Source organism: Amblyomma mixtum, chromosome 9 (genome assembly GCF_055824585.1).
Source record: "Amblyomma mixtum isolate Tamu chromosome 9, ASM5582458v1, whole genome shotgun sequence".
NCBI classification, from domain to species: Eukaryota; Metazoa; Arthropoda; class Arachnida; order Ixodida; family Ixodidae; genus Amblyomma; species Amblyomma mixtum.
This window is the reverse complement of record NC_143020.1, coordinates 23275471-23346814: the sequence shown is the minus strand read 5'-3', so window position 1 is coordinate 23346814 and position 71344 is coordinate 23275471. Positions and strand designations below refer to the sequence as shown.

General features: G+C 45.7%; 1 protein-coding gene across 1 annotated transcript; it reads right to left on the bottom strand.

Annotated features, from left to right (window-relative positions):
* Positions 1 to 22971: 22971 nt before the first annotated feature.
* LOC149328508 (glucoside xylosyltransferase 1-like) lies at positions 22972 to 59456 on the bottom strand. Its single transcript, XM_089559004.1, has 7 exons — positions 59155 to 59456; positions 58456 to 58461; positions 49157 to 49298; positions 43039 to 43170; positions 41099 to 41291; positions 36370 to 36683; positions 22972 to 23145 (listed from the first exon to the last, which is right to left on the bottom strand). Exons 1-7 carry the CDS (start codon positions 59454 to 59456, stop codon positions 22972 to 22974), a joined length of 1263 nt encoding a protein of 420 aa, XP_089415130.1.
* Between the last annotated feature and the right edge of the window lie 11888 nt (positions 59457 to 71344).

The window sequence follows — 71344 nt, the reverse complement described above, 5'->3', positions numbered from 1 at the left end:
TAGTCCAGCTCTCTAACCATGCAGCCAATGTTTTGGATCGCACTGCTTTCGACGGACATGGCGGTAGTGGTTCGGTAGAGGAATACCTCATAAGGCGCCCGTTTGCTACCCACCGCGGTGGCTCAGCGGTTAGAGCACCCGGCTAATGAGCCGGAAAGCCTGAGTGTGAACCCGGCCTAAGCAGCCGCGTTTCGATGGAGGCGAAACGCAAAAAGGCTCCCGTGATTGCACGATAAGATCCCCAGGTGATTGAAATTTTTACTGAAGCGCCCCGGTGGCTCAGTGGTTAAGGCGCTCGCCTTCCGAGCCGGAGTACCGGGCTTCGAACCCGACTGCCGCGGCCGCGTTTTGATACTGGTGGAACGCAAAAGGCGCCCGTGTGTAGTGCGGTGTCAGTGCACGTTTAAAACCCCCAGGTGGTCGAAGTTATTCAGGAGACCTCCACTCCGGCAGCCCTTTCTCTCCCTCTTCGTTCACTACCACCTTCCTCTGTTTCCTTAAGCGCAATTCAGCTGTCCACCGAGATATGTGTGACATAGCCCGTCACTTCCTTTCCTCAAAAACGAATTTACTGGTTTCCTATCTTTATTGCGAAAGCAATACTACTCGCACTTTGAGGCCCTCGCGTGACCCGGCCGCAGTTACCTTTCACCTTTAGCGGAGTGAATATGGGTGACCAACTCGCTCCTTCAGATAGCCCGGCTGCACTTACGCCGCGCCAAGCACCTGTGGCGCTACTCCCGCTGTGACGTCATACCAGCTGCAGATTATGGGCGACCAACTCGCTCCTTCAGAGAACCCGGCTGCAGTTATGGTGTGTGTTTGACGCGCTGCGCACCTGTGGCGCTACTGCCGCTGTGACCTCATACCAGCTGTAGATTATGTTTTCTTTCTCTCAAAGGCAACAACATCAAAAACAAAATATATAAAAAATTACCGAAGACGCTTTGAGTCTTCGCGCAGCGGCGGCCGCTAGCTACGCGTGACCTGTAGACGCGGCGCACTGCGTTCCAAGACGCTTTCAGTCGTCTCGGAGCGGCGGCCGGTAGCCACGCGTGACCTGTAGACGCGGCGCACTGCGTTCCTTCACTTGGAGGCGCTGCGCTTTTCCTTTCGCAACCTACCAGGCTTAACCAAAGCTAAGCCCCCGCCAACTTTTTACTCCACCTCTTTCTTCCATTCTTCTTTCACACCCTCCTTTGTCCCTTCCTTACGGCGCCGTTCGGATGTCCACCGAGATAGGTGAGACAGTTACTGCGCCATTTTCCTTTCCTCAAAAACGGATTTTCAAGTATTTTTTTCTGCTTGCTGTTCCAACTAAAAATTGAAGTGGGCTTAGCTTTGAGTAAGCCTGGTAAGTTGCGAAAGCAGGTGTTTTATACAGCATATGCAGCGCCTCTAGTTGGAAGAGCGCGGCGCGACGTGGCAAGCGGCCGCCGTTACCCGACGATCCGAGTTGGTAGCCCGTCTCTCGCTCCTGCTATGACGTCACGCTATAACGTCACTAGCGCCTGTACGTAATTCCCTTTCCTCTAATTCATTTTAAGGCGAAAGTTTTTGCTCGCAGTGTCCGTCCGTGCTCGCGGCGTCCGTTGATGCTCGCGGATTGGTTGGTTTGGTTTATTGGGGTTTAACGTCCCAAAGCAACTCAGGCTACCAGGGACGCCGTAGTGAAAGGCTCCCGAAATTTCGACCACCTGGGGTTCTCTAACGTGCACTGACATCGCACAGCACGCGGGCCTCTAGAATTTCACCTTCATCGAAATTCAGCCGCCGCGGTCGGGATCGAACCAGCGTGTCTCGGGTCAGCAGCCTACTGCCGTAACCACTGAGCCACCGCGGCGGGGCTCATACTAGCGGTGTCCGTCCGGTGGACACCTGAAACGCACCGTACAAGAAGGGAGGCTGTGGGAGTGAAAGAAGACGAAGAGGAGCCGTAATGAAGAAAATGAAAATATGTTTGAGGAAAGGAAATTACACAGTAACTGTCTCGCATCTCTCGGTGGACACCCATCATCCGTTTGCAGAGGAAGGGAGGAAGTGGGAGTGAAAGAAGTAACACAAAGAGGGCCCTCAGTAAAGAAAATAAATTAGAGGAAAGGAAATGACGCAGGAGGTTACGCCGCTGCGTGGACGATAGGCAACAGTTGGCATGATTCCAGCGCAAGTACGGACACCGCGAGCATGCTCGCGGTGTCCGTACTTGCGCTGGTATCGTGCCAACTGTGGCCTATCCGCGGCGCGACGCAACCAAATGAGTAATTTCCTTTCCTCTAATTCATTTCCTTCACTACGGGCCCTCTTTGTGTTCCTTCTTTCACTCCCACTTCCTCCCTTCCTCTGCAAACGAATGATAGGTGTCCACCGAAAGATGTGAGACAGTTACTGCGTAATTTCCTTTCCTCAAATAGAATTTTCATTTCCTTCACTACGGCTCCTCTTCGTCTTTCTTCTTTCACTCCCACAGCCTCCCTTCTTGTACGGTGTGGTTGAGATGTCCACCGCGACGGTTGCTACGTCAGAGTTAGTTCTAAAGATCAAACGTGGCTACCGGCCGCCGCTACTCGAAAGGCCGTTAGAGAGCGTAGTATTGTTCTCGCAATAAAAATTGCACTGACGAAAATACAAGGCGCAGTATACGTCACTTCTCAGTGGTAACCTCGACCACACCATGAAGGAAGGGAGGCATGAAGTATTGAAAGAAGAAAGCGAAAAAGAAGCACGTTTAAAGAACACATCTGCGTGTTCGCATTTCGCGTGCGATGAAATATCACGAGCCCAGCCGAATCACAATGCCAAGAACTTGAGGATAAATGAGTGGCGGGTTTTTTGGGTGTTTAATGTCCTAAACCGACTGAGCCTATGAGCAAAGCTATAGCGACGGGCTCAAACTTTTGACCATATGGGGTTATTTTACGTGCGCTCTTACCGCACAATACGCGTGCTGACCGCCACAGACGGGTTAGAACCCCCGCATTTTGGGTAAGCAGCCGACCGCCACAACGACTGAGCCACGGCCCCGGCTCCCTTGAGGAACAACACCCAAACTCCAAAATTAGTTGGTTAAGTTGGTTTATGCGGTTTAACGCCCCAAAGCGACTAAGGCTATGAGAAACGCCGTAGTGGAGGGCTCCGGAAATTTCGACCACCTGGGGTTCTTTAACGTGCACTAACATCGCACAATACACGGGCCTCGAATTTCTCCAAAATTTGTGAGCCATCTCGGAGGGTTACTGCCGCTGAGTACTCAGTCGAAGGTGAAAACGAAAAAAAACGGCTTCCGAGCTGGAAAATATCTGTTTCAAAGAGAAAGGATTGTGATAGACGAAAGGAAACAGATCCACTCACTCAAGTCGCCGAAAAAACGAGCTTTCCAAACCGTGTCCACAAACTCACAAGAGGCTATTCTTCTTCTTCTTCTTCTTCTTCTTCTTCTTCTCCACATGAAAATGACACATACCCACGCAGGGGGGATTGGCCAAGGTACCATAACATGTTAGATCAGCGATAATCGTCTTTGTCGCCTTCGGAGGCCGTCTGTATAATGTTGGATGGAAAGGTTCCAGTCTGATGATACTTTTTGGCTGAAAAACGGCACAGCCACCGTCGATCTACATCGGCCAGCCCTGTCGACGAAGCTACAATTGATTACTCCAAAATCTTATTTAAGAATGACTGTGAAAGATTACAGAGGATACTTAACGTGGGCCGAAGCGCGCAGAAGCAACAGGCGTTATTTTTTTTTTCATAGGAAGCTAACCCCTGAGTAGCGCTGAGCACAGTTGTGTCAACGGTTACTCGATCTCTTTGCGGCTAAAAAGAAACTTCCGTGTTACGTATTATCTCTGTACATAAAACTTGGGTAGAACGTTATGATCCAGTCGCTTATTGTAGCGAGAGCGACATTAGCCGTATTCTCGCCATAGAGTTTCTTACTATTACCTAGAGGGAAAGCTGGCAGCCCTTCTATGGGAGTTTGCATGGCGACCCCTCGAGACCACTTCAGCCACCATGGGCGCTCAAAGCATCATGGGGCGGTGAGCTACTTGTTGTGGAACTTCAACTTTTGGCCAAAAAATAGTAGAAAGATAAAGCTGTTTGATAACTACAAACGTCCTATCTGGTCTAGTAATTGCAACAAACGAGCAGAAAAGCATTTAAGTGCAAAGTTTGCCCAAAATAAGAGACGACTCGCTCTCCTATTGGCAAAGTAAAGAACACTATAAAAACTAACATTTCGTAATTAACAAGTGCACTTTTAAAAGTAAATATGTTTAAAAAAATGATGTTGTTTAAACACTATAAGAGGTTTTTAATGACATTTCAGAAAAGTGAAACCTGTTTTTGGCGTCGTGTGTCGTCGCGTTTTCCCTACTATGGGTTTTGCACACTGCGTTCTCGCGAAAGTCGTCTGCGCACACACGAACAGAGTTTTCGGAATGAAACTTTCTAGTAGTGCCACTCTGTGTTCCCGAAAAACTACGACTGTTCCGCAACAAGTAACTCACCGCCCCATGATGCTTTGAGCGTCCATGGTGGCTGAAGTGCAGCGCCGCCAGCTTTCCCTCTAGGTAATAGTAAGAAACTCTATGATTCTCGCCGTTTCGCTGGGGCCGGTGGCCACACCGCGACCTGAGCCGTTGCCTAGCAACCGCCGGAGCTGGGAGCGCCGCTCGCCGTGCGATCTGGCATGACGTCAGTGGAGCAGCCGGGGACACTGCGTTGCAACAAGAGAGGAGCAGCCGGCATTGCATTGTATACATAGAAGGGGCGGCTCCATGGGATTCGTCGGCAGATATGGAAAGTGAGTCCCAGAGGCTGAAAGAAGCCAGGCTTCGTCGTCGAAGAGAAACCAAGAGGAGGCAGCGAGCAGAAGAGAAGGAGGAAGGACGAGCAATCAAACAAAATCAAGAACAAGAACTAAAAAAAAACAAGAACACACCTTGGCCTCAAAGAACTGTTTAGGACCCTTTGAGACGGCTGCTTGCTACTTCGCCAACCCCCGGTCCGTCTTCGCGGCAATTGGGAAACAACCAGACTAAGGCTTTGAAAATAAATGTGTCACACTTTAAAAACTGTACGGTCTTTAATGTATCCAAAATTTAATGATATGTAACAAGAAAACCTAACAACTGAGACGTACCAAGCTAAACAATAAAGATGTAACCGTAGAGATGACCAGGCTAAACAAGAAGATTAAGCGTAGCTCTCGCAACGCACATCCAGGCATATCTGAGTTAAGCCACAGCCATTTTTTTTTTACCAGAACCGTTATGTATCCAGGCCGAGGGAGAGATAGACACAACTTTTATTCGTACCCTTCAAAAGTGACGCAGGAGAAGGCTTTAGCCTAAACCGCCTTTTCTTCCCCTAACCGCCGGCGGAAATTCCTGGGACTCGACGGCGGTCAGGGCGAGATGAGTAATTTTGCGTTGCTCTTCTGCTTCGTGCTCGAGTAATAAGGTGTCACGTGATTCTTCATTTGTATTCGGGTAGTTATAGGTAGGGCAGGTCCAAACCATGTCGACTAAATCTGGAATGTTATTGCATGCGTTCGTTTAGGATTAAAAATTTCCAGGTCACTATTATCTACCCTTAAGAACTAGCGGTTATCTTTCCTTCTCATTAAAGGCCTGCCGAAGCCCATTTTTTACTCTTGATTTCGACTATGTAATCAACCAGCGTTCGTTTCTTTACCCACTCCTCACGCTTCTAGTATCTGCACATTATACCTGCCCTTTTTTTTCCATAGCTCGCTGCGTTGTCCTTAACTTAATTTGAACACCTTTCGTTAGCCTCCGCGTTTCTGCCGCTTAGGTGAGTACTGGTAAGATACAAGTTTTGTATATTTTTTTCTTGAGGCCTATTGGCAAATTGCCATTCACGATCTCAGAGAATTTGCCATATGTGCTCCACCCTATTCTTATTCTTCGAGTTATTTCCCTGTCATCATCCGGATCAGTTGCGACTATATGCCTATGTATACCTTAAGGAAGGTAATAACAGCGCAACAAAAAACGGACACAAGAAGGACACCAACCACAGGACTGGCGCTCAACTAACGACTGAAATTTTATTGAAAACGGCAGAGCTTTAACTACAAACAGGCCATCACAATTCCAAGAAGATAATGACTCGCCATAAGATTATAATGCCAGCATCAAAACCACTCCAATGGATATCACACAACCCGATAATCACGAGAAGGCATAACATAACGGATGAATTATGAAAAACAACAGAACAGGATGGAATATTGTATCAAAGTAGCTTTTAAGTAGATTTTCAGTTTTTAAGTAGCTGCTCGTGCCTTCTCGTGATTATCAGGTTATGTGACATCCATTTAAGTGGTTTTTATGCTGTCATTATAATCTTATGGCGAGTCATAATCATCTTGGAATTGTGACGGCCTGTTTGTATTTACAGCTCTGCCGTTTTCAATAAAACTTCAGTCCTTAGTTCAGCGCCAGTCCTGTTTGTGCCTGTCTTTTGTCCCCGTTTTTTGCACTGTTATTATCTTGCTTAAGTAGAACCACCGACTAGCCCATACAAAAATTTTGATCCTAAGTATACGTACACCTTAGCACTTCCAGCACATTGCTGCAAGTGTGAATTGCTGTTATCTTTCGAGGCTGTTGAGTGAGAGAGAGAGAGAAAACTTTATTACACCAGGAATTTGGGCCACGCCCCAGGGTCCCCGCACGACCCCACTCCACTCAAGTGTTTATATTCCTGAGGTCCATAACACTGGCAGCCCGGCCGGTGGCGATGGTCTGCACGGCCGGGTCCTCCGAGCGCAGCAGGGCCTCCCAGTCCTCCCAGGTTTTGAGGTTCTCTAGGACCCGCGGGGGAGGGTCCGCCGGGCAGAGGGAAAGGATGTGGAGGGAAGAAGCGAAGGGTTCTGGGCATAGGCGCATGCCGGAGTAGGGAAGGAGGGATGATAGTGGGCTAGGGTAAGGGGCGAGGGGAGAGTGTGTGTCTCTAATCTGCGCCAGAGTGTTGCGTGTCTGTTATCTAGGGAGGGGTGGGGTGGAGGGTAGAGCTGGCGTGAGGCTCTGTATACCTGGGTCAGCTCACTGAATGAGTGCATGCGCTCCTTCGTGAATCCCGCATCCGAGGCCACCTGAGCCCGGTTTAAAGAACCTCGGGCTAAAAGGTTGGCGGCCTCGTTTCCGGGATTCCCGGAGCGCGCGGGCACCCATATCAGCTCCACTTGGCGGGGCGGGGTGCATCGGGCGAGTCCAGTATGCCAAAAGCAGGGACATGGATTCGGCATCGAGCAAAATTTATAATCGCAGTTTTTGAATCACTGAAAATGTACCGAGCTTCCGTGCGGGTGAGTGCGAGTGCAATGGCGGCTTCCTCTGCAGCCTCTGGGGAGGTGTCGGGAGGGAGAGGTAGTGTGATGAGGGCAGATAAAGAGGAGTCCACCACAGCTGCTGTCACTTCATCACCCGTGCAGGCAGCGTCCACCCATACAGCGTCCGGCTCTGAGCCGTACGCTCGATGGAGTGCCTTCGCACGGGCTCTGCGGCGCTGCTCATGGTGGGACGGGTGCATGTTCCTCGGGAGCGGCCTGATGAGGAGCTGTTGAGCATTGCTTTCGTTTTCTGCATGTTAATCCTAAGACCTATATTTCTGCTCTGCCTGTCTAACTCATTGACCATGCTTTGCAATTCATCTCCTGAGTGACTCATTAAGTCAATGTCGTCTGCGAATCGCTGATTATTTAGGTACTCTCCATTAACTCTTATCCGCCACTGCTTTCCATTCAGGCCTGGGAATACCTTTTGTAAACATGCGGTGAATGGCACTGGCGAGAACGTGTCTTCCCGCCTGAGGCCCTTCCTTATTGGAATTTTAATTACTGACTTCATGGAGGACTATGTTCTCATTTGACCGTATTGCTGTATCCACATGCCAGTCACGCAGCGGCGCCTGTCCTGTTGCTTTAGGTACCTTCTTGTCATTGTCCCATTCGGGCCTTTTCTGTTTAAAACATGCCATTAGACATTTAATAGCCCATTCTCTGGGATATACTCTGTTAAGGTAAGACGAGCTCTATGTTTATCTGCTCCCTTACATAGTAAACCATAATAAATCGTATGCTTGAAAACAAGGCTAAAAGTTTTGTAGATTAAACATTAAACAATTAACAATGTTTATTCGCCACCATAGTCTGCCTTCCTTCGACACCTTTTTAAAATAATTACAAACACATGGTATTTCTAGAAATGTGATTTTAAGTTGGAAAAATTGAACCGCAATCCCCTTGCGAAAATTTGTCGATATATTATCCCTGTGTCCGAAACTTTTTCGGTGAATACATAAGACCATTCTGTGTGCCACAATAAGGTGTACGGTTATATTTTTCCATTAAACACTCGCATTCACACAAGTGAAGAAATTGGTAAGCTTGAAGAATTGTGAACCTTCATTGTAATTTCTCAACAAAAACTAAGTGTGAGAGTAGCATAGGTTGCTGCTGCTGCCGAACCGCTCCCTAATAGCCAAGTTGTGCCTATGACATGCGCCCGCCCTGTATTATGTCTCTGCTTTCAGTAGAATATTCATGTTATCATGTTATGCGGAAATTGTTATCCTCAGTTTTTGATACGGCCCTGTGACTCCTCACACAAGGTCTCTTCGGAAGAAATTCTCTCGAGCAATCATTATTTTAGCTGCCACCTGTGACAGTGTTCAGCTTGCTGTCAAACAGGTAGGTGGGTTGTGATGACGTCACAAGGTCACGTGACCTAGGCGGCCAAACTAGGTTGCTTCTCCGTGAGTGGCCACCTCGGCCACCCTATATTTCACTCGCAATGCGGGCACGAAGCCGGATTTTCCGCACAAACGGAGCCTTAACACCGACACGTTAGTATATTGCCTAATTTTAACGATTGAAGGCGTCGCATTCAAAGAAACGGGCTCAACGTGTCACGGTCTCGACCGTCTAGTGACACATCCAAGTCAGCATTAACGACACCAGCTTATTCCAGACCAAATGAACGCTTGAAGCGGTGCACATCAGTGGATATAGTGGCGGAGCCAGGGATGCGGTCGAAGCTCTCAACGGGGCAAGGGTGAGGCTTCAAAAAAGAACCCGACTGTGCGCGTCATAACAAAAATGCGACCAACAGAAAGGGCAGTTAAAAAATTATTGCCGATGATTACGTTACATCCCAAGGCGAACTCTGAGCGCAGCTCATCAGCAGTTTCAGCTTTTTGATAGACTGAGGCAAAGAATTAGACGGCGGCGACGGTAAGCTTATGCATCGGCGGCACGCACCTCTTGATTCTGACGGCGTCGGCGCCGGGCCTCTGCTCTGGCATCTCGTTTAGCAGCAGCTGCCGGCGAAGGAATTCCAGAGGTTACCTGTTGTGTGGTGTGTAGGGTGTGTGTGGTGACGGATGATCGGGGCACTTGGCTCGCGCGAAGCCCGAACCCGCGGTGGTTGGTGGCCTCTTTCCACTCCGAAACCCACAAGGTTGCCTTGCTGTTGGCGCAGAAAGCACTAGAAGAAAGTGCGCTACATATATACATATATACATATATACATTAGTAGTCTCGCCAAGCATATACGCATCAAATATATGTATCTTCTCTTGTCTGGAGCCTTTAAGATCAACAGTGAGAGTTACATCTCCCGCTCAGCTCACCGCAGCACTAGAACACAACACTCCAAGCATTTAATCGAATTCCGGGCACACAGCAACACTTTTAAGTACTCATTTTTCCCCCAAGCAGTCCGTGAATGGAATGCCTTACCTGATGACGTGGTCAAGTGCCCGTCCCTGGAAAGTTTTATTTCAAAGCTGTCAACTGTACCCTGACTGCAGAATGTTGTCGATTCGTTACTTTTGCCCACCTGAATTTTTTTTTTTTTGTGACTTATGATCTCTGACTGTAGTTTTTTTTTTCCTTTTTTTTCTTCTGTTCCACTGTGCCAACTAGAACTGTATAACAATAATTTAAGTGTACTTTTCTTACTGTTGTTTTCTCCCCTTGTATATTATGCCCCAATCCTGCAACAGCCTCGGCATGAGGCTAGCAGTATGTACTAAATAAATAAATAAATATATAGGCAGGCGGTTCGCTGTGGCGAACGGCGGCGGATATGCGTTTCGGCTGGGGCTGAGCACATATTTAGATGCGCGCCATGGATCCGGCGCTCAGATTGCGGCCGCTCAGGGGTGCATTCGAGAAGGAGCCAAAAGAGCAGTTGTTATCGGGAGGTCGGAGGAGACGGTGCCAGCTGCGCGCGCAACTAGAGCAGCGCGCTGCCCCCGCTGCGGAGCTGGTTACGAAGAAGCAACGCCGACGGCGACGCCACGAAACGCAGGAATGGGCGCCAAAGAGCTTCACTCTTAAATTTTCAGGGTACACTTTAGCGCCACCTTAAAGATATGACGTGATGGCGTAATAAGGTTTATATTTATGCGGCTTAACGTCCCAAACCGGTTCCGGCTATCGGGAATGTCTCAGTGGAGGGCTCCGGAAATTGCGACTACCTGTGTTTCATTAACCTGTACCGACGTCGCGCAGCACACGGGCCTCTAGCATTTTGCCTTCATCGAAATAGGATCACCGCAGCAGCGGCCAAAATGGCGTCTTTTGCATCAGCAGCCCAGCACCGTAACCACTGAGCCACCGCGGCGGCTCCAGAGCGCAATGAGTTAATTCCCATGTAGGCCAAAGGTTATTCTCTGCTCTGCATTTATTTGTCCCTGGTACCTTCATGATATTCCCGGCGTGGCAGTGCCACGGTTAAGCAATGTGGCACTCCCTTGCACTTGCAGGTGCTCCCAGTGGTGAGACTTGTGCGCCCCAGGTTCTTCTTTTCGATTTAGCAATCATTATCTTCCCGCTGCATGAGTGAGCGGTTTGCTCGCTATCGGACGGGCAGGTTGGGATGACACCGCAAGGTCCCTTGGCCTCGTTGGCCTCGGTGGCTCACCTGCGTCCTAGGTCGCTCTTTCGGCACCACCTGCTAGAGTCTTCCTTGTGATTTTTCCCTCAAAGCACCGACAACACTGACTCCGGATTATCAGTTGAACGGTGCCTTTGCTGGTGTCTTGTTTAGAATTTAACACAAACATAGGGCGAGACGAATGGAATGAAGCGGCAACGATTAGGACTCAAAACAGTACATGAAATCTGGCTGCTCACATAGCAGCCACTTACTTCAAACAGCTATTCTATCCTTGAAGGCGCTACTTCCGTCTTTGCTTTTCATGCTCGTAGGGTGGCTCCTCGCCCTACGTATAGTATGCTGACATCTTGATATTTCGGGCAGGCGGCCCAATGCGTAAGCGCACCCCAGCAGCGCTTCCGCAGGAAATCCCCGCTCATTTTTTTCGCAGCTCCTATCAAGTCAACATAGCAGAGATCGCATACCACATCTTGGGAGCAGCTGTTCAGGCATGCGCAATTCCCCTGCCCGCCCGCACACCTAGACCACTGAAAGAAAGCGCGCAGTTTTAATGGCAAAAAAAGGGCCGTAGAGTACTACACATCCCCTCACAAGACGAGACCTCCCGGGGCATCTAGAAAGAGGAAACTGTAAGAGAAGGGGCACACAAACAATGGCATGCTGCTGTCGGCGAGATAACAATTGCACGCGTGCTTCGACTTTCGGAAGCCTCAGCCAGTTAACGGTCATGCTAGCCGTGGTAATCGTCGCTGTTGTTCCTGTACGGGCGTGCCATCTACCTGGGGTACCACTTGCGCCTACATGTTCGGTGAACGACCGTGTACCGCAATAAGTCAGTCGCGCTTACCGGCTTGGTTTCATGAGTACGAATTGTGTACGACAACCGAGACACCCGCTCTACTGCGCGTGTTACAACCACTTCATATCGGAGCGAGGGAGGTTGTAAACCCTTTATACGGATCATTATGTGCGTGCGTGCGAGTGGGCACCGCGTCGTCGAGTGAGAACAGTATTGGTCGCCTGCCGTGGTTCGTTTGGTTGCAGTGTTCGAGGTGACCGAGGTCCATGTTCTCTATGGTTTCCTTCGGTCTTCCGGCCAGGAGGCTAGAAGTATTCTGTGAGTATCAAGAACAAGTGAGAGCTGGTAATGCAGAAGCATAGGAGCAAGCATGGGGAATGGGAAACCGGAGCTTGCATCCGAGAAGCGTAACTGGCCACGCAAAGCCAGTGGACAGCTGCAGCGCTGTCATTGAGGTGAATGCCATTTCTTGGATCCGTGCGTTCCAGTCGTTATGGGGCTGTGTGAGCGCCATCAGCATCGTCATGATATTTCTGTTGACACACTTCACTTCTTCACTTAACTTTATCCACCTTAAAGATCCCTTTCAGGGGGTATTACATAATTGGTGGGTTATTATAATCAACAATAATAAATACATGACATTGCAGTACGATACAAGTGGTTAGAGCGGAAAAGAATGAAGATAAGGATGTGATGGCGTCAACATTGGCGGAAAGGGCATTCCAGCCAACAATGGTGCCGGGAAAAACGGAACCTGAAAAAGTTGCAGTATGCGATAAAGGCCGCGCGATCTGAAACAGATGTGCTGTGCGGTGAGATATGCGGGACAGGGGCGATATGTAAGGAGTTTGATTCAGAGTGCTATGGAAAAACTTTTGGAGCAAACACATGCAGGCGACGCGATGGCGAGCTTCAAGGCATTCCAGACCGTAATTATTCTTTAGAGATGAAAAGCTGATCGCACATGAATATGCAGAATGAACGAAGCGAATTGCGCTATTTTGAACTGATTCGAGTCTTTAAAGTTGGCTGGAGGATGGTAGGACCTCGTCTTTCCGTGCTGGGCGCATAAAGCATCAAAGGCGTGAACTAACAGCCTGCCCGTAAAATAAGTTGCGTTGCCCATATACGTGTGCGGGAAAACCAAAACGAGTGAACGTGTCTGACACCGTATCCCAGATTGCCTTCAAGTGCAGTTTACGTAGTGGGTACAGTTCTACCCATTACACGAAATGGTCCCTGAACCTTAATAAGTTACGTGTTCCTTTAGGCGATTTGTGGTAATTGCCCATTAAGTCGCAAGCTGCGATTTCCGATCAGTATCTGCTCTTCCCTGGTGGCAGGAAGCATGGTGGTTTCCCTCCCTTCAGTTTCCCTCCCTGACTTGTAGCACAAGTTTGAACTTAAGTCAAGACATCCTCTCTCATCTCCGGCTATGTCACGATGCGACACAACTTTTCGTAAGTTTCCTTCTCGTCGCTATGGCCCGCGAGGCGGGTGTCGTGGAAACGGCGCAGCAAGGGCTTGCAGAGGCTCTTAGGAACGTCATCACGGAATGAGGACTCATTACATTGAAGAAGAATGGAAAGCTGGGCGATTTTGTAATAGTTCATCATGGGGGATACAGCGCGAAGACGAAGAAGGAAGCAAGAAGACTACACTCGTCTGTGTAGTCCTCTTCGGTTTCTTCTCAGTCTTCTCGCTTCGTCCTTCTTCTTCTTCGCGCTGTACCCCCCATGATGGACTCAATGCAGCTAGTTTATACCGCAACCGAGAGGCGTTCTCTGTTTCTGTGTAGCAGCTGCACTTTTTAAACAGGCCACTCTGGCGAAAACGGTGTATGTATGCGACATTAACGGCCGAGGAAATCAATACAGGTGCCACTATTAGTGATCCATTACGCAAGTAAACTGCGAGTTCATCGCGGAGCCCAGTGCGTTGGATACACCATGATTAACTTCAAAATGCGCACCACTAAGTATATCTTGCTGTTTTAGGTCACGAGTTTGAAAATATTTACAGGAAAATTTTTCAAATTCAAAATTCTCAATTGTATTTTTTTTTGCTGACTGACAAAAGCTAACGTACCCAGAAAATACCACAGGACAACTTTTGCCGGGAACAGCTATCACATAGAATTGTCCTCAGCGTCGCTTAAGCCATGCTTGTTTTAGAAAATAACATAGAAAAGGTGTGGCAACAGTGGGGCCAGATGGGTACCACTGTGCTTTTAAAAAAAATTAAAGCATACTGGGAATAAGCGCGACAGTAAGGACTTGTTCGTGGCCGATAGAAAATATGCAAGATGAACCGCTAAATAACTTCTGCTGGTTTCCAGTGCACCTTGGGCACTACTCTGCTACGCAGAAGCCGAAATATGAACAAATAAAAAAAAAATTTGGTCGCCACCAAAAATACGGTCGCAATATATCACGACAAATTTCTGTTGTTTTATACACGTCTGTCGCGACAAGAGCTTTTCCCATTAAAAAAAAATGCTCTCGCGGCAGAAGATTTTAGTTTAACTGAAAAAAAAACACATTTCTGTTGCAATGTATAACTTTTGTATTGTCTTCACCAGGTGTGCCACATTTATCTTGCCGACTCTAATATTATGATGCCCATATCAAAGCGTGAATTGGCGTATAGAATAATATTGATACTCTATCGGATACTACATTCGGGTCCATTCCGATCTTCTGGAGTGGAAAAGGTGCTGCTGAAACTGAAATGAACTATATGACGACTGTTTTGACACCGGCAAGGCGCCCAGCTATTGGGATATCCTGACTAGGCAATCAGAATGAACATGCCCTGCAGCCGCCGATGACGTGGTTGCAGAAGGTGCTTATGGAGGGAGTTCTCAGCAATTCATTAAAACTCTAGTTCTAAGGAAAGAAATTAGAAGGAGAGATCATGATTGCGACAACCGCATTAACGATCGCACAGAGGCTATACCCAGTGTGTCATGAAAAAGTGCTCTGGAGAAGTCATGAAAACGCCACATCATTGATATAATATTATATGAGTTAATGAGTATTGACCCTATTTAAATCATGTTGTACGAGTTATATGAGCCTCTATTGTGTGGAAATCATACTATGAATGAGAACAACGACAATCTGAATGCTCTAGAAGAAAGCTATGAGCGTCTGGTATTTCGCGGTGACAGTAGGACGGTCAGTCATTTACATCTCATATGAGGACATTGGTTTTCGCTTAATTCACGTTATGTCATGAGGACTGACACTAGGATGCACAAGTTCCCGTCAGTGACAATTACCCTGTTGTGTTTCTTCCTCTTTCCGCTTCAGTACCCTTCGTGCCTCCCCCACAATTGCTCTGTAGGAGAGTGAGAGAGAACCTGATGGCTAGAAACCATAAAACATAAGCTCACAAATTCATTTCTGTTTTCGTCGCAGGGTGGCGATTTAAATAAAAGCTTGCGCATCCATCGGGTTAGATCCCTGTGATGTTAACCACTGGGCAAAGTGGCGCCCATCAAAACTACGGAACGAATACACGCGTCCAAATTTGCACCATTTAAAAGCACGCGCTGGGTGCGATTGATATTGAGGATGCTTAACATAACGATTGTACTACAGTTTCCGGAGACAAACTGCTCGGTGGAGAGCTCTTTGATTGCCTCCAGCTGAATTATTTTTTGTGTTCTGCGTTTTTTTTTAGCCAGCAAATATCCCCAACATCGTCGATGTTATGTTGCCTCGCGTAAAGTATGAATACGGCGCTCCTTTAACACCACCAGTACCGTTGCGTGCATATTCTCGAGATCTTTAAAACAGCAGTGCATCGGCTCCACTTTATCTGAGTTAGAGGAGTGTAGCATCCTACAGTAACTTCTATGGTTTGCAGTGATTTGAAGGCGTCTCTGACACAGTGTTATAGGGGCAGAGAATGCGAACGATAGCGCGTACAAGCCAATACAAGTGGTTGCACTTCTGCTGTGTTGCCTTGAAGGAGCGCCAAAAGGCGAACAATAGTTGGCGGCGGCATTAGCGTACACTGTTCGCAAAGGCTTTAAATGCTATGAAATGACAGTTTTTTTTAAAGTAATTTCTAGGACGCCCGGTGGATTTCGCTTTACTAGAAAAATAGATTGACTGCATAAGATTCGTAATTCACTGTTTCATACATTAGATTTTGTGTGAATTGTAAAAATACTGAATTGTTTCCCAATATTTTTATTTATTTCTTTATTTATTTATTTACTTCATAATACTGCAGGCCACTGCTTGGCCAAAGCAGGAGTGAACATACAATGTCACATAACCAAAAGAATAAATAAAGTTATTCAATATTAGCAGCACACGGAAACAAAAAGAATAAACTTATAGAATGTTAGCAGCGCACGGATACCAAAGGAATAAAATCAAACGAATAAACTTATGCAATATCAGCAGCACACGGATACAAAACATATATATAATCAATATTAGCAGGTAAGTAAACGATGTAATGCATCAGAAAAATTTTGCGAGGAAAAAACAGATTCCGGTAACGAATTCCAATCTTGCACTGTTCTAGAGAAAAAACTGTATTTAAAGCTGTTAGTTTTGGCGAAAATAGGAGTAAGCGCATATTTCTCGCAATCCAAAGCTTACGAGTTGAGATGTTGTGTGTATTGCACTCACTAAAATAGAGTCTTGGAGCAATATTTGCCTACTCGGTTACAATCACGATGTAACTTCGCCAAACTTTAGTAGCGAGCGTCCATTTCTAAATTTATTAAATAATAATCGCATTAATTGCATTTTGTGGCATTGCGTTTCTATGTTAGGCTTTGTACCGTGCTATGCATACTCTACATAAGTTGGTAATTTTAATGAGGCCTTTGGTTATATTCTTCATATAAAAATTTCCAGACATCTGTTTATTAAGTTCATGAAACGCGGTAACGAGGGATAAACTATGCATTAAAAGGCAGGAATCGCGAATGCATGCTAACTGTACACTGCTTAGAGCATCACGAAGCAGAAAACAAGGGAAGTTTCACACGCCTCCTCTAAGGCTTTAAACAAGCCAGCGAATAAAACTTCTTCGCCCCTTTCTGTGCGAAGCTAACCCGAAGATCAAGTACACCTCTGTAGCGATATTTACGTAAAAAAAGCCTGACTTGAAATAAAAGCAATCATACACAGAACTCAGAAGACCTTAATGTAGACTCACCGTCTGACAGATGATCAATGTCTCTGGCCAGCAAAGAAAAACCTCAGTTATACGACACATTTCGTTTTTGAAAGGTCAATGGAGGTACGTCTGGAACGAAATATAAATCTCTTGAAGGTTTTCATATCTGAATATCTTTCGCCCGTGTGAACAGCTGATGCAAAGCGCATGATCAGATGTGTCTCCTCCCTATAAATCACCCTGCGGTAATGCCGAGCAGGAGTCCAATACGTGTTTAGAACAGCTGCTTAGAGAACATGCGACACATCTTGTTTTGTTTTGCTTTACTCTTCTGCATTTCAGCAAAAGTAAGTAACGCAATTTTCACTGACTCCACTGAGCGTGCTATATTGTTCACGTTTTCTTGTTGTATTAAAATACCTGTGCGTAATAACCAGTGTTATATGAGCTGAGCGTACAATCAGTTTCCGTCGATTTGAAATTGAAATTGGAAAGATCTATTTTAGCAGAGCAATTACAGCATCTGGTGCAGGGGCAGAGGCTAAATGCTTTGGCGCCTGACGAGGCCTGTGTCCCTCTGCAGTCGACGGAAGTGCAATACAATTTGCGCATAACAAGAAGGTAAGTGACATATTTAAATAAAATGTGGATAAATTATGCCAATGTAATCACAACATTAACACAGTATGATATGTACAATAATATGCAAGGATATTATAAATAGATTTTTTTCAGTATACAATACATTGAAGGACATTTATAACAAAAAAATAAAGTGAAAAACTATGGTACAAAGAAGGATATATCCTGTGTATGCATGTCACAAGCACTCGTCACTCCCCGTACAAAACACCTGATATTCTTAGGACATCTTAAAAGTGCTTTTTGATTGTGGTAATACTAGATAAAAATTCAAGTTACCTTCAAGTTCATTAAGAATCGAAGCCATTTGATAACGATTTGTTTGTTTACCATAATTAGTTCTGGTTTTTGACATGCGTCTTTTATTGTGTCGGAATGGATAAGTAGAGTTTTCTTCCCTGTCGCAAATGTGCAGCAACACGTCTCCGTAGTGTTTCTGAAAATAATTAATTGTCGCGTAAATTAAGTTTATCGTCGTTTCTGTTCGTACTATTGTGACTGCTTGTTGTCGCGCTGCCAAAGGCGAACAAAGGTACAGCTTCAGTTTCCGCTCTCATCCAAAACAACAAATTCGCAATTACCTCGTTGCTGCCAACGTGAAGAGCATCACAATACAGCAGTCATTCACACAATTGCGGAAACTATGAACACAGCACACATTACAGAGCAGACAAGGTGAGAACTGCACTCAGAATGAACGACGGCGTGTGGAATGAATTCGTCTAGTGCTAATTCAACCGTGTCCGAATTTTTCGCCGCGTCACTTTGCAGTTCTAATGCGCACAGCTATACCAAAATCAAGTTGTATTGATGTGCAGTAATTTGTAGGAATCTATTTTATTTTTCAGTAGGTGACTAACTTTGAAGTACTTGTATTTGGGCGTGTTGGTTCATAACTTTCCAGGAGGACAGAGGGGCACAATAAAAGACATGGACATAGAAGTAGACAGTAAGCGCTAGTCCCTGTCTACTTCTATGTCCGTGTTTTTTATTGCGCACCTGTGTCCTTCTGAAAACTGACTAACTTTAGCTCAAACATATTTTATCTGAAGCCTAGAGTGAGTTTCAATGCTAGGCAAACAAAACTTTCCCTCATTCATGCTCACGCATGGAAGGAGTGGAAGCTCAGCCACAAATGCATGGTTTGGTTTGGTTTATGGGGTTTAACGTCCCAAAGCGACTGAGGCTATGAGAGACGCCGTAGTGAAGGACTCCGGAAATTTCGACCACCTGGGGTTCTTTAACGTGCACTGACATCGCACAGTACACGGGCCTCTAGAATTTCGCCTCCAAAAAAATTCGGCCGCCGCGGCCGGGATCGAACCCGCGTCTTTCGGGTCAGCAGCCGAGCGCCATAACCGCTGAGCCACCGCGGCGGCAACCACAAATGTAAGTCTCTCGCGCACCCATTCTTGAGGCAATGCGGGTACATTCTGTTGCGGAAGGAAAGAAGTCTAAAAACGGCTTAACGCGTTTTGTTCAGACGTAGTGTGGGTGAAAGTGGTGCTGATCGAAGAAAAACAATTTTGTAAACCAGACTGTTCATTAATCAAACATGTAAATAAATATAGTACTATGATCCGCCGCATATTTAACATCCTGTGAGTAGCGATGACTGCCCTCAGTAGCGTTCGAACACAATACATCTTATTGGTCCAGTAAGTTTAATTTCTACAAGCTGCAACGCCTCCTAATTGGAAGCTCGAGTGAGGTACTGGTAAAATTAACCAAGCGCCTTTTTATTGAATAAAGCGCAGGAACTCTCAAAGAGTACACACGACACCTTGACCAGGAGCTTCGAGTACCTGGCAAATACCAAGTTTTCTTAAGTAGAGTAACAAGGGGAAAATGTGCCAATATAGCAGCAGCTGATGTTGGAGTTGAGCCCTTATGAAAGGCTCCGCCCGACGCATAATCACTATACTAGCACTACGCAATCATTCGCATGTATTTTCGTGACACAGTGGTTAGCGGGTTGTGCTAGCCTCCCGTCTGCCAACTTTTTGGTTCACTCACTGGTCTCGGCCCCTTACGGACAACTTAGGTCCCTGCAAGGCAAATTATTTTATGATGCTTTTGCTGTGGGGCTGGGCGCTTCCAGAACATACGCAAAGAATTCTTACCCTGGCATTTCCACCTAATATAGATAAAGAAACGTTGAGATTTTACTGATGATTCTAATTATAAAATGGATGAAGTAATTGTTTCGATACTATGAAATATAAGACATCAGGAACTTTGAAATGGTCGCCGCAGCGGTGGCTTAGGGGTTTCAGCATCCACCTCGCATGTGGGAGGTGCGGGGTTCGATTGCCGCGCCTTCGGGTACCCGCCGGTGATGCAATGAGTACAAGCTTGTCCCTGCCTGGTGCTCGGCCTTTTTAAAGGGATACGGGTCTTTTACCCCACCTTGTGAAATGTAAACTACCTTGTGCACTGGCGCCCTTTGGCCATAGCTGCTCTTGCGCCATAAAAATGCATCATCATTAAGAGCTTTGGGAGGTAACACAAGTATAATGCCTGCAGAAAGCAGTAATGATTATTTCTTTTATAAGGTACCAACTATTTTATCACAACCCCCCCCCTCTCTCAACCAAAAACAAAAGAAACACACTGGAGTCAACTTTATCGTAAAATTGGTAAACTCTCCCGCCGTCTACTCAGTAATGCATCTAAAGCGTTTTCCAAAATTAATGTTCATTTATGTTACAATGAAAAAAATTATTAAGTGTTACTAAGCGTCATTAAGGAATAACGAATGCAATGACTCACCTCCTTGTTCTATATTTGCAGCCTTGTTCACTTAATCGTTTACCGCTATTACGTCTCCCGTGCCTTTCCTCTGCGGGGTCTTTTAATTATTTCATGTTGAGAAATATTTCAGGGCTACATTGTAGAGCTCCTTGCAAAGGAGACTTAAAAGCGTATTTATATGGGCGCCTCTTTTTGCTGGCTTCTCTCGCCCGATTTTGTACATCAGGATTTTTTTTGGCGCCAAAACTAATTTTTTTTAAACTCTTTTATTAGCAAATGTAGATGTATACAAACTTGTACGCATCTCTGAAAGGAATTTCAACGCGCTAAGCTGCATGCAAAATCTTTTCAGGTTCAAGGTCAATATTAATATATACCTCGATATATTTCGAGTTCGTGCGAGTAAGGCAAGTTTTTTTTTATATATGCAGTCTGCAGGTACATGAGTCCTGATCCCTCACCTCAAATTGCCAATGTAAAAGAAACAAGCCGGACCTCGATGCCATGGATACTAAGCTTTTGTGGTCGTGATGTTACTTTTCCAATCAGCTCGGTGTTCAAAACTCTGATACTAAAGTACAGATAACGGCTTAAAAAACTTCACACAATAAACCATTCGAAGCACGCTGCCCACTTTGAACCATTTGTCGCTTTCGGTTGAAGATCATCAGGTTATAAACAGTGTGACAAGGTATTCTGAGAGCCAAGTAACTGCTCGGATGCTGCCTTTTCCAGATTAGGTGAGCGTTTCAATTTTTTCCAGGCTTCTAATAATCGCGTAAACTCGTCGAAACCAACACGTCAGTAAGACAACTCACAATTACGCTCTTTTATGTGCAAAATTATTTTGTGTAGCATTCTTCATAACATTCACTCCAACTGAAACGGGGCAATATTAGCTAATTTAGCGAATCCATAATAACCCAGTGCGTTAAGCGTAGACTTACGAATGAAATAGTTCGCAGATTCAATCGAACCTCCCGAGGCAGTACAGTAATTGTCGTTTGATCAAAACATCATCTACGGAATCTTTTCAAAGTTACCTTATGACTGAAATTTTTGACATCTTCAAGCGCGCGTTACCAGGTAAAGTTGACTGCATATGAAAGTAAAATGTAACACTATGTTTGCCGCAGCTGCGAAAACTTCAGGCCTCTCGACCCTGCTGCAGCTAAATCATAGTCGTGCATACGCAAAGATTGCGATCAGCGGTGTTCATTCTTCATAGAATTGTTGCATCACATGTGCGAGATGATGCGAAACTGCCCCAATGCTAATAACTATTTCTTATTTCGATGCTAGTGCAGCTGACTGCAAAAAATAAACGTGGACGTGTTTTATTTTGCAGCGGAAACATCACCACTAACCGGCTGATCCTAACAGCTGCTCACTGCTTGTGAGCGTGTTACGCAGCCTCTCTTATCCAGCCGGAGAATTTATTCGTCTTTTTTGCCTCTCCTATGTAAATATTTTACGCAAAACTGAGAATAAGGTATTTTAGGCACGACATGCTTGGTCTGCATCCACAGCATTCTCAGCCAACCAAAAACTGCCTAATTCTCGCTGAAGCTCATGGCGAAAGAAAAAACGAATTTTCATTGCAAAGCTTGTAGCCTAGGATAAAAACAAAGCATACTAGATGTACCTGACCTGTATGGCGGGCGTCGACATTTCGGATCGAGACTTCAACTCAACTACATCGGCATCAGGACCAAAAAGTAGGATGGTTGTTGATCCGAAAGCTCAACTTTGGAATTGCGAACGCCTGAACAATTTGCCGAATTGATATAGACGATCCTGCTGACTATTTTTGCTTTGGCAAGAACGTTATTAGCCATTACCTATGTCTTGAGATGCAGCAACCACCGGTTCGCACACACTGTGGCTCAATCGTGTCTAACCCTTCTTTGAGAAGGACAAAGCTTTCCGCGCAAATTCGAAAAACTGATGTGCCACTATAGGAAGAAATGATTCATGAGGGCCTGCAAGAGGTGTTACATCACCCTGCGTAAATGTCACAGACATATTAGGAAAAATCACCCCACCAAGCAGGAGTGGACCAAAGTAGCCACATGTGCTATGGGGGGGACCAGCGTACTATAAAAAGTACACCTGTTTACCTTTGGAGCGATTGAAGCAATCGTGACGAAATTTTACTCATGTTTTTGTCTTTATATACGAGAATTATGTGCTAAAAATGAAGAAAACCCCACAGTTAGATTTTTCTTGGTCACAAACGGGTTAAGCAATCATTTAGGTAAGCCGTATGAACGTGCGTGCAAGGCGCAGCGGCCTAGCTGTAGCATGTATGAATCAAGCAAAGGGAAAGGGGTTCCGCTTCTGACTAGCTAACCCAATTTCTCATTTGCGCCATTATTTTTATCTTATACGCCCGCCTGTCTGAATGCATTTGAGCCAAGTTGCTACCTTGTAAAGACAAGTTTTCTGATGCTCAGGCGCACTTTTCAACTCACCTGACTATCAGGTAGGATGGACAAGAATGGCGACAGCTTGAGCACAAAAACCAGTATATTTGCTCGTATTACACGACATTCGTCTTCGTACAAGTGGAAATCCCCTATGAACTGTATGTCTGGTGTGCAACGAACAGCAGCGCTACAGTATATATGTCAAGGAAAGCCGTGCACAATGAAGTGGGGATGCACAAAGGCCAACGGTCGTGTTTATTTCCTACGACGAGTGTTGGATCCTGGCTTCCTTCAAAGCATTGTCTACGCGAACGGCAGCCGCCTTCCATAAGGGAAGCTGCTTCTGTAGCTCCTGTGAGCATGTCGTGTTTAGTCTTCGGAGGCGTTCACTCAGGGGATGAATGAAATGATCCACAAGGCTTTCATTCAGTTTGTACTGAAACAAAAAAAATTGCTTGTTAAATAAAAGCACTATTACAAACAAAATACGCCCACTTTTATTGCTCTAACTACGCCTTTTCTCTCGAAGAGAATGGTCATATGTAGAATAAAGAGATATTATATTGATTTTTAATTTCCCAAGCGCCATCCGGTGTTTATTGCTCAAAGCGGATATTTCATTTTTTGGGAGCGTACTTTGTCTGGGAAACAGACAGTACGTTCCATACAACATAAGTCTGCTCTCAGTTTTTTCACATTATCTAAACACGGCCTCAACCCTCCGCGGTGGCTGTGGTTACGGCACTCGGCCAGTTTCCCGAAAGACGCGGGTTCAACTCCGACCGCGGCGGCTGAATTTCGATGGAGGTGAAATTCTAGAGGCCAGTGTACTGTGCGATGTCGGCGCACGTTAAAGATCTCCGGGTGGTCGAAATTTCCGGAACCCTGCACTACAGCGTCCCTCATAGCTGAGTCGCTTTTGGAAGCTAAACCCCAATAAATTAAATCAAATATAAACACGCCTGCCGTACGTTCTTTCCTTTATTTAAGTTGTGTTTTGCATTCCTACCAGCCCACCTCTAATGACTTCGTTTTGCGGGAACTCTGATAAGCCGCATGCTCCTTCGACGTGATTATATAAATACCTGCCCAACGCTCCTTATTACCGAGGCATGCGCTCGTTGTTCCTTCACCCGTAGGCGCAAAGTCAGTCATCACCAACAGCAGGGATGCCATGTTTAGGAATTACGAAGGAAAGGAAAGTGCATGCCAGGCGGAGGATTGTGCAATGTCTTATGAACTCGAGTGCACCACAGCGCCCAACATAACATCCCACAAATATGTCACAAAGTATATACTAAATACCCGGAAATGTACCGAAGGATGTTCGTTGCTTCTCACTGATAAGTGTGAAAGAAGATATTAAATGCCGGTAATGGTAGAGCAGGCTGTCAGTTTACACATGGATTTTGCTTAGGTAATCGAAATCATAATTGGAAATGTTAAGACTGCAATCGAACAACGGAAATGACTGGATTTAGGAACGAGTATTCGTCAGTAGCACAAATTGAAATCATCAATCAGTTTATAACGAAATGCACCGAATATAATAATCTCTTATAAGCTGCTTTGGTACATTATCAAAAAGTACATAAGTACATTTGATTAGCAGAGGTCGACAGCAGGATAATGCTGATACCATTATTAACAATAGCCCTGAACCGCCTTATTCCAACAAGTTACCCGACAGCTATTGTCTATATTTAAGTGTGATTGAGGCAGATGCTCTAAATTTCAGGGACTCTGGGCGAAAAACACGTTTGCGTTTTAACATTTTTTTTTGCTTGCATTCCACGCCTGGATGTCGCCGTATGCGCTTAATACCCGAAGTTTTTTTTTTGCATGTTCGCTTGTATGTCATGCTTGTACTTCTGTACTTCGAACTTATTATTTCATACCTGTACTTGTGTACTTCGAGCTATTTCTTCAACGTCCCACAGTACCACAGTCAGTATTCTACAGTCTATATCTAGTGCTACGCCATTCCGCTTCCTGTGCAGCAATTTTTATGTTTTTCATAAGTTTGCTGTAAAACTATTCTCTTTTTGTTTTTTGTATGCGCCTCATCCTTGGGTTTTGTCCTGCAGTATATCCTAAAAAAAGAAATAGATAAAACTAGAGATCAACAGGCTAAGACGGAGACGGCAGGTTACCTACCAATGGCAATGAGCTGATGGTATAGACGAGCGATTATCCTTATGGTAAGGATGGTAGATAGGTAGAAAGCATTTGGCAGGTACTCTATGTTTTTGGAACAGACAGGGTAGCTTTAAAACATCACTTAGAAAAGGCGATGGCAGGCCAGACGCTACACTTGCCACTGTAGAAATGCGAATGCGTTGAAAAAAAAAAACATGCGATAACGTGAAAAATATTGCACAGAAAAGCATGCAAACAAAATATAAAGGTCATCTTGTGAGATATTGAAAAGAATAAGAGCGCAAAAAAATTGTTGGTTGAACCCTAATCCCTTCGAGAAGGTTGAATTTTTTATACAGAAGGGTTGCCTTCACATCTTTCAGTGCGCCTTTGCCAGAATTTATGCGCTACCAAGATACCTCTGCCAACTGCCAACTCTTATCGACGCCCAAAAAATGCGTGCAATTTGGAAAGGGAAATAAGTGCTTGCAACACAGTCCGCGCATAAATGTTCACAAGTATTCAGACGAAGGGACGAGGCATCGTTTCCAAGACGCGTTCAGGCGACTAGTTTTAGCCCTCCTACATCAAGTAGAGCGCAAAGCAATGATAAGTTCTGGGAGGAAGAAAATAAAACACCTGCTCAAATTTTCTAAAGTTGTGCTTGAGCTTGCGTACATTAGGCAGTACTTAAAGCTTTGTTTCTTGTTTCCAGAATGTCTTGGAGGGGCGATAGAATCTGTTTTTTTAGCTATTTCTTGGGATCCTATCCAAAACGCCACATTTACATAAGTGCCCAATCAACCAGTGTACATTCATCGGACGTCCGAAGTATGTCCTTTACTGTATGTACGGATATCCGTGGGAGATCCGCCGACGTCCAATGGCTCTTGCACGGACCTCCGACGGAGGTACAAATATAATTATTTAGACTGCCGACAGATATCCATCTCGGATATCCGCCGGCGGATCTTTTGAGGATATTTGCAGGTAATGCATTCTTCACCATTATGAGGCAAGCCAGAACTACAACCACCAATCAGTGCACCTCGTAGGGCCACTGGGCTTATTAAGAGCCCGCAGAGTGTCTGAAATCGGACATACACCTTGCTGTATGTAATATGCATGAATCTAAAGCAATCGACCAAAATGACAAACCATATCAAAGTCTGGATGATTTTATTATGACATAAATGCCGTCTTCAGTCTTCACGAGGAATTCATCAAGCTGGCCATACATATAGTTAACACAGCAGGAAGGATACTGTACAGACAATGATGAAATTGTAGCCAAGCCAGGGACGTCTTCTGCAGAAAACAGTAAACACTAAGTTCAGAATATCTCATGAAAGCAAGCGAATTTGACAGACACCAGTTCTATGCAGTAACTCCATCGTGCCAAGTAAATTAGTCATCTGTAGCTCCGAGAGCATGTTTACATCTCGAAGAACTAGTTAGTTGCAAGCAACAGAGGTGAGAATATTTCTTGCAATACAAATATTTTGCAATACAAATATACAAAATATCTTGCTTTTCCAAAAAAACTGCAAAAACAAATACCCACTGCAGAGCTTTGTACCAGTTCACGAAAAATCCGTTTACATTACAAGACACCACAGCTACTCCCACAGGCAGTCACTTCCATAATGATAGTCAAAAAAATTCAAGTTTAAGAGTAGGGATCCTTACCACACCGTTGCAAGCTAGCTAATGACTTAGGTTGGGCACAAGGTACACTCACAGAGAAAAGTTTGTTGGATGTCGATTTTCCAAAAATATTTAGTTTTGCATTGCCTCGCCAGGCAGTCAGCTGAAATTTGTTCAATAAGATCGAGTATCCATGTCCCCTCATGATTCTAGGCTTTTGATTAAATTACTCTTGCTAACAGCACACAGAAAATATTTTACAAAGAACTCTCATCCCACAAATTTTTATCCATTACTGTACAAGAACACTGCAGTATAGCTAGATACCCTCCGCTGCACAGAGCAAACAGAAGGAAAGTATCCATTATGTGACAGGGTCAAACTTGCGCTGTAGTTCAAATTTACCTGAAGGTTGCTGCTGTATGCTGCAGGTACTATATAGCTGCTAGCCTAGGTCAGTCACATCCACACCGTATAGACAAGAAAATAAAGTATGAGAGAGCAACTTATACAGCACATTGTCAACGATGCAGCAAAACACAATCTCCGTAGAAACTACAATGCCCATAGGGTTCACTGATGAATACAGCATCAGGGCACTGACAGCATATTTGATGATCCACAGCTGCACAGGAGTAAGGAAGAGAGGTCTGGTCACAATCCAGGAACATGTGGCTCTAGGAGTGCCATATATGGTCCTGCTATCTGGCTCAGCATTGAGCCCTGTGGGCATAACATGTTTGGCAAAGTTATACCAAAGCACTGCAAGAGCTCATTGCACTCAGTGATTGGGAAGTGAAAAATGTGTGACTGAAGCTCGCAAACTTAACACAACAGTTAAGCTGTCCTAAACAATGCTACTGCACAGTGCTAAGTACTGTGTAGTGGATGGTTGGAGACTTCCATTTGGCAAGCCTAATGAACAAATTGATAAGCTGTGGAAGTATGAACAACTTTTATATGACATTTTCAACCTACCTGTGCTTTCCATGGTTTGGCATAATTAATGTAGGCACCAATACACTCGGTAGCCGGGCCACATCCACACTGCAAAGGCAACAGAAAGGTAAGAAAAACTCAGTCGCGAAGCACTGAAAAACTAACAACGTCCTGGCACTATGCTTTTCCTGCGTTCTGTTTTATCGCAATTATGAACCTACGCGCAATTGCCTTAAGATCCACACCATGCAACTGCACACCATCTCAACTTTTTTTTTCACAAACACGAGAAACGTTTGCGGCAGCTAATGCATAGTGCTTGTAACTTCCACTCCGTGGCAAACAAGTTGCACAACAGAGTACAACTGCGTTAATGCGCTTTACTCATCAAACAGCAACACCCTGAAAGTAATTTTCAAGCACAGTTACTTACCTCGCAAGTGGTAACACCATGGCCGCTTCTTTCGATCAAAGAAACAAAGCATGTCTCGGCAAGGGGTCAGGTGCACGACGACGCTGGAGCTTTTTTGCAAGAGCTTCAGAAGCAAACGAAGGTCTTTTCGAGCGCGTAGGTGACACATCACATTTGTAGCACAGCCAAGCAACCACAGAGGGAACAAACAGCACATTGCAGCAAAAGTAATGGTCGAAAGGGGCACCATGCGACGAAAACCAACGAGACCATCGCGCCACGAAAAATTGGCTGATAGATTGGATTGGATTGACTTTTAGGCTTACCGCTCTGCCGCGCCCCCTGGTAGGAGTTTATTCGGATTTGTTTTCATGGAAGGCAGCATGCATGGCTACATGCCTGGGTTACCTCGAAGGAGTGCTGAAGGATAAAAGGGCGTTAATTATGAGCACTGGCGCCAGAAAGCCAAGCAATTAGTTTAATTTTCGTTCCTTTACATCAACACCATAGTTGAATGATCTTAATTAATCTGAGTATTAAACTAGCTGGTGGTAGAAATGTGATTGTGTGAATTTTGTCATTTGCAAAATAGGATTTGTTTTAAAATGTTTGTCTGAGGGAAAACAAAATATATATGCCATGTAAGCTCACATCCCAAGAGGGATGTTTACGGATACTCCTCGGACATCCGCCGGCGGATGTCCGCCAGCTATCCGATAACGAACGTCCCTCGGACATACACAGAATCTCCGATGCGTATATCCGAATATGGACATACGTAGGCATGCCCTACGGACATCCCAGCCTGGCACTGGAGATTCGGACCTTACTTGGACCTACCATGGATATCCGTGGTTGACTGGGTGGCAAACCCAGGCTTTTGTTGTCAAAATTTGTTGCGGTTGAACTACTGCTGACCCAGCATTGAGGGCGAAAGCTATGGGGTATCGGGCAACTGTAAGCGGCTTGGCGTACGTAAGGTTGAGTGCGGTCCGGGCAATGGTTAGGCAGCGCACCCACGCTGCCACCCTGGCAGCTGCAGTTATTTGTTGATCACGACAGTTTTCGTGTCTACCGCAACATTGTGAGCGCTCACACATGCAGCCCAGATCTCTCTCTCTCTCATCACCCCACATATACCTACAAGCGCGATCCAGGCGCACACTGACCCAGCGAGCTACTTATGCGCTCTTGATTTCCGTAAAATTATCGAAGTGTAAAACGTTGTCAAAGCTTACGCCAGTTAGCACAATGAACGCCGATAGCCTAAGGCTTCAGTGCTGAGTTCGAGGACAATGTTGTCAAGATATCACTATCGCATGTCACTACCATGTAACTACCGCCACATGTCACTACCGCCACCTAATTTAAAGCACGACTGAGGTGCCCACTGTTCCAAGAGGGCAGTTATGCGCCTTTTCTTTGCTTTCCAAGCTCCGGTTCCATTGGTTTCGTAGCATAAATCGCGACCAAGGTTACTACTGTCCCAGGAGGCCAGTTATGCGCCTTTCCTCTATTCTCGAAGCTCAAGGTCATTCGAAGGTGAAAAACAGGCACCCGGCGATCGACGCCCAAGGTCCCGCAGTTTAGCTTTCGCTTGAAAACTAGTTTTTACTCTCAAAGCATAGAAAGTGAGTACTGCCGACATAAAGCAGGCTTATCTTTACGTCTTGTTTTTAGGATTTTTGCTGCAGTATTTTCAGTTTCCCGCAATCTAGGTTTTAGCCTCTTCAACGAATCCATTCTCATTTCATTCAGTTGCAAATGTAGCATTCCTCCTGTTCCCGCATTTACTGTGTTATATCCGAAAGCTACAATATTTGTTTTCAAAAATGGCTCTCCGAATGTTCCCTCCATTCAACATTGTTGAGGTACGCTAGGGACGTGAATAGCAAGGTGCCAGTGTCCTTAACGTGAAAGTCCATAATAGTTGCACATTTTCAGTCCCCACATATGGGACAGAACTTTTAAGAATATCGACATCGGTGTGATTTAGAGTATGGGCGATGCAGAGAGCTGTGCAGACAAAAAACATGCACGATTTGGACTTGAATATTAGCTGGTTTGCGCACGAGCCACATTTGACTTATGCCGTAATCCTGGTCTGGTGGAAAATATCTGACTATTGTCATCAACGCGTTCTCTTCACAGGCGAAGTTATCGTGACAAAGCCCCGTCTGGTGATGGAATCTGGATGCTCATGCGCCTACAGAAATGCAGAATTTTCATCCTTATCCTAGAAAGTATTCCCACACAAGGCTATGAAAAGGGACATGGTATCTGAAGATAGCTTGCACTCAGGCTGAATAATTGAAATTGAAATTGAAATTTATTCCACAACAAAAAGATGCTGCGAGGAGGACAGGAGAAAATCTGTGTGAACAGCTTGAAAAGCCCTGACCTCCCAACACACGGGGTAGGACAGAAGCGTGCGGCAAGAGAACACAGCCGGATATGGCAACATCGTTGAAAAAGTTAGTATAAAACAGGCAAGAAGAACTAGAAAATCATATCACAACATTATACAAACAATAAACGCAGTTCTTTTGCTGTTATATCTGATTATTTATGCCACTTTTGTTTGAGTAATTTTGTTCCTGACAAAATAAACAAAACGGCGAAACATACGCCTTGGATGAACAGGCATATAATACATTTAAAACGGAAGGCCAAACGCTTACGTAAGAAAAGAACAGCATCTCATGCTTTCAGCGAAGCTCGCGCAGCTCTTTCCGACGCCATTATGCGTGCAAAGTCTTTTTTATTTTAACACTACTCTCCCGAACTTCGTTTCTGAGGATCCTCAAGGCTTCTGGAACTTTATGAAGGAAAGCAAAAGGCATGTGCAACAAATATCTCATAGCGGTGCAGTAGTCACTAACCCCAAGATTATTGCACAACATTTTAACCAATATTTTCACAGCGTGTTCTCCATGCCCGCTGAACCTTCATTTTCAACATTCCAGTCTCATTTTCCGAATGTCACTGATTTGATTTCGCATGAGGGAGTACTTAACATGCTGCTCCGACTGAAAGTTAAATCTTCACCTGGACCTGATGGTATACCTGGTGCGTTCCTTCGCCGTTACGCTGAAACACTGAGCAAGTTCCTCGCAGTTATATTTCAAGCTTCCATTAGTACTGCGTCCATACCTGACGATTGGAAGACTGCACGTGTGGTGCCCGTCCTAAAGAAGGGTGACCCGCTTTCTTTATCTAACTACCGCCCCATATCTATATTATGTTCTTCTTGTAAGTTCATAGAGCACATTGTGTCTAACCTCATTTCAAAATTTCTTCAAGAAAATAACATTCTGTCGCAACACCAGCACGGCTTCAGGAAAGGGTTTTCTACAACTACTCAGTTAGTCACCATATTTCACTTCCTTGCTTCCGTCGTGGATAGGGCTGGCCAGGTAGACTTAATTTTCTTGGATTTCAGCAAGGCTTTTGACCTAGTACCCCATAGTAAATTAATTGAGAAACTTGAACTGATAGGGCTGCCAGATTTTATTATTGCTTGGGTATCGAGGTACTTAATCCAACGCAAACAGTACGTAACTATTAATGGAAATGATTCTTGCGCTCTTCCGGTCACATCTGGTGTCCCTCAGGGCAGTGTGCTTGGGCCGCTGTTGTTTTTGATATATTGTAACGATATTGTAGATGTGGTTGATGAACCTGTACAGATTCGCATGTACGCTGATGACTGTATTATTTTCAATGAGATCCGATCAGCGGACGACCAGGCAATACTAAACACGTCCCTTAATAGTATCCACGCATGGTGCAATCGATGGGGCATGAAACTTAACTTCGAAAAGACTGTCCTACTACGTGTTACGAGAAAACTTAATCCATTTAAACGCTCCTTTTTTCTGGGTTCAGGAGAAATTACCGAAGTAACTGAATATAAATATCTTGGTGTTACATTAACAAACAACTTAAGCTGGAACACTCACATTTCTAACACTTGCTCGTCTGCCTTACGAAAACTTTGCTTGTTGCGCCATAAACTAAAAGATTCACCACTTCAAGTTAAGAGACTAGCATATGAAACCTTTATAAGGACTAAATTGGAATATGCGTGCATTGTATGGGACCCGTATACTCTCACTAACATAAAAGCACTTGAGCGGATCCAAAGGAAAGCTGTGCGATTCATGTTTTCGCAATACAATAGAACTGCTTCTGTCTCTGCATTAATGCATTCGAATTTCATACCAACCCTTCAGTCCCGGCGAAAGTTTCTTCGATTGAAATTCTTATTTTTGTTATTTAGCCATAAACTTGGAATTAATTCTTCGCCGTATCTTAATCTACAGAACACCAGACAAACCCGACACTCCCACCCCCTTTCTCTGACCCCGTACTTTGCAAAGACTAACTTATTTCAGCACTCTTTCTTTCCGCAAACCATCAGTGACTGGAACAGCTTACCAGCTTCGTGTGTACGGTCTCTTGATTTGATAAGTAACCATTGTTAGTTTGTTTTTAGTTTGTTTTGTTAGTTTCTTTTTCTTTTCCAAGTCATTTCCCGCTGCTCGTTTTCTGTTTGCACTTTGGTATTATTGCTCAATTTGTGTTCTGTTCTGTATCCACTCGTGCTTGGGCCTCACGGCCTGCAGTATGCCATAAAAAATGTCAATGTTAGCATCCTTTATCATGTGATTCAGAAGTGTAGGCAATTTAAATTTTATCATTTGATTTCCATAATTGGTTCTGCATTTTGGAACATACCACATCTCAGGATGGCGCACATTATAAGCAGAAATGTTTTTCTCTAGCCTTGCTAGGCTAGTGATGGCATCATTATTTTTTATTAAACTGAGTTTATATAAGCGGCATAGTCTGTGATCGTTCATCGATGAAACTTGTATTATGTGGTACTTCTTGCTGTGTGTACCCTATGTGTGTGCCCTATGTGTGTGTACCTCAGACACTAGAAAACCGTGCTTCTACTTTTCCATGCGTGCATTAACTGCTGCATAGACATATGAATGTTACTTCGCTTCGCCTCTGGAATATTATCACATGTCATCCGAACAAACTCCGATTCTATCGCGACTAACAGTTCCCGCTACATTTGCTGAATGTCGCCGTTAATCAGTTAGTTCTTTAGGCTTACTTAAGAATACTGCTGCTATGAGTTGAAGTTAATTATAGGAAACAAATAAATGTCAGGCTCCGGAAATATACCTTCATAAAGCGTGATGAAAACGGAAAGGCAGAAACGACAACGTATAACAGCCAGTCTGAAAGCGCTAATCTCAGTATGAGAAATCACAAAGTAATAATAATTGCCTGGTTCTCGAAGTGTCTACGGTGCAATTCCTAAAAACAAAACGCTAAAACCCTTACCTGCTGCTATACCACAGACTAGTCCGGAAGCGCATTCCACAAAATACAAACAGGTCCGAAACAGTTTTCGAAACAATCTAGACATCTTTTATAAAGCTATGTTGGGACACTATGGATCACGCGCTGACTGCCTTTTACAGGACGGTGAATATAAGTTTTTTATAGATGTTTATTTGATTCCAAGAAATTTGAGAAAACAGTTACAGTTGTTCTTCTCCAAGTGTTTCCCACAGCTCCGAATCAGAACCTTTGTGCAGGCCTGAAACAGAATAGGTTATCCCATGACGCGAAAGAGGGAACGCGCTGCGGAGCTCTGATTATTTTTTATTTCGCCTAAGCAACCTTGGTTAGGGCACTGAAAAGAGGATGCTTGCTCCAAAACTGCGCGAATGAATAAATGTTTGTAATTTGTTTCAGGTTCTTTGGCAATTTGTGGAATTTTTCTCTCAAATAGCGCAGTTTTCAACACGCTATACAGCACAACTCTCATATTTGGGTTTGCCAGCACAGAACGTGACCAATAATCATTCCTAAATACCTCAAGCTCTGTAAAGCTTAATTCAAAGCTATTTGACTGCATTTGTACGAATAGTCTGAAAAGCTGGGAAGAAATAAATACCGGTGAATTTTTCCCGTTCAGCGTTATGGCTTTGGCCACTGCGCTTCTTGCAGCCACATGCTCCCGTGCACTTCAGTTTCATCAAAAAGCTTACATGGTTAGCAGTTCTTTTTATCCGTGAGAAAGTACCGGCGTTTTTCACTGCTTTGGGAACCAGAACGGCTGTAGTGCTTACGAGAGGCGGGTACGTAAAGCCGTAAACAAAACGTCCAAATTGAAAATGTTTAGCGTCAGATCCTTTGTTCTCCTGAGAAAGTTGAGACCTGCGACACGCTGATAAGGCAGTTGCTTACAGGAGCACATTCATTCCTAGAGATCGTTTTAGAAGTCTGGACTGCTCCTGTGTTTCCTAGAAAACAATTCCGGATAATGAAAACCCACCAGGGCGGCGTCTATGTTCTTCGTTCATAATATACAGATTACTCATAATATACAGGGTTTTGCGCATAAAAGGTGCAAAACCCTGCATAAAATAGCAAAATTAAGAAAAAACACTTCGTCTCGTCCTACTCGATATCCAGAAATTTGGTTCGTACCGACACTTCGCACAAATTACGGCATGCAGATGATTTCTTTCAGTATTCCACAAGCACTAAATAAACTGCACCTCACTGCAGAAAAACTTCGTGCATTACAAAAAAAATAAAGAGTTGTTCGCTGTCATTGCTTCAGGCAACTGCGAATGATGTTTTTCTTTGAATGTATCATATTGCAATCATATGTCCTGTTTGTTTCCTTTTCATTTATTTTCAGCCACTACATAATGTTCTGTTGGTGTTTTCTGCTTGGTGATGTTTTGCTGTTGATGATACTCTTTTCCCTGCTGCCGCTGCCGACGTAGATGTTTTGTTTCTATGGGAGATGGGGCCTGTCAAGCCACAAAACCGTGGCTTTTTTCTCGCCTTCCTTATCACAGTTTGCTGTACAGCGTTTTTTTCTCGTATGTTTTTACGATGTAACTTTGTTACATCATAAAATGGTTTGGTGTCAGAATGAAAGTGCCATTTGATGCTTGACTGAATGATGTACCGTTTCATGCTGATGTATTCAATGCTTGTGAATAGTGCTGTTTTTCTATGAAATTTTTATACCCTCTCTGTAAGGACCCGCGCACGAGGGTTGAGAGTATTGTTAAATAAATGAACTTTCTGGCTGAGGTAGAAATAAAGAAACTCAAACTACAAGAATGTGTAAGGGCAATGAAGTCACGAAACGGATATGAAATGTACAGGGCGGCGTTCTGCTGCGAATAAAAAGAGCACCTCAAATGAAAAAGCGACTAAAACTTCAGGAAGACTTCAGCCAGAAACCAAGCTTTGTCTACAACTTGCCGTTTGTGTCGCTTTGATGACTGAAAACTGCTTACAACATAAAGGTGTTGTCTTGAAGCCTATTACAGTAAGCTTTCTTTGCGCGCAGCCATGTTAAGCGAGAGCAGGAGTTTAGCTGGGTTGGGGGGGGGGGGGGGGGGGGGTTGGTGTCAGAATACCCGCCCAGATTTTAGAGAACTGTATTCTCTCCTCTGCACCCTCCTTCCGGCATTTCTTTCGCCCATGGTATATACACACTGCGTCAATTTACTAAAATGTAAAAAAAAATAAGAAGTGTTTCGTTTTATTCTTGAAAAGATAGATGTAAGTACGTTGTTGCATCCGACCGAAACTGAGAGGGCTGAGAGGCAACCCTGCTCGGCTGCTCTGAACTGCAGGCCCAACGGGCCTCGGTTGGACGAGTCATGGGGCGGACGAACCACTGGTGTCCCGAATTAGGGACCTCCTCCTAGTCCTTGTAAGGGCTGGTACCCTCTGGCCGGCTCTTGCATAACCTCCTTAAGTGTTTTCCGCCACCAACACCGGTGCTCCAATATCAAGTGGAAGTTATGGTAGAAACCGTCACTCTCATTCGGCAGTGAATGACATATGGTGTTTCTTTTAACTGTAGGCACATTTCACGCGATTAAACGCACACTTTCACGGCAGCCTAGTTTTTATCTTTGCATTACCCTGAAATGATGATCAAATATCGCGAAAATAAAAAGTTTTGCTTTTCTTTTAAAGCACCTCTGCGTTCTTGCACAGGTGTGTACGCATGGGGTAGAAGTTTTGACAACTGCCATTCCATCGCAGTTGCTGACTTCGTTGTGGAGGAAAAGCTTATTTGTTGCTGTACAGTATGCGTAAAAATTGTAAATAGCCGCGAATTTTCGCACGATGCTTTTCTTTTGTAAGAAAACAAATGTTCTTCAGGAATGAAGTCCTGCGAATCAAGTCCTCGGAATCCTGCGTGACTCGTATTTTTATGTAGATATTAGAGGGAACGAAACATCTAACCTTCGGCTTTAGTAAAGCAGGGAAATGAAGATATTCTTTTGGGGGCAGGCTCCCTTTTTTATTTTTTTTATTTTTACCGGCGGCGTATAACACACCCAGAAAAATATTTCTGGCTACGCCACTGGGCGAGACGCTACGGCCAGGCTGCTGTCAAAAATATCCATTGCTACGTAGTGACAAGCATAGTTAATTGTTTTGCTTTCTCTCGCTCACCTGATTCATGGAGGTCTGGAGTTTTACAAATGCGGTGTCCAGGTTCCACTTGAATACCATCCTTGAGCCATGGACCAGAGCTACAGGCCTGTCATAGCAGGCAGGCTTCCTCTCACAGTGCTCGTAGCGGAAGTTCGAACGGCACGTCAGTGGGAAAAGGCGCTCTGCATTGCGCGCAAAGAATACGTTCAGGATGTCCTGGTCTGCATACATCAACTTCCGCCCGAACTCTCGTTCAATCTTCAGCACGTAGCGTTCGAACTGGAATGCGCGCATGCGCGTCAGGTTCATCAGCATGAAACCGGCGTTCACACCTGCGCCGAATGCAAAGGGCAGCATCCAATTAACAAGGCAAGTAAGAGAAAAGGGTGACTCTCCCACTGATCTTCGTTCAACCTGCTCAAACTATATGCCCATCTTACCCCTTTAAGTTTCCTAATGTATACTCGCTCCCTGTTTTTCCAACCACCAGCCATTTTTCTTTTTTCTTGCTTCCTGCTCTCTTACTTTTTTTTTCAGATGGCAGAGTCTAATTTTGTCCCACGTTCCCCCCCCCCCCCCCCTTTAGTAGTGGCGGCATGCAGCGTTGAGCGGAAAGTCCTCACAGTTGATTGTTTTTATTTTAACCGCAGCTGTACACTGTGAATCAGCTGCACTGCTACGATATCGCAGGCCCAGTCATTCGAACACATCTCCATGCGATCGTTTCTTTCTTTCATCCTTGCTTTCTACCATTATTCAAGTGATTCCCTTATGGTGACGGAGGGGAAATAGTTCCATGCTTTATCGGGGCCAGCAGAATGTGCATAACATGAACGTATGTGTAGAAACTACGGCTCCTTTAGCAGTTCGCGTACTTACAGTGGCTGTTTGCGGCTGCATCGTTTACTTCCGGAGAGAAACCAGAAAATGTACTTTGTCACAAAGCTCTCCATGAGGAGCATGCGTTGCGGAGATTCGGTGATAATGCTCTATGATAACAGTAGAGAACAGCAAAGGACAAAACCGCACGCGTCACAACAGCACACAAAATATGGCCCAGCGACAAAGCTGTAGGAGAAAAATAATCAGGAAGAAAAGAGTATGATTTAATGGCAAACTTTTCCAGCTTCATTTCTTTTGGGGTGCTATGATAACCTAACCATCCCTGGGTCGTACTTACCGGACTTGGATTTGCTAATCGCAAATTTTTCCGGAATTACCTTCGTCAATGTGGTCGGCTTTGAGAACCCCCAAAGCGCCCATCCAGCGCCTACCACTCCGCTTTCAGGCCGGGCGCTTTGAAACGGCAGCAGAACATTTTCTCTTCGTCTCTCGTTTAGGTCTCGTTTATTGGGCTTTAACCACTCAAAGCAACTAAGGCTATGAGGGACGCCGTAGTGAAAGCCTCCAAAAATATCGAGAAAATGGGGTTCATTACCGCGCACTGACATCGCACAGTACATGGGCCTCTAGAATTTCGCCTCCATCAAAACTCGACCGCCGCGGCCGGAATCGAGCCCGCGTCTTTCGGGTCAGCTGCCGTGCGCCATAACCACTAAGCCACGGCGGCGGCTCGTCTCTGGTTTAATATTGCGAAAGCATTACTACGCTAGGTCGATGAGGCGTGTCACCAAAACCGGACTGCCGAAGAGGTAGGGTCAAGCGAATGGTTGCAATCTATATAGTATGATGTGAGGATGATGCGCAAACATTTTGATGTCAGTAGGATGAATATCCTTATTAATTAGAGCCAACATACCTCGAAAAACCTTCGAAATAGTGCGGACGTGCATATAATCAGTGGACGCAAAAACAGCTGTGAAGGGCAAAATAGCAGAAGATAGGCAAGTGAGTCAAGATAAAGTTTGAAATGAATCGAAATACCTTTGATCAGTGATAATGGAAAAAGTTTGGCATAGATGAATTAGTTAATTAATCAGAAGCAAAATTCGTTGGACGGTCTTCTAGCCTGGACGAAGATAGAGTACGGGGACTAGAAACCAGCAGTGGCGCGAAATTCGAAAACCAAATTGCGGGATTGACGTGAAAATGGGTGTAATCAGAGTAAATGTAATTAATTAAGTTGATTAATAAAAATATAAACCAAGCGATTGCAATCAATAACCCTAATTAATGGAAATGACTAATCGATATCAATTAGTGACAAACAAATGTGTAATTTGCTAATGAACGGAATGTTTTCTGAAACAATAATGCCAACGCAATTATGTCTAGGCTGACCACGAAGAATTCTCCGGAGTTCTACCTTATGGTATAAACTGCCGAGAACCCTTTATGTTCTAAAACCTGTCAATAAACTACTTTAACTAGAACGTTAATTAACCTTTTGTACGTGGGCTAAAAAGAGTGGCGAGGAGCTCCAGATCATTCTAGACCACGGCGTTATCTTGAGCTGGAAAGCTTTATGTTGCTTTAAAAGAAGAAAATGAAAGCGTATGACTCAGTGTGTGCGCCTCAGCAGTGCTTTACGACATGGCCGCAGGTAAAATGCAGCGCATTCTGGTAAGCCGACGTCACAAAAACGCCGTCGCCTACATTGCGAAAGAATGGCGCTGCGCAAGAATGGCACTGCGAATCACGGAGGCCTGAGGAGGGGTTCTTAGAGCCTTACCAGCTCGCAAATATTTACCGGTTGGCGGCAGAACGGTCTGCGGTTGGGGGTGAGAGAGAACATAAGATAGCTCAAGCAGAAAGGCAGGAAAAACATGACAACGAGCACGACGCTAGTTTGCACCTCTGGATTATAGCCGATAGTAACGCGTGCTCACCGAAATTTGATCAGTGTAGTGGGGAAACTCGACTAGATGCCTGCTAAATCCCAGATTCAACTACGCGGCAACAGCGGTTCGGTGGTGGTCATGGTCGTGCCACCACTCAGCACAGCTCCAATTTACCTGCTAGTGGTTTCCTGCTACTTTGTCTTTTCGTTTGACCAGTTTTCAGCAGCGGCCACGAGTTCTTTTAAACGATATAATTGGCGTGGCAATTTGTTAAACTTCTATTTCAGACCCAGTCAGACCTTCCAAGCTTAACACATTGAAACGTGATGCAGCGAACATCTATATAGCGAATTTCTTGGTACTGGAAAATTTCTCAATTCCCAAACGCCGCCCACATTGCAGGGATTGTATTTGGGGGCTCCAAGCAACAAAGGTGTTGCAGCGGTTGAACTTGGTGCACCGAATTAGCTAGTGCTGAGTTATTCAAATTTGCAAAACCACGCGAAAGTTTCGTTACGATGAAGTATCAAGTGACATAGGAGGAACGCCGACTGCACCGAGCGACCGCATTTGACACAACGCGCAGTGCACAAGAGCCGTCGGTGCATCTCCGACGCTTTCTCCTTTGCAACCCTATACCAGGTGGCATTACAAGTCACCAAGAAACCGGTAAGGCAACGTGTCGGCAGCTTCAAAAAATAAACAAACTGTATAAATATTCGCGGCATTGCATCCCTCACAAAGAAGGATCGACCCGATGCCTTAAAGGAAATAAGGAGACTAGAAACAAATAAGACGGACTGTGTACTATAAACACCGACAGTGGAAACACTGGCCCTCTGAGAACTGCCAAATGAGAGCCTCCTTGCGTACGTCGAGGAGATGTGTCGTTTATTCCGACTCGTAAACTCTCACATTAGAGAGAAGGTGCGCTTTAAGGTGCGGGGTGCCAGAGCACAATTTTTCACCGGATTGGTGCCAAACCAACCAGGGACCTTTTGCTGAGTTCGCATCTAAAGCGTCTACAGTCGAGAAGACCCTCGACATTCGGGCTCGGCACTACGACCGGACACTACCTTAAGCCACGAGGCCACCTCAACGACCACCAGTGACAGCCTAAAGGACATCGTCCCTGATAATGTCTGCGAGAAGCAAAGATGACTGCTGCATCCTCCTACAGACGCAAGCTCCGACTCTCATCGGAATGGCAAGGAAATCAGCGAAACCTGAACTTGACATCCTGACTCCAACGACCATAGAACCCCATGTCATGACCTATGCAGCCATAGTGCGCAGCCAATTTAGCCCCGGAGTCTACGCAAGAGCCCTCTGCCCCGCTTCAGAGCATCAGTCGCCCGCCGGCCCACGTATGCGGCAAGCTAAGCCAAGAAAAGCAGACCTATGGAGAAACCGGTATCAGCGCCTCCCACTCTGCTTCCATTGCGCCGAACTCGGCCATATTGCTTGCCTTTACCTTTAAAGAATAATGGGCTTGCATGGCTTCTCAATTAATGCTCCACAACCCTCTCCCGGCTAACGACCACTGGTAATCGTGGAGTATCTGCGCCGAGAGGATTACGCGTCCGGCGAACCCGCTCAACGTCACCGACCAACTTACGTTTTGCGTCGAGGGGCGGCAGCTACGCAGCGGCTGCTAACGGAAGGTCCCGACGTACCCGCAGAGAAAAGTAAAGAAAGCCACTTGTGGAGGTCAAACTCCTTGCCATGAATTGACGAAAATCCTCCAACGACCACGCCACACCGAAACGCCGCACCAACGACGACAAGGCCGAATAAAACAAACAGTACAAAGATTCGCGGCAGTATAAATACACTTGCACCTTTCGCTGAATCTTGCATTAAGCAGTGGTAACCGTCATGTTAACATATTAATGGATTGATCTTCAAATAACTTTAAGAGGAAGATATTAAGAACACATTTGAAGACTTGAAACTGAAAGAAAGCATTTTTTTTCGGACCCTGTCATCTCTGCAGCATAACTTACCAACAGGTTCGACAAATGGATGACGTGAATTAGAGAAGTATCTGTTGAGAGCAGGATCCTCGGTTTCAGGTGCAATGGCTGCAAGCTTCAGTTCATCCATGGCATAGAAAAGCCTCCACACATCTTCAACACGATGCATAAATATCGTATCAGTGTCCGCGTACATCACAGCATCAACATCTGGAAGGAGTGACTGCAGAACCGACATTAGTTACTACGTATCTTGCCGTCCATTAGATCATGGGGATCGCAAACATTGTTCTTTTACTCAAAGAATTTAAGCTCCACCACAAATCTGCTTACATTTTCAGCATGTAGGTTCTAAACGCGCCCAAATGCGAAGTAAGGTCGGACACCTACCGTCATGCGGTGTGACGCTTCGTAATTTGGGCTGGAGCTCATAATATGGCCTTTCTCATACGAGGGTTAGTGCGCTCCTTATCACGTGATCAACAGATCTCATTCTAAGGTTAAATGTTGCTCAGCATGGATGACCTTCGCTTGATTATAATCTCAGTACTGAGTGTCATTGATTTGAAAGCTTATGTTCAGTCAGCGTATAAGAGAAGAACAAAAGGACGAGAAAATCTTAGGAAGCCTGACTTGTACATGTCAGAATAGTCCGGGCAGAATGTTTCCACCTCTGTCAATACCTCTCTAAACACAACGTATAAAATTTTTGTGTACAGAAGAACATGTGGATATTCATGGGTGAACGGAGTGAATGTTGCTCAAGACACGAAAAAAAAATGTATACCTTACTGCCCTCTTGATGCGAAATCCCTCAGGCATGGCTTCTTGCTTAAATTAGCCTGAATTCCTGAACGTGAAGAAATTATTTTAAAAATATTATTCTTAAACAGATGGTCTCTAAAACGAAACTTCACTGCGTCGCATTAGGTATTGCTGCCGTGGAAGTTAATCGCAGACTATGTGACTAATGACATCAGGAACTTTCACAGGATTCACAGGCTCATACGAATCCATGCTTATGACTTCGGTGACGTCAAGCAATCGGCCGAGCGTGAGAGTAATGCGACGCTGCTTAAGTGCCTGAAATGTTCGGCAGCGCTTGATGACTTTCGTGGCAGAGTCCAACTTAAGAAGGATGTGTATCTTTTCCGCGATGCCCTTTAGATGGCCAATTCTCTCTGTGGAGATCCGTGGATTCAACACCTTACATAGCTTCAGCACCTCCCCTGTGTAAGTCACGCACGCGTCAAAAGGCACTTCCGCACTCTGGAGAAAGGTCAGCTGAGTGCTTTTCCCTTTTGGAACGGAATTCCCGAAGCCGTTCCGGTACCAACTCGTTAAGGACGGTTCATGGTTTGCAAATCTTATTAGCTCGGCACCGATCAAAAAGGAAACAGCGTTGGCCAACTGAACTGTGTTATCCCAGCGGTTGTAATTGCCCACTCTCTGCTAATTCCCGATAAGTCCGCGCCTAGTGATAGAGCTGCCAAGTGGGCAGTGCTGCTCCTGTTGATGCGTGTCTCTGTCCTGAGGTATTTTCACTGGAAACGAGGGCACTCCAGCGAGTCCGGCTCAAAAGATGTCACGGGTTCCATGGTGAGCAACTCAACACCTGCTCCCCACTAATACAAGTTGCATTTACAGACGTGAGTCGGCCAGAGCTTGGTGCCCCAGAATGCAGATGCTGACCTTCTTGTTTGGCGTCCCCACTTCGTTGTTCCTTCATAGTTCACATGTTCACAGTGGTTTGTTATATCTTAGTGCTATCTTTGGGCAGTTCGTAATGAGTGTCCTCTTAATATTCTTCAACAAGCTGCAAAATTTAGGCGCATTTTACGAGGAATGCTGCTATGTTCTGAAGAGATGATCGCACTGGCCAGCCTTCACGGACAGCCTGAGCAACGATAAATATCATGGAACAAATAGTTCCCCAATATAAATGGAGGCTAGCAATGTAGGCCACTTACCGGTACGAAAAGCCTCTGCGTAGTGCACGGCCGAAACATGGTGCTCCATTTTCTCTCGTCTCCTTTTGGGAAAGCCGTTGGCAGCACATCAACACGAACCCTTTTAAGGACGCTGAGTGGCCACGATGAGCACTTGTCGCATGTGAAGAAGGATCAAAATTTGCCACGAAGGCGCACATAGAAGAAAAAAAAGGCAGTCAGCACAGCGGATAGACCTGAAAAAAAAATCTTGCCAGTGAATGAAAATAAACACAACCGGGAGAAGTAACAGCACCCGAACGCGATCATCATTATTATTTTAAATCCCAGCATCCAAGGATCCAGATACCAAAGGATCAGCTGAGCGATGCATAACAAGTGTTTGTTTTTCAACGACCTTATTTCCTTCGATTTCCGTTGGACAGCTGCACACATCGTATGGCAATAGGCCTCTCCAGACAAAGCTCTCATAGACTAGTCAAGTTCTGTGTCGAGGGCAGAATACATTAATCTACGCGACATGTACGTCCTGAGTTCTACTAGGAAGCCTGGCAAAATGGACTGAAGAAAAAATCCCCATTGCATTGATGTCCGAGGTAGCGTGCGGCAAATTATGTTTAAACGACAGCCCTGCTATGCACAATGTATGCAACTGCTGAACAAGGAATGCTTTAAGCCAGCATGATGGCAAACAGGCATTCTTCTAATGACCTTCATTTTCGGATGCTCTAAACTACTTTTCCAGAGCCGCATCCCCTCACGCAGTGTTTTCTAAATGGCAGCCTCACGAACTGCGCACCGAATACCCTCGTCTTCCCTTCCTTTAAATAATTCATTTCACGCTTCCGATTGGTAGTATTATGGCTGCCTGCACACCCGTGTGATTGAGCCGGCTAGGTTGAGAGACAGATAAAGACAGCCACGTCTCCAACAACTACACTTTTCAGATGCATATGAAGGCTAGAAGGAGACGAAACGCCTCTCTAAGGGCGATACAAGTGGGCTAGCGTTATTACGGAGTAGAAGATCGAAATCAGTAAGCGACGCTTTGCGCCCTAATCGCCACATTAAACAGCAGCGGTTCAACACGTCGAACGAAGGCAGCCGCGTTAAAGACATAAGAAAGCACTCGATCCCGGAAGCAGTTCTAGCGGAGAGAGCAGCAAATTTGATGTTGATCAAAAATACACTATCCAGGGAATAAGGTAATTAAAGGGGAAGCTTTGGGCCAGCTGATCTGACATGTTGGAGAGGCAATTCAATTTACACAAACAAAAAAGTAAAGAGTGATCTAAATGTTGTCACGATCTGCGCAAAACAAATGCAGATAATGAAGTGTTTTTCTCGCTTAACTGCCCAACTAGTGTCACTGTCACTGAGCGAACACTTTCTTTCGCCACATCAAGCGCAGTGCCAAACAGATATTCCGCTATCATGTTTACCCTTCCTGGCCTGTGAAGGCATTTTCTGAAGTATGCATTAGACACGCGTTCGGAGCGGGAGCAATAAATGCGCATTCCTGGCTATACGAGCCGTAATTCGGGTGAAAAAAGAAATCAATCAGTGATTAGCGAAATTGCGGCCAGTAGAAAGTGAAGAGGCTTGTAGCTTTTAATACTAAGAAATCTTCGGATTTATTGCTTCCGGCGCCAGGTATCTTGTGTGATGGCATGAAGACGTGCGGGAAAAGCTAAAACGATTTCCAGCGCAAGTTTAGAGGGTCGACTTACCTATCGCCTGTAAGACGAGGCGTAAACAAGAAGGCGAACACATGGTGCTGTGTAGGACTCGATAGTAGTTAGCGTGAATTCAATGGTGACAGCGCTTTTCTTTCTAAGCAGAGCGCATCAGACATGATGGCCATAGAGTGAGCTGAGCGGAAATTCGATGGCTCATGGAAAACCTGTGCGGCATGACACGTCTCGGCATCGAAAGTTTTTTATGGTCGCGACAAGATATCTTCACAATTAAAACTGCGCGAAGGACAGGACCCTAAGGAGAAGGCGCCTGAAACGCTAGCTATCAGCCGTCGGTTACAATTTCGTGAAGCTCATAAACACATTGCCAGGCGGCGGTCAAATTTATCACTAAATGTCTGTCAAAGCAGCCACGTATTTATACTAGGTAACGCTGCCACTTAAAACCGGCGAAGGCAGTGTCTACTCTGGTGTCTGTTCGCGCCGCTCACAAGACACTGCGAAGTGCGCATGTGCCGCCGAACAGTTAAAAGCGGAGCGTTGTTTGCGAATGGTCGCTGTTCCTTAAGCATGGGACAGGAAGCGTCGTTGTGCCTGGTTCCTTTCTACTCTTTGATACAGCTGTCGGACGCGTAACATGGCTTGGTTTGGTTTATGGGGTTTAACGTCCCAAAGCGACTAAGGCTATGAGAGACGCCGTAGTGGAGGGCTCCGGAAATTTCGACCACCTGGGGTTCTTTAACGTGCACTGACATCGCACAGTACACGGGCCTCTAGAATTTCTCCCTCAAAGAAATTCAACCGCCGCTGCCGGGATCGAACCCGCGTCTTTCGGGTCAGCAGCCGGGCAGCATAACCACAGAGGCACGGCGGCGGCGGACACGTAACATGCATCATGCGGTGAAATGTGGCAGGCGTGGAGGAAAGGCCCAAAAGTAGAACTTTTCAATTCATAAAGGCTGTCTTCTCACGTTCCGTTCATTGAACTCATTCTACAAGTAGCCACTTTGTAGGTAGATCGACGAAAAATACCGAGCACGCAGGAGGCTTTAGAGAGTCGCGAATATATGGTAACTGCAAAGCTTACTTCCTGTTCACAACGTTCAGGTTCCGGTATTTGACTCAAAAATGTAACAAGCCTTCTCCTTTTTAATGAGAACGACTGGAGAGGACCATGTGCTGTTGGAAGGCTGGATAACTGTCTCTTCGAAAATCTCTTTAGCCTGAGACTGAAGACGTCACGCTCTCTCGACGAGACGCGTTACGTGTGTTGATGATGGGGTGTACGTCGCTGAATGTCATGATGCGGTGCTTGGCAGTGGTTGTTCGTCGCACTTTCGACGAGGGGGCGAAACACTCTCTGAACTCGAGCAACAGTACGCGCAGCTGTTTCTTTTGATGGTTGGCACCGCGAAGGTGACTATGAGACTCCCGAGCAACAGAGAAATCTGCAGCGTTTCAGAGTAGAAACACTGCGAAACTTCAGACATGCGTTCGGCAAATGCTACGGAAGTGCCGCGAGAAAGATCCCGATGCAAGTGCATAAACCTGGTAGAAAGTACAGCCTTTGTGGAAAGTATACAGCTTGAACGGTATGTTTTTGGGCCCTGCAACACAGCTCCTCTTACATCCTTAGGGACACTAATCTCACGAAGGCGGGAGGAACTTAAGTCCTCAACGATACCAACCTTAGCACTGTTAAATATGCTTAAAAGCCCCTCTGCACGGCTTGGAAGAAAACTCCGCCGGCTGTATATTTATGACGAAGATTTTACATGTGACTGGCCGTTCTGAAGTTGTTCAGACTGCGGAACACGCAGACGACTGCGCCAACTGTAATCAAATATCAGTTTTAGTAATGGCCTCATAGTCTGGAAGTGCATCCCACTCGACAGTAAAGAGACCATTTGTTCGACGAGGCAGGGTGACAGTGTCCGCTGAAATTTGAAGCATCTGGATTGGTCGCGGCGCATTGCTGAAGAGGCAGACTTCTCAGTTGAAGACACGACTTTGCAGCTTCTGAGGTTAACAACCCCTTTTTTAGCCTCCTTTTTATCAGGGCTCTGGTGTACTGGTATGAGGACATGCTGGCGCAACAAGAGCAGGGGATGGACGTAGTTCATCAGTGGGCAAGGGCGGCCAGAGGGCTTGCTGGACCTTCGCTCGGATGACCCTCTCAATGGAGCTGGCAGTCGCGACAGGCGCGCCGTATAGCAGCCGGAGTTAGTCGCACACTATCGAGGGGTTGATGTCTCCGAGTAAAGCGTACAGCGGCATCGGTGCTGCGCAATGGTAACGCGCGGGGAACGCCGGCGCCAGCCACAGTAGGATCGTACTGGGACGCTCTTTTCCAGAAGCACAGTCTCAATGGTGGAAAAATCCGTAAGAATCTCGGCGACAGTTTTTGGGGAACTTCGGAAAAGTCCAGTAAAAAGCTGCACAATGACGCCACGCATGAAGTCGAGCAGCTTTTTCCTTCGTACATTGCACGGTTCACGCGCTTCAAGAGGCGTGTCGTGTCCTGGGCGCACGCTGCGATATTCTCGTTTGGGAGCTGAATGCGACATTCCAGACCACGTTCTGTCCGTTCGCGAAGGTATGGGCTACCGCAGGTTTCCAGGAGACGACGCCAGTACGAACACCAAAACGCGAGCTGCGCTCGACAGCTTTCGAGCCGCTTCCGAGCGCTGTGATCAATTCTTATGAAGACGTTCCTGAGCTAGTCAGCGTCGACCCACTCTTTGAAGGCGGCAACTCTCTCCTAGTTTTTCAACCATTCTGTGATGCCTTCTCAGATGTCGCCGTGGAAGCACTTGGGGGGGAGGGAGGTTCTGTTGCGTGAAGTTGTGGGTGGTTGTGTCATGCCATGCTTCGCCTCCTATACAGCAGAGAGGTTGAGGCGAAGCTAGACGCAGTGTCGCCTTGCTAAACTTAGAACCATCTCTCGGGCCACGCTGAGCAGTTTGCCGAAGATTCCGTGCAAACTAGTCAACAAGCACGCCACCTCATCGCACAGCACCGGTACAAGCTTCACACAGGCAAGTAAAGCACATACCGCAAGTATGGGTCTCCTGTCTCCTGCCTGGGTTTGCGACACTCGCACCAACAAATTACGGTTGTGAGCTTAGCTTAGTCAGTGGATATGAGAAAAGGTATGTCGTGCTTTATGCTAACTGGAGCATAACAATGCAGTTTAACTTCATTTGTGAAAATGTGCATAAATATTAGCAGAGAAACCAGCTTTTATTAATTCTGTGCTCTGAAGTCACGTCTGTGGTGTTCGGAAGATCTCGGCATATTGACAGCTCCAGGTAGCCGTTTGGACAAGTGTCATGCAAGGGAATAAAATATTGCGTATTTTCCTAAGGCTCAAGCACATACCTACCGCAAAAAGAGCCTTTTACCCCGCTTGTCCCCCTGATAAACCGAAATACTAGCTTGACCAGGTAGCGGTTCTGTTATATTCCCGTGCACACGCTGTATTTTATTCGAAGCTCAGTGCATGGATGTCGAATAGAAAGTACTGAGAACCGAAAACACACGTGTTTGCTGAACATCCCTCAGTGAACTCCTCAATCCGGTTAGCTCTTGCTCATCGCTACACCCATGTGTGAATTACAGTCTTTCCCAAAAATATATAGACCGGGGGTGAGCTTCCAAGCCGCGTGGAGGAGCTCTCTAGCACATCGATAGCTCTAAGCTTCGGAGGATTGAGGACTTAATTTAAGTATTCAAGAGGGGCCGCACGACAGGGCTCAGAAGGTAGACCATTGAGTTGTATACTTTAGATAAAGACTTTACATCCTGCTGCTTACAGTTGTAATCACTTACTGCCGCACACACAGAGAGCAAGAAACTACTCAGAAGCGCAGAAATATTTTGTAAATACCGGCTTCAAGTCCGTAACCTACCTGGTCGACTACGCTCTAATGTCGCCTTAAGCAGTAACAATGTCATCAGATAACCGTACAATGTCTGCCAGAGGAAAAATATCAGTTGCGATGTACACATAGAGCCATGTACGTTAGATGATTGAGCTCATCAACGACTGAAAAAAGAACACGTCCACACTGCTCGCATTTTACGCATGGCGGGCGCGCGGCCCGCTGTCCACTCGTCCACGAGCGCCGACAGATGGCGCCTTGTGTAGAAAGAAAGAGCGCGCATACAGACTTTGTGCGAGCGTGAAAATATCAGGTCTGCATTGTTCCCATGAACAGCTCCTGTACGTATACGACAGCATTTCTAGCCCGGGTTTTTCATTGTCTATGTATACTGGCGAAGAAACCCATTTTTACGCCATTTTTAGACATCCAGGAAGTGTCGTATAGTTCAGAAAAATAAATGCATGTTAAATCTATTTTACTTTTTATACGGCCGTAAAGCAATTCCGAGAATTGCTTGATCATTTGCCAAGACATAAAGTGTGTGCCCATACTCACCGCGTTCTTAACCTTGTAAATATTTTTCTTGTCTGCAAAGATGACTATGCGTATCGGGGACGAGGAGAAAGCCACAGCAGATTTGACAGCAGTCATGCCGAGATCAAAGTTATCCACACAGATGGTGAACACCAACGTGATGCTGCATAGAACGGGAAAAACGAGAACGTAAGAGTAAATGCGTCAAGAATAAACCTACGAGGGCAACACATACCCTCAACATAGGGGTCGGCACACTGAGTCGTGAGAAAAAATAATGCAATATTATATGTATAGAGCAGAAGTAAATAAGCGAAAAATAAAACCCTGAGATGTATAAACTTCCTAATTGTGCCTGTAGATATTTACGGTCATGATTTGCGATGCCAACACAAATTAGCGTCCAAATGTCGACGATCACGATCTACCGCCCTATTAGAAAGCAGGAATGCATTTAGTGGCTACATTTTCACATTTACTTATCCGTGACACTATCTCAGCACGTGCTCTGCAAGTATGCATCAGGCTGTCCGCCACGGATGCGCTGAGTGCGAACGTGCCCTCGTTGCCTACTCACGCGCAAGTAGCAGTTGCCCCAGATTTGCCCCGGCGCTTGAGGTGGAAGCACCAGTTTCAGTCTAGTTAGAGAAATTCACGTAAAAGCTGTGCTGCTACTCCTTATTAAATGCCCTATAGACTTTATTTAGACTTTTTATAGACTCTATAGCCATCCTATAGACCTTTCCTTTCCCCTACTAAAACCAGCGAAATCTCCACTCGAGCTCTCATCGTATAGGCCAATAGCTTTGGCCAGTTGCGTAGGAAAGGTCATGGAGAAAATTATTTTGTCGCGCCTTGAGTGGTACCTCGAACACTACAAAATATACCCCGACGCTATGGCCGGCTTCAGGCGGGGTCGCTCTTCTACTGACAACGTCGTTGACCTCGTATCCACGGTTCAACAACAGAAGCACTTGAAACGTTTGTCAATGGCACTCTTTCTGGATGTAAAAGGTGCCTACGAGAACGTGACCCATGAGGCCATCCTTGATGCGCTGGAAACTGTGGGCATCGGTGGTCGGATGTTTGCGTGGATAGAGAGCTATCTGTCCAAAAGATCATTTTTTATCCAATGTGATGATGGCCCGACGCCTGCGCATTACACCTACCGTGGCGTGCCCCAGGGCGGTGTCCTTAGCCCTACATTGTTTAATCTGACTCTCATCGCCCTCCCTAAGAACCTCCCCAACACCGTCCAGGTGTGTATGTACGCCGATGATATCTGCAATTGGGCCTCCTCTGTGACGCGTCCCCAGGTGCGGGCAAGACTTCAGCGGGCAGCATCGATCACTTCTTCCTATCTCCAGAAGAAAGGTCTCAGCGTTTCACCGGAAAAGTGCGCGCTAGTGGCATTTACACGTAAATGTATGACTCCATATCCGGTACGCATCGACGGTCAAGTGATTTCTTACAGCAAACCTCATCGTTTCCTAGGGACCCTGATCGACCGCAATTTATCATGGAGCCCGCATTGCACTCTACTGAAAAAAAAGCTAACATCTATCGCTCATTTACTTCGATTTCTGGGAGGAAAATCATGGGGCTCGTCGGTCCAGTCAATGCTGGAGTTGTACAGAGCTCTATTTGTGGAATGCTTGCGGTACAGTACACCTGTGCTCTCAAACACGTGCAAAACTAACATGCGTGCCCTCCAGTCAGTGCAGGGTCAGGCCCTTCGCACATGCCTAGGTCTCCCTCGGAGCGCATCAACACTGGGTAGCATTGCACTCGCCAAAGACCACCCGATCTATACTTATATTGTCCTAGACTGCTTGCGAATGCACATACGTCATATCTCAAGGATTCCACAGCATCACCTTGCGCCCTTGCCACTGCAGAGACCACATTCTGCATTTGCGAAGGTGATAACGAGGCAACAGTCGTCGATCCCACAACAGTTCACCCCGGCAGCACTACCTCCCTCTCCTCTGTGGTGTACGCGGCTCCCATGTGTGCGCCTTGCTATTCCGGGGATAGCGAAGAAGTCAAATTTATCGACGCCAGCCATTAAGCAACTGACACTGTCCATGCTACACTTCGAATATTGGGACCGTACTCACGTCTATACGGATGGATCAGTAACCTCTACTAGTTCTGCTTGCGCTGTGGTCGTTCCTGCTCGACAGACTCAAATTCACCAACAAATTTCGCATCGGACTACCTCTACTGGAGCAGAGTTGGCCGCACTTCTTGCGGCGGTACAGTATATCTCACAACAATCACCTCAAAAATGGGCTGTTTTCTGTGATTCAAAAGCTGCCCTACAATGTCTTCAATCTGCCTTGAGACATAGCGACCATGAGCAACTTATAGCGGAGATACGATATCTGCATCACCAGGCAATCGAACAAGACCATGAAATCATCTTCCAGTGGGTACCAGGCCATAGCGGCATTGTTGGTAACGCCTTAGCTGACGATGCTGCTCGATCGGCTCACGAGACAACCAACACTGTCCGCATACCACTGACAAGAGCTGACGCAGCAAGGCACCTTCAACTGCTCGCCCGAAACCTGACTGTAACGTCGTGGTCTGCCCCTGGAGGTTGGACACCCCGCTCGCATCACTTCAACCTCTTGCTCCAACATCATATTCCATTCGGCCTCCCCCGCAGTGATACTACGCTGTTGTGCCGCCTGTGGCTGGGAGTGGCGTTCACAAACGCCTATTCCCATCTCATCTCAATGGCTGACTCTCCTGCGTGTGGCCAGTGTGGTTGTGACGAGACGATCAGCCACCTCCTCTGTGACTGCCCTCGTTTTGAGCGAGAGCGCGGTTGCCTAGTTGCTTCTCTGCTCCGCTTGGACTCGCGTCCTTTAACAGAGTCTTACGTTCTGGGGCCTTGGACACAACCTTCCAGACAACGGAAGGCGGTGAAAGCGCTAGTGAATTTCCTAAGGGACTCGGGGTTGCATTCCCGCCTATAATCTAAGTTTTCTGTGCGCGCCCTCTGTCCCTGTGGCATAGTGGTCGATGGACACTTGACAGACTCATTCTTTTGCCGCTCTTTTTCCTTTTTTCCCCTTTGTTCCCCTCCCCAAGTGTAGGGTAGCCAACTGGGCATCGCCTGGTTAACCTCCCTGCCTTTCCGTCCTTTTCTCTCTCTCTCTCTCTCTATAGACAGTTTATATAATATCTATAGCGAAAGTCAATAGCTGCTTCATTTTTCTTTTGTCTATAGACTCTCTATTGACTAAGGTTTATAGGTGCCTCAATTTCCTTTCATCTATACACCGACTATCGACTGTCTGTAGACAAATTCTATAGCGGCCTCAAATTCGTTTCGTCTATGGACGGTCTTAGACTCACTATTGACTAAGGTCTATAGTTGCCTCAATTTCCTTTCTTCTATAGACTGTCTATACACTAAGGTCTATAGGTGCTTCAATTTCCTTTCGTCTATAGACGGTCTGGAGACTCTCTGTAGACTAAATTCCATAACTACTTCAATCTTCTTTCGTCTACAGGCCGTCTATAGATTCTCTCTAGGCTATACACTATTGATTGTCTACTGTCTATAGAGCAGTCTATAACAATCCTAGTTTTATCTAAAAATGTTCTGTGCACTGACTTTCGACTAAGTCCCGTGCAATGTCAATTTCTTTTTGCACTGCATGCTGAGGGGACCTGCGTCTGGTGACCGCAACTATGTCGGGAGTCCTCCACCTCCTTCGCTATAATGGAAATTAAGAAGTATTAAGGCGGAAGCCTTTAATGCCTCATCGTTGTAAGCAGGAGTTGTCGACAGAAAATGTCACGCTTTTCAATTGGTCGAAATGCTCGTGACGTCACAGTGCGCGAATTTCAAATGGGGCCAATTGTACTTTGGCTAGTAACCATGCAACCAATCAAAGGGATCGTATAGTGATGCTCCAACTAAGTTGGACTGAGTTTAGTTAATTGCTTAATTAATCAATTAGCCTAATTAAGATAGAGGAGAATGAAGAGGTCAGAAGAAAGAAAAGAAAGACGCGCGCCGCAGCGACAACAGCGTCCGCGGAAGAAGACGCTGCTGATAAAAAAACATAAGTACGAAACCGCGTTCGCTCCACCACCACGCACTTCGTTGCTCGTTTCATATACGTTGTGTCGAACATCCTAGACAGTTCCAACAATTGACAGGTGAATGACAGAACACGATGGATAGAAATACAATAATATAAATATGAAATAGTCTAATTAACCTTTCTAGTTAGACCGCATAAATCAATAAAACCGAGAACGAAATTGGTCGAGTTGGGGAATCGAACCAGGGTCTCCGGAGTGCGATACGAGCACGCTAGCCACTCCGTAATGCCAGCTGAATGGTTTGGAATGAACAAAGGCGCGTCTAGCTAATACGGCGTCTTCGTTCACTCCCATCTTCCCCCTTTCTCTTACGGCGAGGTGCAGGTGTCCACCCAGATATGCGAGAGAGATACATTTTCTTTCCTCAAAAAATAAATTTACCGTCCAGCAAGGCGTACAGCCGAATTGGCGATGGCGTTCTGTGGACTCCCTGGCAGCGTTGCAAGACGCTGTCGCGTTCCACTCTTACAGGCGAAGCTTAACATGTTAACCAGACATCAGTAACACACGCAGACAGCCAATGGACGCGTCATTCGCTGGCAGCACTTGAATCATCATTCACAACCACATTCCTGACAGAATGCTGTACTAAGGCTTTCGCCTTGCACCACTTTAGTCGCCAAAGTGACTCCAAATTATTGTGTGAGCACATTACAACACCCTCCTGTATATTGTTTTTAGAAGCTTTCATAAGCTTGTTTTCGTTATACCGTGACATATATATTGTCAATACAATTATGGATTTAATGCTACCAAGTAAGCCGAGGAAATTTCCTCTGCTTACTTGTTAGCATTTGCGGGCGCCCTTACTTCAAGAATGGCTGCCTTAAGGCAGCCATTCTTGAAGTAAGGGCGCCCGCAATCTGTACTACATCGACCGAATAGCTCTCCCTTAAAGGAATCGCTCGAGACAATTCGATTTCATCTTTCAATCGTTACTGTCCAACGCGCTGAAATGAGAAACATTTCATCAGCGGTTCTACATTTCGCTTTAAAACGTCATGAAAATAAGAGAGAAAGAGGGGTGTGAGAATTCAAGGATGCGCCCATCCCTTAGAAGCGCCTTAGAATGGTCTCAAAGAGGATGGTCCTCTGTGGGATTAACATCTGCCATTTATACCTTTGCAGTTTGTATTCACGTGAAAAATTGCTCCGACGCAACAATCCCAAAGCCAGTATTTTTTTCGTTCCTACCCCTGCACCTGTTGCTTCGCAACCGGTGACACGCTGATGTTGCGCATATCAGTTTTCAAAACACGCAAAAAAGACGTTATGCTATGCACCATTATAATTATTGTTTAAGAAGTGTACCACATACCATTCGGTGGGAGATGCGGCGCGTATGGACAAGCAATTATATTTGGGTTCTGTTTTCACAGAGTAAAGAATTTAAGCTTATAAACCAAATGCCTGGATACCAGGTCAAGCTGCACACGGCAAGAGTGCGAGCTATAAAGATACAACCGTTAAATGGGTTTCTATTTCACGTTTTGCCCGTTTAACCGCGAGACGGCGGAAAATCATTCGGGATGCGAACAAATGTGTGCGTGGATGCATCGGTAGCGTCGGCATGTTCTCTCGCGGATTATGTTTTCTTCAAAATACAACTTGATCGTCCGCTTACGGTAAGTCTACACAATTATATTTTAATCATTTGCTCTCTTAAACCACTCTAAGCAAATCTGTGTGTGCGGAACAGATTATGTGCGCAGCGACAAACGTCTTGTGTTCGTTTCTTAGCGTAGGATACCATCAGGTTCTCGACTAATGCCGCTTATATTTGTGCCGCTGTGTTGACTAACGCGCGGAAAGGCAGTCTGTGCGATACCCTTGATGGTAAGCCATTCCTCGCGAGCTGTCGAATGGATTTTTCGTGTTTCAAGGTAGATGCGCGGCCAGAAATGTCGTTTAGCCTGTGAGTGACGGCTGAAATGGAACTCTGAGTTAGCGCAGTGTGAGCTCAATTTCCTTGGCACCTCCGAAAACGTACGTACACTTGCGTTCTGAAGTGGATTACATTTATTTTATAATCTTTGTGTTATCGGCTGTCCGGACCATCGAGTGCTGTTCTTGGCGAGGTGTGCATTGCTTGCTACGTGTGGATGCTCGCTCGGTGCCCGTCGTGTGCGCCGACGTATCAGCAAATGTGTTTTGTAACGCTATAGTCTGGAGAACGGGACGTTTGTCAAAGTTGTAGTCAAGTGGTGCTGGAGGAATGGTTATAGTGTAATGGGTGAATGAAGTTTGTTGCGCGCGCGAATGTGCGGCGTCCACAAACACCTCGGAAGAACCTACGAGCTGCATCCCGTCTCCCCGTATGCATTCGTTCGCGTCTCTCATCACAGCCGTTGGCCGCCGCGCTGGCCTGCGGGCACATCATTTTGAAAGCTGATTATAGGTCGGCTTGGCAAGAGATGGTTTACATTTCGTTCCGAGTGGCGCGTTCATGAACCCCACTCACGCGTGAACAGATTTCTCGAATAGCATTTTCGCGAGAGCGAAAGTGTGTGTTTCGGTTTTCGGATTGCTATATTACGAAAGCGCCGATGTAACTCGCCGCTTGTTTGCGCCACAAATGTAATTCAAGCCTCGCTGTGTTATTACAGCTGCGACTATTGGTGCAGACGTTAATTGTTTCATTGAAATATTCCCTACTTTGAGCGTGTTCAATGCTTTCGCTGATTTTTCTAGCAGCGTTAGGTTAGATTGCCTCTATGCAAGAAACACCTCTTTACTGCGCTGTTGGGGTTGCACTTGAAGGGAAAACTAAGTGAATTTCAGACGTTATTTTATTGTGACAGTAATACGTTGTCTCAGGCTCGCGACTGCATTTGAAACGGCGCAGCTGCAGCTACTATGTGCTGTATGAGTTTTCTGAATAATGAGCGCGGCATAGAAGCGCAGTAACCCGCTTGTTTCTAAGAGCGTGCGCTGATGTGTGCTGTTCCGTCTTTATATTTCAAGTTATAGGCACAAATCTGTGGGGAACTGGTTCGCTTCTCCCTGCTGGTTTTGCACAGCTTGTGCCCATTTGAATATCGGCTTACGTACAAGGCTTCACGCAGGGTATTTTAAAGCGCTTGTTCATTAGCGGGTATCAAAATAAATGCTGCAATATTTTCCTTTTTGGATACCTGTGAAAGGCGCACTGAATCTGTAATTTATGGAGGTGGCATTCTCAACACCTCGTAGCGAGTCAATGAGGATATGTGGCACCATTCTTCGAGGTCTTCTGCTACAAATAATGTAAAAGAAATGCGATAAAGTGATCAGTATTGGCTGTAACAGAGAGAAATCAGTATCAGTGCTGGATTCAGGGTAGAGTGCTCCAGGATTTATGGGTCTTTGTTACAATGTTTTATGAAGGTACTTAGAATCTGTCATGTGTATCTGCTGAAATGATGAAGCCGGCGTGACAGCTCAGTGGTTATCATGTTCGTCTGGCGACCAGAAAGATGCAGGTTCGATCCCGGCCTATGCGGTCGCATTTTAATAGAGGCAAAATGCTAAAGGCCGGTGTACTCTGCACAGGTGGCCAAAATTATTCAGCAGCCTTTCACTACAGCGTCTCTAGCCTGTGTCACCTTGGGTTTTTGAACCCCATGAAATCAAACCGAAAGATCAAGACTGCCTTTCTAGAGCGGCTTAGTGAGGATATGCTTTGGATTGTAAAGATGTGTAGAGATGGAATGAAATTTTTTTTGAAGTTCGTCTTATATTATTTTTTTTCCTTTGGGCTGTGCAGGTGAACATGCCCGGATGATTGACCGCAGACAACAGGCCGCAGGAATGCTTCTGAGGACCTTAGCCGGACTGTTAATTTCAACATTTATTTTACAGTGGTGTATTCTTATGGTGCATGTTTTTCATATTCCCAGCCTGGATAGCTTGAAAATAAACTGAATTTGTAAGTATACTCGTCGTGTCATCTGTGAACTGTGTCTGGTGACCTTTTTCAACGGTTGTAGACTGTCTGTCTATAGACAGTCTATAGATAATTGTCCACCAATGGTTTCGTAGACAGAGGTCTATAGACTGTCTTCAGACAAAGGTCTATAGCACTGCCAGGCCACACACCTATGGAATGTCTATAGAAAGTCTATAGACATATGTCTACTGGACCAGTAGAATTTTGTCTGTAAACTGTTTATAGCCAGTAATCTACAGGAAGTCTATGGCCATAAGTCTATAAGTCGTCAATAGTCCGTCTATAGAGAAGTGTCTATAGATGGTCTATATAGAACTCTATAGGAAATCTGTGGCTATAAGTCTATAGATCGTCTATAGACTATCTATAGACCAATGTGCGTAGACTTCCTATAGATCTATAGACTTTCAGTAGACATTTGTCTAGAGACTGTCTATAAACAAAAGTCTACTAAATTTGTATCACCTAAAGACCAGTCTATAGGATCTGTCTATAGGCAGTCTATAGACTTCATAGGGTAAAATCTATAGACAGTATATGCACTGTCTAAAAATATTTTTTAAGGGACGAGCTAAAAACACTAGTCAGCACACATGCATTCCTCCACTTGGCCAGTCTAAGCATAGCACAGAGTACACGGCTGGTTTTTCAGTAAGTAGCACGAGTGCAAAAGTGCGCAAAGAGCGAAAATATATCTTCCATGAAGTATTACTGCGACCAAAGGTCTACAAGTGTGAAGCGCGGTACGCCACCGATGGCACTATGCGTACTATCAGTCCACACTGTTAACGGCGACATTTCGCGTTCTGTTGCACACAGACAGGATATGAGCCCAATATTTTTAATTCCGGCTTGTTTCGCTTCAGCGCAACATTTACCTTAGCAATCTGCTCAACCATACCGCTCAATGTGGCTTAGAGTTATCGTTCTCATAGGGCAGGTAAGAGCAAGACACTAAGATAGGCCGGGATGATGGGAAAAATTGGACGCAACATACACTCAGATTTCGTCAAGCTGGATATTTGAAATACTTCCTCCAATGTTCTAACTTATGCCGATTTCTCTGCACGATGTAACAATAGCACAAAACTTGCAGGAGGGGCGGAAAGGACACGACGCAGATAAGCGCTAACTCTCAACTGAGGTTTATTGCTTAAATACGCAATTTATACGTCGCTTTCTAAAAGCATAGGACATAAAAAAGCAGCCCCGTCCTCGCAAGCGAAAGTCAAAGTCAAAAAGATTTGTAAGCAGCGGGCGCCACTCATCGCTATGAAAGAGCCCGTTCAGGAAAAAGATCCGTTTTTGAAAAGGATGTCAATGCAATGCGGAGGTTAAAAAAGATGCCCAGGCTTAGCTTGGTTAAGCCAAGAATGCGTTGCATAATGCGCGGTCTTTTTGCGCGAGGTATTGCTTGGTGGCATTCGATTTTCTCAGCAGCTTTTCCTCCGTGACGTATTCATAGATGGATGGATGGATGGATGGATGGATGAATGGATGGATGGATGGATGGATGGATAGGAGCGCCCCCTTTGAAACAGGGCGTTGGCAACCCCCACCATGTTCAGCCGTGCCGGAATTAAAAAGTAAAAATTAAAAAAGACCACCGCAAAGTGAATTATTCACGAAGGGGCAGGAATGCACTGCCATAATATTTTCGTTAGGGTATTAAAGCCGTGTATTCATCGGGGCAAAAAATGCTGTTTTCAAGCAATGCTTGGAAGTCGCCATCAATTATAAGAGCACCTCTGAATCTTAACACTCGACATCAGTTATTAAACAGAATTGATGTTATTGAGAAGTGTACACGTAACAGCTAAAGGAGCTGCACATTTTAGATTGTAACGGCATACGATATTCTAATGAAATAGAGAATAGTTATACAACACGAGTATTGAGAACAGTGCATCCTTGTTTTCACTCACAAGCGGCCTTTCGGTGGGAACCTTTGGCTGTCACTTACTTGTGAACGGGTCTCTTGCTTGAGGAAGCACTAAGCTTCGTAGCCTCTTGAGCTTTGGTAGTATTAGCCTCAGCAAGGGCGATAAGCTTCGTCTCCAGTTGCTTTAAGAGAGCAAATATCTTAGCACCTGCCTCCACGTTTGCAGAAACGAAGAGCCGCGTACTTTCATTCATGTCAATGCCAGGAAGGTGTAGGTAAGAAGGTACGTGCCGCGGCCTCAGAGTTGCCAGTCCAACCATGATGCACAGCAGGCTAAGGCATATGACTGTCTTGAGGGAGCCCGGGATTCTCACGGAACTCATTTCAAGTTGGCTTCACACTGGAACATAGTGCGTCAAATACTTAAGATCTGATGAGTTTTGCATGCTGGTGCTTCAGCAACAAAGCTCTGCATCTTGTGGCGGAAAAATACGGTGAAATATTACAGTGGCTTTTATTAGGACGCTACGCTCAAATGTTTTTTTTGCACAAATGGCGTACAACAGACGAAAAACCCTCGCCCTTTCAAAATTTCTACAGAGAAACTTTCCTCTCATGAGGAAACGCTATATTTGAGAGGTGCGACCCGCGATATCTAGTCAGACTCACTTAATAGCATTTGGTACTGTCAATTCAACATCGACATAGGCGCAGGTATAATTAAAGCAACAAACAGGCACTAACCATCAGGCCGTGCGCCCGTCTTTCTGCCGACCTGTATACCGCCAAAACCCCAGAGTCGCATTACGGTGACCACTACAAGATTAACAAAATATCCGAAGGGAACACCTCCTATCTGATGTTTTTTCGCAGCATGGCGTGCTATTGAATTTTTTTGTAAAAAGTTCTAAACTTTATTTCAATGTTAATGCGCTCTTGCGGCCAATTAAAAACATGAATTATCTCTTATACTTACGCTCCGGAATGATCCCTAGTAATGTCTTCACAGTGTTCGAATGCTACTTCAGTATTTCTTTTGAGCTGTTCTTTCCGCACTCGATAGGTAGATTTTGTTTCCCTTGTGCTCTGTGCTGTAGGGATCTCTGGCGCAGTGCTGAGAAGTATATCGCGTGTGAAAGTGAGGAATATGAGTAGCAACTGTGGATAGACACCGATTTTTTCTCAGAGCCTATTTTAAATTCTATACACTTCTTTATTTCGTGTATTTCAGAAGCAGAAAATGAGCGGCATTGCTTAGATGAAGTATTAACCCTCCCGCATTTTTCGAAGCTGTTTCAGAGCTGGCTTTTTCTTGCGCCATTTGCTCCACGACACTGTTACGCAGCATACGAGAACAAACCCATTATAGCGGCTCCTCCGGTTTTCAATGTTAAATTTTTCCCGCGACAATATCGCTGCTTTTCAAGTTATACCTGATGTAAAACGTTCGCACCTGATGTAAAAACAGAAATAATACATTTTTCTTCGCAGAATCCGAAGGCGAGTGCGCCTGCCTGCTTGCCAGGGAGAATGTTCTTTCCGTACTCAACCAGCGACATTGGCAATGTTAAGTAAGAGATATTTTTGAACAATAAGTCGGAAACCGATGAAGAAGGCGCAGCAGAGGCGGCTCTGTTACTGTCAGCACCGCCGCTCGCTTCGAGCATTTTCGCGCAAAATCTTTTCCTTTCTCTGCGTACAGTGAAGTTCTGGATCCCCGGCTAATTCCACGCCATCAATGTTTAGTCAGGAGTTCAGTCAGATTTTGTTTCTGAGACCCAGAATTTAAGAGAGAGAGAATAGACATTTTATAATTATCATGACGTGATTGTGAAACAATGCTATGATTTCTTCTTCGTTCTTAAAAAAAAGCCAGCAGGATCGACCAGTTCGATCTCGAAAGAGGACCTCGCACGCAATAGCTGTCTCTGAGGCAGAAGAGTTTTATACCACATGCGGAATCTTTGCAACGTGCTGATCATGTTTTGTTATCAATATACTTATAGGATGCCATTACCGGCGAATCGTAATGAATGATCTCTTGGTAAACCAACCAGAGCGTTTATTTTCGAACCCCGCTCCCCCATGAAGATTTAGATATATGGTGACCTATCCTACCCTTTCGTGTGCAGCCTAAAGTGCAGCGAAATAGCCAAAATTTTAGAGACACAGCAAAGTCGAGCATAGGGATCCAGACAGTTCGAGGTCCCATGCAAGGCACTGAAGATTTGGTAATTAACTTTGTAACTGTTAAAATATTTTCCATAAGTTAACCATGTCCTTCAGCATTAGGTCCATCCTATGTCCATTATGCCCACAAAATTTCCTTCCATTGCCAGCAAGCGTCACTGAGATTTTCGCGACGTCTCTGCACAATTGCTCGATTCCTCCTTCCCACCACAGTATGGCCATGACCTTGACACCGAAGAAATTGGTAGCCGTCCAGAAGCCGAATCAGAGAGTCTGTACGCACCATCGTCTCCATCAGCTTGCCGACACAAGACGTGAGGGAGATTGGGCGAAGGTTCTCCACATCAATAGGTTTGCTGGCCTCCGGAATGAAGGTCACGAGAGTCGATTTCCAATCGAGAGGGAGAGGAGTCTCTCCGTCCCAAATGCTATTGATGTATTTGAAGAGCGCGGCGTAGGCTGCGTTCGGAAGGTTGGCCAAGAGCTTCACCGTAACCTTGTCGCGCCCAGGTGCAGTGCCCCGCTTCATCTTGCTTAAGGTAGCCCGGAGATCGTGGGGCGCCCATGCACTCTCTCCCCGGGCTATCTCGCTGTCCTTGGAAGGGTACTTTTAATCAGACAATCTGGCCTTTACATTCAAACAAATCACCTATTACTACAAGGAGGAGCACCGGCGCTACCCGGCCCCTTGTAAAGGTCTGGAACGCGCTGGCGAGCGCCTCCGCATAAAAATTCTTACTAACACCGTACTGTGCCAGGCAGTGCTTAAACATTCCGATACATCCTTTGATGGCGCGTGCCAGTTCTGTGGGGAGGAGGCTGACACCTTCCAGATCGTTTGGGCGTGTCAATCAAACCCATCTATCCCCCCCCCCCCAACCCCTCCAGATAGGACGGATTCGGCCCTGCTCGACTGTCAAAAGCTAAAGAGCCAAAATGCCTTGGTTCAACGTACGTGGGCGGCGTTGCTTGCCAATGGGGCACCGGAATAGGGGCTCCACCTAGTATTGTAAGAGAAAGCGCCAATAGGGTCCTGCCCCAATCAGCTTTCTGTAAAAATTTAATTGCCCATAAATGTATTTTAGCACCACCACCGCGAAGCGGCGCAACCTCCTGCGCAATTTCCTTTCCTCTAATTCATTTTCCTCACTACGGGCCCCCTCTGTGTTCCTTCTTCCACTCCCATTTCCTCCCTTCCTCTGCAAACGGATGACGGGCGTCCGCCGAGAGATGCGAGACAGTTACTGCGTAATTTCCTTTCCTCAAATAGAATTTTCAATTTCTTCACTACGTCTCCTCTTCGTCTTTATTATTTCACTCCCACTACCTTCCTAATTGTACGGCGCGGTTCAGGTGTCCACCGCGACGGTTGCTACGTCAGAGGCCATTCTGAAGATGAAACGTGGCTACCGGCCACCGCTATGCGAAAGGCCTTTGTGACCGTAGTATTGTTTCGCAATAAAAATTGCACTGGCGTAAATACAAGGCGCAGTATATGTCACTTCTCAGTGGGTACCTCAACCACACCATGATGGAAGGGAGGCGTGAGGTATTGAAAGAAGAAAGCGAAAAAGACGCACGTTCAAAGAACACATCTGCGCGTTCGCATTTCGCGTGCAATCGAATATCACGAGCCCAGCCGAATCACAATTCCATGAACATGAGGATAAATGAGCTGACGGGTTTTTGGGTGTTTAATGTCCGAAACGGACTGAGCCTATGAGGAAAGCCATAGCGACGGGCTCTTAAAGTTTTGACCATATGCGGTTCTTTCACGTGCGCTCTTATCGCACAATACGCGTGCTGACCGCCACAGACGGGTTAGAACCCGCGTATTTTGGGTAAGCAGCCGACCGCCATAACGGCTGAGCCACGGCCGCGCCTCCCTTGAGTGAGCCATCTCGGAGAGTTACTACCGCAGAGTACTCAATAGAAGCTGAAAACAAAAAAAAAAAACGCTTCCGCGCTAGAAAATGCCTCCTTCAAAGAAAAAGTAATGTGATAGAGGAAAGGAAACAGATCCACTCACCCTAGTCGCCGAAGAAACAGAACCTTAGAAACGTCTTCCAGAAACTCACGAGAGTCTATTCTATAACGAGTTAGGGTCAGCGATAATCGTCTTTGTCGTCTTCTGAGGCCGTCTGTATAAAGTTGGATGAAAAGGTTCCAGTCGGATGATACCTTTTCGCTGAATAACGACGCAGCCGTTGTCGATCTACACCAGCCAGCCCTGTCAATGAAGCCACAATCGATTACTCAAAAATCTTGTTTAAGAATAACTGTGAAAGATTACAGGTGATACTAAACGTTGGACGAAGCGCACAGAAGCAACAGGCGTTAGTTTTTTTTTTCGGAGTAAGCTAACCCCTGAGGAGCGCAGAGCAGAGTTGTGTCAACAGTTACTGGATCTCTTTGAGGCTAACAAGAAACCTCTTTATTAAATACTCTGACTGGAGATAAAACTTGGGCAAAACGTTACGATCCAGAACTAATTGTAGCGAGAGCTACATTGGCCGTATTCTAGCCGTCTGACTGTGGCTGGTGGTGGTGGTGAAAACTTTTATTTTGTGAAATAGAGTTTAGGAGCCACAGAGTGGCCCCGCTACATGGTCGGCGTCCCTAGTCCGGGACACCGCATGACGAGGCCCCACACTGCGATCTGAGCCGTTGCCTAGCAAACGCCGGAGCTGGGAGCGCCGCTCGCCGTGCGATCTGGCATGACGACAGTGGTGCAGCCGGTGAAACTACGTTGCAACAACAGAGGAGGAGCCGGCGTTCCGTTGTGTACATAGAAGAGCGCCTCCGTGGGATTCCTTGGCAGATATGGAAAGTGAGTCGGAGAGGCTGAAAGAAGCCAGGCTTCGTCGTCGAAGAGAAACCAAGAGGAGGCAGCGAGCAGAGGAGAGGGAGGAAGGACGAGCAAACAAACAAAATCAAGAACAAGAACTAAAAATAAACAAGAACACACCTTGGCCTCAAAGAACTGTTTCGGAGCCTTTGAGACGGCTGCTTTCTACTTCACCAACCATCGGTTCGTCTTCGCGGCAATTGGTAAACCACCAGGTGATGGCTTTGAAATTAAATGTGTGACAGTTTAAAAAACGTAGTCTTTAATGTAACCGAAATTTAACGATAGATAACTACAAAACCTAAACACTGAGACTTACCAAACTAAACAATAAAGATGTAACCGTATATATAACCAGGCCAAACAATAAGATTAAGCGTAGCTCTCGCAACGCACATCCAGGCATACCTGAGTTAAGCCACAGCCATTTTTTTTATCAGAACCGTTATGTATCCAGGCCGAGGGAGAGATGGACATAACTTTCATTCGCACCCTTCAAAAATGACGCAGGAGAAGGCTTTAGCCTAAACCGCCTTTTGTTCCCCTAAACGTCAGAGGAAAATCTTGGGACTCGGCGGCGGTCAGGGCGAGATCAGTAACTTTGCGTTGCTCATCTGCTTCGTGATCGAGTAATAAGGTGTCCCAGGATTCTGCACTTCCATTCGGGTAGTTATAGGTGCAGCAGGTTCAAATCATGTGGACTAGATATGCAATGCTTTTGCATCAGTTTGCATAAAGCTAAACGTTTCCAGGTCATTATTATATTGGAATCCACTCTGCTACCCTTCAGGACTAGCGGTTATCTTGCCTTCGCATTAAAGGCCTCTTGATTTCGACTATGTAATTAACCCGCGTTCGTTTCTTCTCCCACTCCACCCGCTTCTAATATCTGCACATTATACCTGCCCTTTTTCTTTCCATAGCTCGCTGCGTTGTCCTTAACTTAAGCTGAACACCTTTCATTAGCCTCCGCGTTTCTGCCCCATAGGTGAGTACTGATAAGAAACAAGTATTGTATGTTTTTCTCTTGAGGCCTATTGGCAAATTGCCATTCACGATCTGCGAAAACCTGCCATATGTGATCCACCCTATTCTTATTCGAGTTATTTCCATCTCATCATCCGGATCAGCAGCTACTACCTGCCCTAAGTACACTTATACCTTAGAACGTCCAGCACATTGCTACCAAGTGTGAATTCCTGTTATCTTGCGAGGCTGTTGAGCATTGCTTTGGGTCTCTGCATGTTAATCTTAAGGCCTACATTTCTGCTCTGCCTGTCTAACTCATTGATCATGTTTTGCAATTCATCTCAGTGACTCATTAAGTCAATGTCAGCTGCGAATCGCAGATTATTTAGGTACTCTCCATTTAACTCTTATTCGCAACTGCTTTCAATTCAGGCCTGGAACAACAGCGGAAACAACAACGGCTAGCATGACCGTTAACCGCTGAGGCTTCCTAAAGTCGAAGCACGCGTGCATTTGTTATCTCGCCGCAAGATGCATGCCATTGTTTGTGTGCCCCTTCTCTCAACATTTTTCTCTTTCTAGATGCCCCGGGAGGTCTCGTATTGTGAGGGGGTGTGTTGTACTCTACGGCCCTTTTTTGCAATTGAAACTGTGCGCTTTCTTTCAGTGGTCTAGGTGCGCGGGCGGGGGAACTGCGCATGACTGAATAGCTGCTCGCAAGATGTGGCGTGGGATCTCTGCGGTTTTGATAGGAGCCGCTAAAAAAATGAGCGGGTAGTTCCTGAGCGAGCGCTGCTGTGATACGCTTACGCATTCGGCCGGCTGCCCGAAATATCAGGATCTCTGCATACTATATGGGCGGCGGGTAGGCAGCCTACAAGGAAGAAAACCAAGGACGGAAGGGGCGCGCCTGCAAGGATGGAAAAGCTTTAGGAAGTAAGTGGCTGCTATGTGAGCAGCTAGATTTCATGTACTGTCTTGAGTACTAATCGTTGCCGCTTCATACCATTCGTCTCGCCCTATATTTGTGTTAAATTCTAATCAAGACACCAGTAAAGGCACCGTTCAACTGATAATCCGGAGTCAGTGTTGTCGGTGCTTTGACGAAAAAATCACAAGGAAGACTCTAGCAGGTGGGGCCGAAAGATCAACCTAGGACGCAGGTGGGCTACCGAGGCCACGGGACCTTCCGGTGTCATCCCAACCTGCCCGTCCGATAGCGAGCATACTGCGCACATTTGCAGCGGGAAGATATTCATTGGTAAGTCGAAAAGGAGAACCTCGGCTGCTGATCCAAAAGACGCCGTTTTGGCCGCTGCTGCGGTGATCCTATTTCGAGGAAGGCAAAATGCTAGAGGTCTGTGTGCTGCGCGACATCGGTACACGTTAATGGAACACAGGTGGTCGAAATTTCCGGAGCCCTCCACTATAACATTCCCGATAGCCCGAACTGGTTTGCGACATTAAGCCCCATAAATGTAAACCTTATTACGCTATCACGTCATATCTTTAAGGTGGCGCTAAAGTGTACCCTCAAAATTTAGGAGTGCAGCTCTTTGGCGCCCATTCCTGCGTGTCGGGGTGTCGCCGTCGGCGTTGTTTCTTCGTAACCAGCTCCGCAGCGGGGGCAGCGCGCTGCTCTAGTTGCGCGCGCAGCTGGCACCGTCTGCCCCGTCCTCCCGATAACAACTGGTCTTTTCGCTCCTCCTCAAATGCACCCCTGTGCGGCCGCAATCTGAGTGCCGGATCGATTGCGGCGGATCTAATTATATGCTCCGCCCCAGCCGAAACTCATATCCGCCGCCGTTCGCCAGAGTGAACCGCCTGCCTATATAAATACCGCAATTTCTGCCAGTGCTTTCTGCGCCAAGAGCAAGGATACCTCTGGAAGTCCTTCGTCTGCCGCTGCCGCTAAATTAGCTGCCAGAGTAGAGGCCCAGCGCCGACGCCGCCAGAATCGAGAGGTGCGTGCCACCGATGCATATGCTTACCGTCGCCTCCGTCTAATTCTTTGTCTCAGTCTATCAAAAAAGCTAAAACTGCTGAAGAGCAGCGCTCAGAGTTCGCATTAGGATGTAACGTAATCATCGGCAATGCTTTTTTAACTGCCCTCTCTGTTGTTTGCATTTTTGTTATCTCGCACAAAGTCGGGTTCTTTCTTGACGAGTCCCCCTTGCCCTGTTGAGATCGTCGACCGCATCCCTGGCTCCGCCGCTATATCCCCTGATGTGCACCGCTTCAAGGGTTCATTTGGTCTCGGATAAGCCGGTGTCGTTTATGCTGACTGATGATGTGTCACTGGACTATCGAGACCGTGACACGTGGAGCCCGTTTCATTGAATGCGACGCCTTCAGTCGTTAAAATGAGGCAATATACTAACGTGTCGGTGTTAAGGCTCCGTTTGTGCGAAAAATCCGGCTTCGTGCCGGCATTGCGAGTGAAATATAGGGTGGCCACTCACGGAGACCTTGTGACGTCATCACAACCCACCTACCGATTTGACAGCAAGCTGAACACTGTCACAGGTGGCAGCTAAATTAATGAATTCTCGGGTAAAGTTGGTTCCGAAGAGACCTTGTGTGAGGACTCACAGGGATGTATCAAAAACTGAGAATAACAATTTCCGCATATCATGATAACATGAATATTCTACTGAAAGGAGATACATAATACACGGCGGGCGCTTGTCATAGGCACAACTGGGCTGTTAGGGAGCGGTTCGGCAGCAGCAGAAACCTATGCTACTCTCACACTTAGTTTTTGTTGACAAATTACAATGAAGGTCCACAATTCTTCAAGCTTACCAGTTTCTTCACTTGTGTGACTGCGAGTGTTTAATTGAAAAATATAACCACACACCTTATTGTGGCACAAAGTATGGTCTTATGTATTCACCAAAAAAGTTTCGGACTCGGGGATAACATATCGACAAATTTTCGCAAGAGGACTGCGATGCCATTTTTCCAACTTAAAATCACATTTCCAGAAATAGCATGCCCTTGTAATTAATTTGAAGAAGATGTCGAAGGAAGGCAGACTATGGGGGCGAATAAACATTGTTAATTGTTTAATATTTAATCTACAAAACTTTTAGCCTTGTTTTCAAGCATACGATTTATTATGATTTTCTTTGTAAGGAAGCAGATAAAGATAGAGCACGCCTTACCTTAACAGAGCATATCCCATAGAATGGGCTATTAAATACCTAATGGCATGGTTGAAACAGAAAAGGCGCGAGTGGGACGATGATAAGATGGAACCTAAAGCAACAGGACAGGCGCGGCTGCGTGACCGGCATGCGGATACAGCAATACGGTGAGTACATACGATGAGAACATAGTCCTCCATGAAGTCAGTAATTAAAATTCCAATAAGGAAGGGCGTCCGGCAGGAAGACACGTTCTCGCCAGTGCCATTCACCGCATGTTTACAAAAGGTATTTGCAGGTCCGAATGGAAAGCAGTGGTGGATAAGAGTTAATGGAGAGTACCTAAATAATCTGCGATTCGTAGACGACTTTGACTTAATGAGTCACTCAGAAGATGAATTGCAAAGCATGGTCAATGAGTTAGACAGGGAGAGCAGAAATATATGTCATAGGATTAACATGCAGAAAACCAAAGCAATGCTCAACAGCCTCGAAAGATAACAGCAATTCACACTTGGCAGCAATGTGCTACAAGCGCTAAGGTGTACGTATACTTAGGATAAAAAATTTCTTATGGGCTAGTCGGTGGTCCTATTTAAGCAAGATAATATCAGCGCAAAATACGGGGACACAAGAGAGGCACAAACAACAGGACTGGATTGAACTAACGACTTAAATTTTATTGAAAAAGGCAGAGCTATAAATACAAACAGGCCATCACAATTCCAAGAAGATTATGACTCGCCATAAGATTATAATGACAGCATCGAAACCAGTTCAATGAATATCACACAACCCAATAATCACGAGAAAGCATGTGCAGCTAGTTAAAAATATAAAAACTACTTAAAAGATACTTTGATACGATATTACATCCTGTTCTGTTGTTTTTCAAAATTCATCCGGTATTTTAAGTAGGTGCCCATGCCTTCTCGTCATTATCGCGTTGTGTGATATCCATTGGAGTGGTTTTGATGCTGGCATTATAATCTTATGGCGAGCCATTATCTTCTTGGAATTGTGATGGCCTGTTTGTATTTAAAGCTCTGCCGTTTTCAATAAAATTTCAGTCGTTAGTTGAGCGCAAGTCCTGTGGTTGGTGTCTCTCTTGGGTCCGCGTTTTTTTGCGCTGTTATTACCTTCCTTAAGATATACATAGGCAGTTGGTAGCAGCTGATCCGGATGATGAGAGGGAAATTACTCGAATAATAAGAATAGGGTGGAGCACATATGGCAGGTTCTCTCAGATTGTGAATGGCAGTTTGCCAATAGGCCTGAAGAGAAAAATATACAATATTTGTATCTTACCAGTACTCGCCTAAGGGGCAGAAACGCGGAGGCTAACGAAAGGTGTTCAGATTAAGTTAAGGACAACGCCGCGAACTATGGAAAGAAAAAGGGCAGGTATAATGTGCGGAAACTAGAAGCGTGAGGAGTGGGTGAGGTAACGAACGGGGGTAAATTACATAGTCGAAATCAAGAGTAAAAAATTGGTTTCGGCAGTCCTTTAAAACGAAGGAAAGATAACTGCTAGTTCTTAAGAGTGGATAATAGTGACCTGGGGTGGTATTCTCCCGGTGTCGCCTTTTGCGACATGTCGCAATCGATCTTCGCTGATTGGCTCGAGCCGCGGTGACGGCGGCGTGACGACACGGATCCGCCTTCCTACTACGTCATCGTGACGTCGCCCCAATTTACTACGCTTAGTCGAACACCGGAATGCGCTGAAGCGATTCGCGCGGGCGACGGGCTACGAAATTGATACTAGACGCCATAGATCCCACTCTCCTTGCCTGATTTTTGAGTTGCGAGGAAGAGTGGCGTGTCCGCGGACATCACGACCAGTTTGCCTTGGCCGACGAATCTTGTCGGCGGCATTACCGGCTGTCGAAGAGCACAGCACTGTGGCTACCGTCTGCTGAGCCGGACTGCCACTCGCCATGCGAACGTACTTTGCACCGTCGTAAACAGACGACGAAGCAGACGTTGCCCGCTGCGGCGAGATGGCTTTGGCAGCGCTTGCGCTCGCATCTACATGACCCTTCAAGGCGTTTTAATGCACGTTAGTGCAACGAAACAGTGTCTGCACGAGCCAAAGAGGATTTAAAGCATTGTGACGACATTTACAAACCTACAACTGAACCTTAGAGAGTTTTAGTACTGCGGGCTTTGCGTATTTGCGTGCATAGCGGAATAGCGGGTCCAGAGTGCGCATGCGCACAACGCTAATAGGGAAATAGCGTTAGCGTACGTACGCAATCGGCAGTTTCGGCTTTTGCGCCCTTAGCGTGTAAACATGGCGGCGTCCTTCCAAGCGAGAGCCGCCCGCTTCAGCCAATTCAGCAGTCCTTGCGATTCCGGTCGGCATGTTCACCGGCAACTACTGGTGTTGGTGCTTTTTGCTATGACTCACCTTGCTTCGACGATAAAGTTTAAGCTGCAATTCAGCCTAGTTTTTGAGATACCTTCTCGATACTGGAGCGCGCAAGCCTAATGGGACCTCCAGCTACACTGCTACCGTCTGCAGCTGCCCGAAACGCAGCCGAAACATAGCACAACCGTCCGGAACGAAACAAAAAAAGATTCGGAGCTTTTTTGCGGTCTTTTATAGACTTAAATGAATTAAAGTGAATTTATGTTAAATTTACAAATGTTTTTTGAATATTAGACTTCATACGATATAAAATATTCTTGCTATCACAGATACGAAACTACTGCTGCTAGTGAATCAGCAGTGGTAAATTGTCGCTTCTCGGACTGAATGAAAGCACCGCGGACGAAAGTGCCGGCGGCGTTTTCCATTTCTTCGAGCAACTGTACGCACTTTTCTAGGCCTCGCGCTAATGCGACATGTCGCAAAAGGCGCCACCGGGAGAATACCACCACTGAAAACCTTTAATCCTAGATGAACGCAATGCAATATCATTTCAGATCTAGTCGACATGGTTTGGACCTAACCCACATATAAATACCCGAATAGAAATGGTCGAAATTTCCGGAGCCCTCCACTGCGGCGTCTCTCATAGCCTTAGTCGCTTTGGGACGTTAAACCCCATAAAACCAAACCAAACCAAACCAGAAATGCAGAATCCTCGGACAGCTTATTACTCGAGCA

Bases quoted from the DNA above. Each gene is read 5' to 3' on its own strand.
- LOC149328508 (XM_089559004.1), bottom strand. From the start codon at position 59,456: ATGAGTTCCGTGAGAATCCCGGGCTCCCTCAAGACAGTCATATGCCTT. The intron at 36,684-41,098 runs GTAAGTTATGCT...CATTCGGCGCAG, and splicing joins TCCATTTGTCGAACCTGTTG to GTGTGAACGCCGGTTTCATG. The intron at 23,146-36,369 runs GTGAGCGAGAGA...TTTTTGTTTCAG, and splicing joins TCCAGACCTCCATGAATCAG to TACAAACTGAATGAAAGCCT.